We start from the raw sequence: 72089 nt of genomic DNA on the forward strand, positions 1-72089 counted from the left end.
TTAACAAGTCATGAAGACTGGTAGTGTGACAAAGATTTTTAAAATTAGAATGGATGTGAGTAAGAGCTGAGAATCCAAGAGAAAGTGTTTTTCATCTTCAACCCTCTTAGTATCACAAAGCTGATAGATTATTTTGTTCAAAGTTGTTTTGGGAATTAGTCAATACCCCGTTCCACTTCGAAGGTCATGAGAATTACATCTTATATTGGAAATGCTCATTTTCTTCTTAGCATTGGTCATTGAGACAAAAAGATAGTTCTCATTGTCAAGGTTGAGGTTGATCACCTCCTTATAATATCTTAGCTTCCTTTCTCCCACTAACTTGTTATCATCCCACAACTTATCGTTAAATTTGGAAGTAATATTATTTTTAATATTATCCTTATTCTCCAAGATGATCTCTTTTACCGCCGCAATGGTCTAGTCAAGATTGGGCATCCTTATGCTAGCCTCGCTTGAGTTGGAGGTGGGGATTTTGGCTAGAGTTAGAAGCAATTTTGGCAAACCTCTTGGCATAGCTTCTTCTTACACACGAGACACCTAATCATAGTCAAGTTTTCAGTGGGGGGAGGCTAGCTTCAATCAAGAGGATAGGATAGAGAGTATTTCTTTTAATATTTTGGTTGTAGGTTATAAATTTCTTTTGGGTCAGCACAATCTTGCTCCATGAACTCTAGATATATTATGACCCCAAACCTCGCATCCATATAAAATTACAGGGGTGACAAGAGTCTCAAAGAGGAACTCTTTTTCACTCCATGCCTAAAGATATATCGATTTACAATTGTTTTCAAGCCCATAATAAGCTTTCCAGTCTCCAACTATATTTTTTTCAATGTTATAATTCCAATTGAGCTAATGATGAATGTCAATTATGAGATATTTGTATGAGAAAACCTTCTCCAAGTAACTATTATCATAAATGAAATTATCATAGCTTATTTTTTGGGCTTAATTATCATGAATTTATCAGGATTCTTTATATATAATGAAATTTTGTAATAATAATAATAATAAAATCACAACCCATTACTATAATTATGTGTAAGAATTTCATTTATAAATAAGTAATATTATATTATAAACACATATAAATAAATTTTATCCTATGTATGGGGTGGTATGGGAGGCAACACATGGGAGGCAGGATGCCACTATCAATCCCAACATTCAAGTGAGGGGACATGCCAAACAACGACTCCCAAGAATGTTTAATACAACTAGGTGCCATCATGTTAAACACTTACTAGACATTATGGTTGTATGTTGCCTCTAGTTCTATTTTGATTCTTCCATGATATGGCTTTAATTCATAACTCCAACTCATTAACTAACGATTCTTATCAATCCATTTTATTAGAATTTGTTCATTCTGAGATGTTTTCCTCGCTGAAATGAGCCACCTCAACGACAATAATGCCATGATATAATGTTCGAAAACTCTTAGATCTAGTTGCTTCCTTCTGCTTCACTCTAGGACTAGACTAGTTTCACACTTGTTTGCAATGGCTACCCTCTTCGTTGGAACATATTTCCATTGGAATGACTAGGTGATATTTATTTGGTTTCCATTTTGATTTTTTTGCTTTTATGATTATCTTAGATGAGAGGCTAGACTACAACAACTTTTGGACCAAAAATCTAGTATTTTTTACTCTTCTTTTTAGTCTTCATGTATCATTATATAAGGACTTATGGTTTTTTCATTGGTCTAGTTTCCATTCTGGTAGATGAGGTCAACACCATAACTATAATGTTGTATTCTTTTGATTAATTAATAGAATCTTTAACTCAAAAAAACTGCTTTAAATAATAATAGAGAAAAAAATACCCCCTTGGTTTAGTTCTCACTTGGAAAGCTCATGATATGTAAAGATATGTAAGTGATGAAATTCTCATGTTCAATCCATCGACACAGACTTGTGTTTCCTTCTTTTGGGGGAAATAATAAGACTTAGAGGTTACAATGGTAATGATTGGAATTGACCCTATGTCATGAAAGTATGATATCATCTTGATTAATGATTCCTCTAAACTATATATATATATATATATATATATATATATATATATATATATATATATATATATATATATAACAAACAAACAATTAGTTAGACAAATAGTGAGACATTACAATCTTAACACATTAACAAGATAACTCCTAAAAAAATAATCATCTTAACGCACCAACTCTCTTGGTGCCAACCCAGTTACCACTAATTATTATCAATTGATATAAGTATCCTTGATTTATCATATGTTTTAACACCTTGGTATACATATAAATCAATAAAGATAAATTGTAAAGAAAAGAAAAGGAGATAAGCTATCCCTAATTTAAAGTGCCTCAACATATCTCAATATACATATAAATAAATAGAGATAGACTATAAAGAAAAAAGCATAATTTATTCATGAATATGTTCTGCAAATTAGATAATAAGAAAGACATTAGTGCTAATTCAAAAATACATAAACAAACAACCTAAATACACCAATAAAATAAAATAAAATAAAATAAATTGTATAACATTTGGTTTAAGGAGCCTAGAGTTTTTATTGCTATCAAATTTAGTTATTTATGAAACAATATTTCACTTAATTTTCCTTTGGGATTTTTACCATGCAATCCCAGTAAATTTATATATTTCAATCACTAAGCATGCATTGTGTGGGTCCACAAAAATATGCACATGCTACATTTATTGAAACAAAAAATCTAAAATGAGCTTATAAATAACAAATATATTTTAAATAGAATAAATGATACATGTGAACTAAGGATACAAAGGGTTTTCACTAAATGCTAAGCCCCATTCAACACTTTTCAGTACTAGAAATATATTTTTATATCCTATATATATATATATATATATATAAGTTTGGTGGGACTGCATCATCATGTCCAATATATCACTGCAATCAAGGTAGGGAATTGAACCGATGACTTCACATCAAGGAGTGCCTTAACATAACACCAGATCACCGTCTATCCAAGACTTCATGGACAATTCCACACATATCTTAATTAATATTATCTAATTATAAATTAAAAGAAGTAGAATTGGTGTTGACGCATTGATGTTGTAAATAATAAATTTTCAATTTAAAAGGGTTAGAATGAAAAACAAGTTAAAAGCAAACAACATGTAATTAGTGCAAAAAAAGAGTCAATAGTATATTACAAAATTTGGTGTAAATTAGAACTCCAATAATTGAAGCTAATTATTGATTAAAATATTAAAATGCATAAACAAATCTATCTTCTTTTACATACACGTATAATGGTAAATTATATTGTAATAAAAATACAAATATCAGTTATAGTGTTGCTAGTTGGAACTAGGTACTATCCCCTCCATGCTTTATGACACAATATCAATAAAAATGCTAAAATGCTAACCATCTTATTTTGTTGTTTGTCTCTCTCCAATAAGATATTTCACACTAAAGTTTGTGAGTGGTATCTCCAAGTCTAAAATGAAACATAGCGACATCCCTGGCCTAAAATAATCACACGTATAATGGTAAATTATATTGTAATAAAACTACAACTATAAGTTATAGTGTTGCTAGTTGGAACTAGGTATTATCCCCTCCATGCTTTATGACACAATATCAATAAAAATGTTAACAATCATATTTTTCTCTTTGTCTCTCTCTAGTAAGGTGGCTCTCTCCAATAAGACATTTTACTCCAAATTTTGTGAATGGTATCTCCAAGTCCAAAATGAAACATAGCAACTTCCCTGACCTAAAATAAAACTTTGTAAATTACAATGTTTTCAAAATCTATCCTTGTTAGATCACTCCAAGATTCATAAAATGGAAAAGGACATTGAAACATATAAGAAAGACAACCATATACTTATATTGTATCATCTAAGTACTTGTATAAAATTTCAACATAAATCTTATTATATTTATAATTTTTATAATTAATAATAATATGTAGCACCATCTCATTAGCGTTATTTTTCCTATCAACTAATCATTAGTGTTAGTTTGTTCTATGAACTAATAATATATTATTGAAGTGTACCATAGTCATGTCACAGTAAACCATTCTATTCCTTAAATCTATAAATGGTAAAAAAAAACCAAGCATTTTTGCAAGAGTAAAGTGCTTTTATTATAAGTTTGAAATACATCAAAAAGGGTTGAATAGTTTTTACATGGTTAGAAATAAGGAAAATATTATGGATTTATTGTTTTAGCTTAATAATTTATGGAGTAAAAATTCACCAGGTTTCTATCAATGAATAATAAATTTTGAAATTTTATTTTATTTTTTTTAATTTTTTAAAACTATTTATAATTTTATTTATTATTTTTTAGTAAATTTTCAAAATATATTTATATTTTATGTAAATTTAATAATTAATAATATGTATTATATTTTTTATTAAAAATAACAAAGTTAAAAAATGTTTTTATATATATACAAATTTATAATTTGTAATTTATATTTATTTATTTTGTTATGAAAGGAAAAAAATTATTAAAATAAAAATATGTTTATATAATAATGTATATAGTATATGTGTTAGAATAACTTTTAATGTACATAAGACTAATGTCAAGTTATGGGGAATTTAGGCATCTCAAAGAAAACCCGTAAGGAAAAATTGAATATAGCCCAAACAACGGGAAACCACTTATCAATCAAGCAACCATGCATGCGAGACTGCATAAAACAACCCTTAGAAAAGGGTGCATCTGTCAAATTCCCAGACAATTGACAGTCCCTCATCAATATAGTAAACCAAGAGAACAAGCTTGCATAAAAGAACCCTTAGAAAAACAACCCTTAGAAAAAGGTGCATCTATCAAATTCCCAGACAATGGACAGTCCCTCATCAATATAGTAAACCAAGAGAACAAACTTGCATAAAAGAACCCTTAGAAAAAGGCGCATCTGTCAAATACCCAAAGATAGATATCAAACCATTAGAAATCAAGTAAAAACCCCAGCCTATAAGATATAAATTTATTTATTTTATTATACATTTATAATCCACTATAAATAAGTAAGTTATATTATTTTAAATTATGATTTTAAAAAGCTTTTGAAATTATGCTATTTTTTTTTGTTATAAATTTACAACTTCAATTTCAGCTACACATAAAAATGTTTCAAGAAGCCATATCTCTATTAAAAAAAATGGGACTAATTTCTAGTTGAAGCCATTCAAAAATTATTTCCAGATTAGCAATTGTGTTCAATTCGAATTATTATTTACAGATTCCATTTGTTTTCCACTTGAATTTTGTTGACGAAAGTAAATGAATAAATTCAATTTCGTTTGGTTTTGGTTTTAAAATTCATCGAACATGGTGATTTAGGTTTTGGTAATCAATGCGATGTAAATAGGTTTTAGTAATCAATGTGGTGTAAATAGGTGTAAATCAAATACCTTTCTTTAATATTGTTTTGCTAATTGCATATTAAATTCCGAAAAACCTTAATTTTCTACTTCTACAAAAGTGTAATCACAATCACATTAAGTTAATAAAATTATTTTTATAATAAAGATGATGTATTATTTACATTGATTTCTTTTATAAATTTTATTAATTAAAAAATAATAATAATCAAGGGAAAAAATAAATATATTAACTTAAAAAATATAAAATATTTATATAAAGATAAATTTAATTTCTTTAAAACAAATAGTCATGCAGAAGCAGAAACTAACAACGCAGGAAGGAGTCAGAATTTCAGGATACGAAAGACTCAAGCAGAACAACGGGAAAAACAAGGAGAAAAAACAGTAGAGAACCCAGCAGCAACCCACAAGTCAATGAAAAAGGAGTTGAGGGATTGGAGAATAATGGAAAAAATGCCACAACAGGACAAAAACTTACAGTTCATAATGAGAAGCAGTCAAAGGAGAAGGGGGAACATAGGGAAGGCCCCCAGGGGAAAGAAGAAACGGAATGTGAAACCAGCTTGAACCCCAGCAACCACCCAACAACGAACGGAACCTGCAAACCTAAAAAAGCAGAGACCCTTAGAGTTGTCATAGTAGATCCGGAGATTCAAGCTTATCGAGAGCACATGGCAGAGCATGCAGTCATTTGCAAGTTTATGGGCTTATGGCCAACTGAAAGAGCTCTATGTCAATGGATACGACAACACTGGAAACCCAAGGGCGATGTGAAACTACACTTAGGAGCAAAAGGCTTCTTCACTGTAGTTTTCACCAACCTAGAAGACAAGGACAAAATTTTTGATGGAGGCCCGTATTTCTTAGCTTCAGCAGGTCTCTACATGTGGCCATGGAAACCAAATTTTGTTCCAGAAAGAGAAACTTTCACTCAGGTACCAGTATGGATACGACTGTTTTCTCTTCCCATAGACTATTGGGGTATTTCAGCACTGAAACAAATTGGGGATCGGCTGGGTACTTTTGTCAAGGCCTCAGAAGCGACCATACAAAGAAAATACACCTCGTGTGCAAGAATCTGCGTGGAAATGGATGTATCCGGTGCTCTACATGAGGGTTTATGGCTAGAGTACAGGGATGAGGATTACTTCCAAGCAATAGACTATGAACAAATTCCTTTTCGCTGTCGAAAATGTCATGAGCATGGACATCTAATGAGGGAATGCCCTCTGAACAAACAAGAAGAAGTTATTAAAACAGAGCAAGCAGATAGAGGCAGAGATAACTTTGTAAAACCCAAGATAAGACAAAGAGCCAACCGAAGAAGAACAAACAGAATAGAAACAGAACGAGGGAACCACAGGAACACTTTTGAAATCCTAGAGTTAGACACAGACTCAGAGGATCTGAATAAAGCTCTCACCTCCAATGGAGGGCCAACAGGTAAAACTGGGCAAACCACAAAAGAAACAGAAGAAACCATTATTAGCACAGAAGTCCAAATGAAGGAGCAAACAGAAGAGCCCGAGGAGGATGCAGACATGCTCACCAGCGATGGAGGAAGCGATGATTTAGAACTGGAGGAGGTTCTAGCAAGGGAAGGAATGAACCTACCAGTCATGGCAGAGAACTGGAAGTCTCGAGGCATAGAAAACGTGCCGGAAGAAGAAATCAGGAAGGTCAATGAGCTATTCATAGCAAGGCAAAAAGCAGAGTTAGAAAGACAAAGTAGAAAGTTAGGTATAGCAAGAGGAGCTGGGAACCACCCAAAGAGTCTCCTCTGCAACTCAACAAGATCTAAGCAAAAAAAGAAGAGAGGACGGAGAACAAGTGGTGAAGCTCTGCAGGAGCTTGGGATATTAATGATAAACTCAGGGAAGATGAAGGCTCTAAATGCCTTCCCATCTTACCAATAATTCTTCTAGTTAATCATGAAAATCATATCATGGAATGCAAGAGGGCTAAACAGCCAAGCAAAGCAGAGAGTTCTGAAAAGAAAATTTCAGAAAGAAAAACCGGATATCTTTTTCATTCAGGAAACTAAAAGTAGCAATACAAGCATGGCTAACATCAAAAAGAAGCTTGGCAATCACATTAATTATATGGAAGTAGAAAGTCAGGGGCGAGAAGGAGGTTTAGTCACAATGTGGGACTCAAGAATGTTTCAAGTCATCTCAGCAGAAGCAACCAGAGCATTTATAGCTGTGGAAGCCCAACCCACAGGTAACTCTGAATCCTTCTTATGTATAAATGTTTATGGTCCCCAGAAGATAGAGGATAAAATAACCTTTTTAAATTCTCTGTCAAGTTTAATTTCTAGACATCCTTATTCCAAATGCATTATGGGGGGTGACTTTAACATGATAACCACCCTTCTGGAGAAGAAAGGGGGAATAAGAAAACTCAGTAAGGATGCGGAATTATTCACAAATTTCATTGATAATGCTAAACTGGTGGATATCCCACCTAAGAGTGGTACTTATACATGGAATAATAGACGAGGGGGCGATAGGCTGATTGCCTCTCGTCTGGACAGATTCATCATCTCTGAGAGCATCATTATGAATGGTATTCTAGTTGAGTCAGACATCCTTCCAAGTGGAGGATCTGACCACTGGCCAATATCTTTAATAGCAGCTATCCATGGCACCCCAAGGAATAAACCTTTCAGATTCGAAAAATTTTGGTTGGATCACCCCAACTTCCTCAATCTGGTGGAGAAATGGTGGTCTGAACCTGTGATTGGAGGGGGATCCAAAATGTTTAACCTTCAGAAGAAACTAAGGTACACTAAAGCCAAAATTAAAGAATGGAACATTACGGAGTTTGGAGATATTTTTAAGGAAAAAACCTTGATAGAAGATAAACTGGAACAGATTCACAAAGCGTGGGCTTCAGGGCACAATAATGAGGAGTCTGTAGAGCAGGAAAGAGATCTAACTAATCAGTGGCATACACGCTGTCAGCAGGAAGAAACTCTTTGGAAGCAGAAATCCAGAATTCGGTGGCTTAAAGAGGGTGAGCAGAATACCAAATTTTTTCACAAATCTGCTCTAGATTACAGAAGTGTGAATAGAATTCTAGAACTCAAGAATGAGAATGGTGAAACTTTAAAGAATCACCAAGACATAGCGGCTTTACTAACTAGGAATTTCAGCAGTATTACCCAGGAACCACTAGAAAACAGAGAGGATGCCATAAAGGAGCTCATCTTGGCCATCCCCAAAACTATTACCGGTGCTCAGAACTCAGCTCTAAGCAGAGAAATAACCTTAGAGGAAGTGGAGGAGGCAGTCAGAATTATGCCTAGTGATAAGGCCCCTGGACCGGATGGTTTCACCATTAATTTTTACAAAGCCTGCTAGAACCTAGTGAAGCATGAGATATGGGAAGTTGTGGAGGACTCTAGGAGATCTGGTTCCATCCTCAAATCTCTCAACTCAACCTTCATAGCGCTTATCCCAAAGATGGAAGAAGCAAACTCTCCTGAGAAGTTCAGACCAATTGCTCTGTGTAATGTCATTTATAAAATCATATCAAAAGTTATAGCTAATAGACTAAAGCCTATTCTTCCTGGCCTCATATCAGAAGAGCAATCCGGGTATGTCGAAGGGAGACAGATCTTAGACAATATTCTTCTAGCTCAAGAAATGATTCACACCCTGCAAACTAGGAAATTAGCAGGAATGCTAATGCAGCTTGATCTATCGAAAGCCTATGATAAAGTTAGTTGGCAATATCTAGAAGCCATTCTAAAAGCCTTCGGTTTTTGCAAGCTATGGATCAATTGGATCTTAGCCCTTATTAAGTCCTCCAGATTCTCAATCCTTGTCAATGGATCTCCCTCTGAACCCTTTTCACCCACTCGTGGAATCAGACAAGGAGACCCTCTCTCCCCCTTCCTGTTTGTAATTCTCATGGAAGGTCTCAGCAGACTTATAGCCAAAGCAAAAAGAGAAGGGAAAATCAAGGGCCTTCAGCCTCTCCAATCTATTCCAGCTACAACACACCAACAATTTGTGGATGATACGATGTTACATGGAACTCCCACAGTGAAAGAGGCTCTAGCTTTTAAGAAAATCCTTGATCTTTTCAGCAAGGCATCCAGAATGGAAATTAATTTTTCCAAATCCACGATTTACTTCTTTCACACTCATCCAGCTATTCAGAAGCACCTCTCTAATTTACTTGGATTCAGAAAAGGATGTCTACCTTCAAGATATTTGGGAGCACCGTTAACTCTCAAACCCTGGCAAAAAGTGCACTGGGAAAGAATCTTGGCTAACCTGGAGAAAAGGTGCAAGCACTGGACGCACAGAGCACTTAATTTTGCGGGGAGATTAGTTCTCACAAAGGCAGTTCTGCAAGCTATCCCTCAGTACTTACTTTCCATGTTGCCGTCCCCCAAGGGCATCCTCCAACAAATTAGAACAATCCAAAGATCCTTTTTATGGAATGGTAATGGGGAGAAGAAAAAATGGGCGCTTGTAGCATGGCATAAACTCTGCAAACCAAAAATTTTGGGAGGCCTAAATCTGGTGGATCCTTCAATCATCAACATGACTTGTGGTGCTAAACTCTGGTGGCGATGGATAAAAGAGCCCCATCTCCCCTGGGCAAGACATTGGAAAGAGAAATATACCCCCGAACACAATAATCAGGATATTATTAGGCTTCAGGAGGTGCCTGAGGGATCACCCATATGGAATCTTGCTCGGAAAAATCGCAACTTGGTGCAGGAAAATAGTTTCTGGGAAATCCGGAATGGGCATTCAGCTCTTTTTTGGGAAGATGCTTGGCAGCAGCTCCCAAAACTGGAAAAGCCCGAACTCGATCTTCTCAAGTAGAAATGTCAACACGAGGGTCGTTACAGAGTTCATCAATACTGGAACTGGAACAACAGGGATCCCATCTGGAGAGAATGGATAAACTTCGACTTGGATAACAGCAATGGGGAAAACGACAACTCAAAGCATCTAATTGACCAACTACTCAAAAGGAAAATAAGGAATACGGACGAAAAGGACCAGCTTAGATGGGGAATGAAGGGTAACGGAAATTTCTCACTCAAGGAAGCTAGGGAATTGATAGAAAATGCAGAGCAAAGGGAGGTTTCACCTTGGAGTCATAACGTGTGGGACGGCCTGTTTTGGCCAAAAATCAAAACGTTCCTCTGGCTTTTAATGAGGAAAAAAACCTTGACATGGGAAAATCTACGCAGCAAAGGCTTTCATGGGCCGTCCAGATGCCCAATGTGCCTGGTAGAGGAAGAAACAATGAATCATTTATTTAATTCCTGTGACTGGGCTTGCCATTTATGGAATTGGGCGGAGGGTATTATGCTATACTCTAACAGAAATAGGGAGTCCATTCAGGATACTATACAAAATTGGCAAAAAAATTACTCAAAAAACTCCAGGGTCAACAACATTTGGAAGTTTATGCCGGGTTTTTTAACATGGACCATATGGAAGGAGCGTAACAGGAGAATATTCCAAGATGAATACAGAAACACAGAGCATGCCATAGACACTCTTATGAGAAATATTAAACAGTTAATTCAAGTAAAAGTGAAAGAGGAAACTAATGAGAAGCCTTCATCTAGTGACTTACGGATTTTAAAACTCTTCCAGCTGCACACCAACCAGAGCATGGCCACGTCGAGAAGCCAGCAAAGCCCGCAGTCTGAGTCCAATAGTTGGAATTACCCGCCGGTTGGCTGGCTGAAGCTGAATTTTGATGGCGCGTCCAGAGGAAACCCTGGGATGGCGGGTATTGGAGGAGTTATAAGAGACCATAAAGGAGACATTCTTCATATTTACTGCAAAGCACTTTAGTCTTCCAGGCGGTGAGACGCAAGGCGAATGCGATTGCGGACCACCTAGCAAATCATGGCATCGATAACCAAAGTAGGGAATGGGACAGCTGTTGGCAGCAGGTGAACTGCCCAGACCTGAAAAGGAAATGCATCCAGCTGGCCGAACAAGACAAGGATAATGCCAACCGGGCTTAACCGGAAGGCGTTCAGACTCCGCGTTTTTTTCATGATGAAGCACAAAGGAGTGGATACGGACATTAAAAGTTGGCAGAAAACAAAAGGACAGGTAATTCCGGTGCGTTTATGGCAACAGAAGGGGAATAAAGGAAACAAATCTAATATGATGTGCCGCAACGATCACCGCCGTCACCACAGCAAGTTGGAGGACACATGGCAATTTCTGATTAGAGAAGGAGGAGGCAACATTGATGTCAAAGGTTGGATACATTACTCGGAAAACACAGTTCAAGGCAGTAACAATTATGTCAGTACATCCACGTCGTTTCGGGAGAATCGGGTGGTCATGAGCAATATCCTCCAGATCAACTATTTAACAGCGAGTGGAGGCATAGTCATGAACAGAATTGTGCAGTGCATCGTTCCGATTCATTTACTTTCGGCTCTCAACGTCAGGTCTCACGTTGCAAGCGTTAGGATAAGTATGGAAGGTGACGGCTGCTGCAGTGCAACTGCGAATATGGAGCTCAAGACAGCGAGGGAAATGTATGAAACCAGAACCGCGTCGAAGAACAAACGCAAATTGTCTGAATTTGAGGCCTCGGTGAAGGAAGAAGAGTGAAAGCAGTCGGAGAAGGATATAGCGCAGGAAGTCGACTGGCTTCAAGATCCTGGTACAGTTACTAAGCGCGCAACTCAGTTTGTGCGCACTCAGGCGGAAAGCTGGAGAGTTAAAACCCTACTGGCGCGTGCTCTGGATGCGAAGGAAGATAGTAAAAGGCTGGCTCAGAGTGACCAGGTCATCCCGGAGGCACAGATGAAAAGTCTATACGACATTTATGAAGCTTTGGATTTCAAAGTCACTGCAGTGCATGAGATGGTAGACTCTCTGTCCAAGAAGGTGACGGTGCTCATTAAGCTCCTCAGGCAGACGCTCAGTCCAGAAGCAAGGCAAACTGGAGGCCTGCCGCAAGAAAAGCAGGAGGAATGCCGCAGCTATCACTCCCTGCAAGCGAGAGTAGACAGCCATGTGCTGGAACAGGCCTTGGACACGGCGAGCAGGTTCGGGCAGTCACCTTAATATTTGTGTTCTGTTGTTATGTCTCATCCATCTTAACCGGATGTTCATATATCCTGATCGGTTTTTTTTGGTCTCCCCAAAATCTGGGATTTTGTCATTACCATAGTCTCTGCGGGTTGTAGGGCTGCGGTCCTCGTTTTAGTATCTTTTATTCACAGGCGTTGTTAGATAGCAGGAACAACCACCCTGCGTGGTGTGCAGTTGCTAGTTTTTTGTGGTTTTTAGGGATGGAAATCATGATGTCTGGCTTGTTTTCTTCAGGCCTTGATCTGCTAGGGCAGATTTTTTGTACTATATTTTTTCACTGTTAATATATTCCTCTAACTTACAAAAAAAATAAAAAAATAATTTCTTTAAAAAATATTGATGATGATGATTAACATCTGCTAAGATTTATATGGTTTATTAGATGTTAAGAAAGTATATTAGTTGAGATTCTCTAATATTTTATTTACATGATAAAAAAGAAGGTGAGAAGCATTCTCAAATCAACATTCTTTTGTTGACTTAACTATTCATGAAGATTGGTAGTGTGACAAAGATTTTTAAAATTAGAATGGATTTGAGTAAGAGCCGAGAATCCAAGAGAAAGTGTTTTTCATATTCAACCCTCTTAGTATCACAAAGGTGATAGATTATTTTGTTCCAAGTTGTTTTGGGAATTAGTCAATACCCCGTTCCACTTTGAAGGTCATGAGAATTACTTCTTATATTGGCAATGCTCATTTTCTTCTTAGCATTGGTCATTGAGACAAAATGATAGTTCTCATTGTCAAGGTTGAGGTTGATCACCTTCTTATAATATCTTAGCTTCCTTTCTCCCACTAACTTGTTATCATCCCACAACTTATCGTTAAATTTGGAAGTAATATTATTTTTAATATTATCCTTATTCTCCAAGATGATCTCTTTTACCCCCCCAATGGTCTAGTCAAGATTGGGCATCCTTATGCTAGCCTCGCTTGAGTTGGAGGTGGGGATTTTGGCTAGAGTTAGAAGCAATTTTGGCAAACCTCTTGGCATAGCTTCTTCTTACACACAAGACACCTAATCATAGTCATGTTTTCAATGGGGGGGAGGCTAGCTTCAATCAAGAGGATAGGATAGGGAGTATTTCTTTTAATATTTTGGTTGTACGTTATAAATTTCTTTTTGGTGAGCACAATCTTGCTCCATGAACTCTAGATATACTATGACCCCAAACTTTGCATCCATATAAAATTACAGGGGTGACAAGAGTCTCAAAGAGGAACTCTTTTTCACTCCATGCCTAAAGATATATCGATTTACAATTGTTTTCAAGCCCATAATAAGCTTTCCAATCTCCAACTATATTTTTTTCAATGCTATAATTCCAATTGAGCTAATGATGAATGTCAATTATGAGATATTTGTATGAGAAAACCTTCTCCAAGTAACTATTATCATAAATGAAATTATCATAGCTTATTTTTTTGGGCTTAATTATCATGACTTTATCAGGATTCTTTATATATAATGAAATTTTATAAGAATAATAATAATAAAATCACAACCCATTACTATAATTACGTGTAAGAATTTCATTTATAAATAAATAGAATTATATTATAAACACATATAAATAAATTTTATCCTATGTATGGGGTGGTATGGGAGGCAACACATGGGAGGCAGGATGCCACTATTAATCCCAACATTCAAGTGAGGGGACATGCCAAACAACGATTCCCAAGAGTGTTTAATACAACTAGGTGCCATCATGTTAAACACTTACTAGACATTATGGTTGTATGTTGCCTCTAGTTCTATTTTGATTCTTCCATGATATGACTTTAATTCATAACTCCAACTCATTAACTCACGATTCTTATCAATCCATTTTATTAGAATTTGTTCATTCTGAGATGTTTTCCTCACTGAAATGAGCCACCTTAACAACAATAATTCCATGATATAATGTTTGGAAACTCTTAGATCTAGTTGCTTCCTTCCGCTTCACTCTAGGACTAGACTAGTTTCACACTTGTTTGCAGTGGCTACCCTCTTCGTTGGAACATATTTCCATTGGAATGACTAGGTGATATTTATTTGGTTTCCATTTTGATTTTTTTGCTTTTATGATTATCTTAGATGAGAGGCTAGACTACAACAACTTTTGCACCAAAAATCTAGTATTTTTTACTCTTCTTTTTAGTCTTCATGTATCATTATATAAGGACTTATGGTTTTTTCATTGGTCTAGTTTCCATTGTGGTAGATGAGGTCAACACCATAACTATAATGTTGTATTATTTTGATTAATTAATAGAATCTTTAACTCAAAAAAACTGTTTTAAATAATAATAGAGAAAAAAATACCCCCTTGGTTTAGTTCTCACATGGAAAGCTCATGATATGTAAATATATGTAAGTGATGAAATTCTCATGTTCAATCCATCGACATAGACTTGTGTTTCCTTCTTTTTGGGGAAATAATAAGACTTAGAGGTTACAATGGTAATGATTCGAATTGACCCATGCCATGAAAATATGATATCATCTTGATTAATGATTCCTCTAAACTATATATATATCTATATATATCTATATATATATATATATATATATATATATATATATATATATATATATATATATATATATATATATATATATATATATATATATATATATATATATATATAAAACAAACAAACAATTAGTTAGACAAATAGTGAGACATTACAATCTTAACACATTAACAAGATAAATCCTAAACAAAAATCATCTTAACTCACTAACTTTCTTGATGCCAACCCAGTTACCACTAATTATTATCAATTGATATAAGTATCCTTGATTTATCATATGTTTTAACACGTTGGTATACATATAAATCAATAAAGATAAATTGTAAAGAAAAGAAAAAGAGATAAGCTATCCCTAATTTAAAGTGCCTCAACATATCTCAATATACATATAAATAAATAGAGACAGACTATAAAGAAAAAAGCATAATTTATTCATGAATATGTTTTGCAAATTAGATAATAAGAAAGACATTGGCGCTAATTCAAAAATACATAAACAAACAACCTAAATACACCAATAAAATAAAATAAAATAAAATATATAACATTTGGTTTAAGGAGCCTAGAGTTGTTATTGCTATCAAATTTAGTTATTTATGAAACAATATCTCACTTAATTGTCCTTTACCATGCAATCCCAGTAAATTTATATATTTCAATCACTAAGCATGCATTGTGTGGGTCCACAAAAATATGCACATGCTACATTTATTGAAACAAAAAAATATCTAAAATGAACTTATAAATATCAAATATATTTTAAATAGAATAAATGATACATGTGAACTAAGGATACAAAGGGTTTTCACTAAATGCTAAGCCCCATTCAACACTTTTCAGTACTAGAAATATGTTTTAATCCTATATATATATATATATATATATATATATATATATATATATATATATATATATATATATATATATATATCTATATATATATATATATATATATATATATATATATATATATATATATATATATATATATATATAAAAGTTTGGTGGGACTGCATCATCATGTCCAATATATCACCCCAATCGACGCGGTGAATTGAACCGATGACTTCACATCAAGGAGTGCCCTAACATAACACCAGATCACCGTCTATCCAAGACCTCATGGACAATTCCACACATATCTTAATTAATATTATGTAATTATAAATGAAAAAAAGTGGAATTGGTGTTGACGCATTGATGTTGTAAATAATAAATTTTCAATTTAAAAGGGTTAGAATTAAAAACAAGTTAAAAGCAAACAACATGTAATTGGTGCAAAAAAAAGATTCAATAGTATATTACAAAATTTGGTGTAAATTAGAACTCCAATAATTGAAGCTAATTATTGATTAAGATATTAAAATGCATAAACAAATCTATCTTCTTTTACATACACGTATAATGGTAAATTATATTGTAATAAAAATACAAATATAAGTTATAGTGTTGCTAGTTGGAACTAGGTACTATCCCCTCCATGCTTTATGACACAATATCAATAAAAATGCTAACAATCTTATTTTGTTGTTTGTCTCTCTCCACTAAGATATTTCACACTAAAGTTTGTGAGTGGTATCTCCAAGTCTAAAATTAAACATAGCAACATCCCTGACCTAAAATAGTCACACGTATAATGGTAAATTATATTGTAATAAAAATACAAATATAAGTTATAGTGTTGCTAGTTGGAATTAGGTATTATCCCCTCCATGCTTTATGACACAATATCAATAAAAAGGTTAACAGTCATATTTTTCTCTTTGTCTCTCTCTAGTAAGGTGTCTCTCTCCACTAAGATATTTTACACTAAAGTTTGTGAATGGTATCTCCAAGTCCAAAATGAAACGTAGCAACTTCCCTGACCTAAAATAAAACTTTGTAAATTACAGTGTTTTCAAAATCTATCCTTGTTAGATCACTCAAAGATTCATAAAATGGAAAAGGACATTGAAACATATAAGAAAGACAACCATATACTTATATTGTATCATCTAAGTACTTGTATACAATCTCAGCATAAATCTTATTATAATTATAATTTTTATGATTAATGATAATATGTAGCACCATCTCATTAGTGTTATTTTTCCTATCAACTAATCATTAGTGTTAGTTTGTTCTATGAACTAATAATAGATTATTGAAGTGTACCATAGTCATGTCACAGTAAACCATTCTATTCCTTAAATCTATAAATGGTAAAAAAAAACCAAGCATTTTTGCAAGAGTAAAGTGCTTTTATTATAAGTTTGAAATACATCAAAAAGGGTTGAATAGTTTTTACATGGTTAGAAATAAGGAAAATATTATGGATTTATTGTTTTAGCTTAACAATTTATGAAGTAAAAATTCACCAGCTTTCTATCAGGTTTCCATCAATGGAATAATAAATTTTGAAATTTTTTTATTTTATTTTTTTTTTAAATTTTTTAAAAATATTTATAATTTTATTTATTAATTTTTTTAGTAAATTTTCAAAATATATTTATATTTTATGTATATTTAATAATTAATAATATGTATTATATTTCTTTATTAAAAATAACAAAGTTAGAAAAGGTTATATCTATATATATATATATATATATATATATAATTAATTTATAATTTTTATTTATTTATTTTGTTATGAAAGAAAAAAAAAATTATTAAAATAAAAATATGTTTATATAATAATGTATATAGTATATGTGTTAGAATAACTTTTAATGTACATAAGACTAATGTCTAGTTATGGGGAACTTAGGCATCTCAAAGAAAACCCATAAGGAAAAATTGAATATAGCCCAAACAATGGGAAACCACTTATCAATCAAGCAACCATGCATGCGAGACTGCATAAAACAACCCTTAGAAAAGGGTGCATCTATCAAATTCCCAGACAATTGATAGTCCCTCATCAATATAGTAAACCAAGAGAACAAGCTTGCATAAAAGAACCCTTAGAAAAGGGCGCATCTGTCAAATACCCAGAGATAGATATCAAACCATTAGAAATCAAGTAAAAACCCCAGCCTATAAGCTTGAAAAAATGACACAAGTCCACCAATAGAGCCACTATGGAATAACCCAAAGTGGATTTGATAGGAATCAAGACGGTTGTGAAGCCTCAACCATGGCCACCCTAATGCAAGAAAATAAACCACACTATAAAACGAGTAGTGAGAAAAGGACTGCAGAGCCCATGGCATCATGACCTCCTTCATGCCAACGAACCCCGTCTTTGATTGTCTCCATCATCTTGTGCCCTAGCACTATTCAATCGACATGTCAACCTATTGAGGAGAACATGTCATCGTCAATGGCTTCGAAAGGAATGAACACATCTGCCATCTTCCCATTTTTGTGTATAGCTCCTACCAAAGAAGAGGAGTCTAAGTTGTTCCTCCTCAGTGAAGAAACATTGTCACTTCCACCTTTAGACATTTATTATACCAGGCGTCCAAGCTTTGACACCCATTTTCTTCTTTGTATTTGGGCTTCTCATTGGTCGTGACAAGGAATCTCACAACCTCTAGCATCTCTACCATGGACAAAGATGTTATCACCAAAAAATGATCACCTAGCCATTTCTTACTAGGTGGATAGAAATACACCATGCAGATTTAATTTTACCATAGTAAAATCACTTTCGCTGCGGAAAATAATTTAGTAAACCATTTTTATTAAATTATTTTCTAATTTAAATAAAAAAACCCCATGAGAATAATTAGATAAATCATTATTTATTTAATTTTCTCTAGGAATTATTATTAAATCATTACTTAATAATTATTCCTTGTCACATTTGACTAAATCCCTTAGGAATATTTAAATAAATCATTATTTATTTGAATTTCATTATTTAAATTGTTAAAATAATTATTAAATCACTATTTAATAATTATTTTGATTTCACACCTTTTTTATTTCACGCAAAATAATTAATAAATTATTTATTTGTTAATTATTTCTAAATAAAGGAATTTAACCATTTCAAATTCCTTTTCCCTCTCCAATAAATATAATAAAGTATTCCAAGTAGTTAGATCTGAATTTGGTCAATAATGTTATATTATTCTCCATTTTCGAGATTAACTCCATACTTTGCTATATAAAGGAAGTCTTTTCATCCATTCTTCACCATGATCCTAATCATCGTCAACATTATCGTCATTTTTGAGCTCTTCATCTTTGTTTGAGATTTTTCACACGCTTGAGAGAGAATATTCTATTTCTGAAGCATCAAAGATATCAAAGGACCCATCACACAGAGGGGGGCTTACAAACCAATCTCTAGATCTCCTTTACCAGTTTTTATCAATAAAGATTTATTCATTTAAAATTGTCTTTCCAATTGGATTATTATTCTGGATACATTATTTTGCTACTATTTGTTTTGGATAGTGTTTTATTTTACTACAAATTTCCCATTTGTATTACAGATCTAGAATGACAACAACCATCAAATTGTTGTTAGGGTCACTTGTCACCTAGTGACTTAAGTGAGGATTTTTGGTATACCTTCCAGGAATTTTCACACTAACAAAAGTTGCGACCAAAACCACCTCCTCTTACCACACCATGTTGGAAAACACCTCCCCATGCCTCCATTCAGATAAATATGTTGAAACTTAGAAAACCTCGACCCTCACAGAAAACCTTGATTCGCTCTCACTCCTTGGTCACCTTTGAGCCACCTGCAGAAAACCCTTGCAAAAAACCCTTGAACTACCCATCGAAGGCTTCATTTATCATTCAATTTTTAATAATACTCAATATGACCTAATAAAAAAAATCTTGCAACACCTTTTTAAAAATCATAAATGCTAATTTAATTTATCCAAATTTTTAATATGAAGGTAACAATATTACTACATAACAATCTTATCAAGGTGTACATACCCTATTATTTTCAAATTCAAACAAATAACCTTTTAAAAATAAATATGTATTTTTAGTCATAATTCACTCCAAATTTATACAATAATTTTCATATCTATAAAATGTAGAAAATTACCATGTATATTTGCAACTGCTCATGAATTTTTAATCAAAATCACAAGACACAAACCTACTATATTGCTTTGTGAACATTAATTCACAATTTAGAACAAAAATCTCAAACATGCAATAAGAATTCACTCACATGAAAATAATATTTTTCCTTGGGAAAGCAAACTGCTAAAAACCCAATCCCTGCTTGCATTAATATGATGAATAGAGATGTATTACAATTTCTTTACTGAGCTAAGCACACCTTGCAAGTGAATAATCTATCTCTCTACTCACTAAGAAGATCTGACCCAGAGTTAGTCAATTTTTGCCTCTTCCTGAGCCCCTATTTCCTTGCACAATTCCTTGATAAATTAGGCCCCTATTATTTAGGAAATTCCTCAAATTGATTGCTCAATTCCTTTAGGTTGATCATCCGGTTGCATGCAACATCTGTACACTCAAGGCTAGTATACAACTGACATTACATTACCTTGGAATCACCACCAAACCTGGGAAACTCGAATTCTTTTCATGCACTAGCTATTTTGGGTTGATTGATCACCTAACTGGATGATCACTAAGTTTGACTGGAGTTCCATTTCTTAACTAACCTTTTACTAGTTCCTCCAAAAGTTGGAACTAGTTTAACTGAAAACAACCTGAGATAATTGACCTTGATTGCTACAAATTAGCAATCACACATGTTGAACTAAACTCTAACTCCTCCAACTTGAATTTACTGAGTAAAATGGGTGAAACAGGACATGCCACACAATTTAACATCATCTAAGTTGTCTGTTGATGTGGAAATTTGAATTTTCTCAATTTAATCAAGGCAAAATTAAATTTAGCAATTCTTGTTGCATTTTTCAACACTCCCTCTCAACAGGAAAGGGATTATTAACCACCCCTATCTTGCATCTGTGGAACTCAAACTTCCCTCTTGATAAGGCCTTTATAAAAATGTCTGCATATTATTCCTTTGTCGGAATGTACTGCAACAACATTATCTAAATCTGCACATAGTCCCGTAGATGGTGATACTAGGTATCTATATTCTTAGATCGATCCTAAAAAACAAGATTCTGAGAGAGTTTAATGAAACTCTGATTGTTACAATATATCATATTTGGGTCCATCATCTGACCAAAACGTCCAACAAGTATCTTTCCCATCCATATCACCTCACATGTTATTTGACTTGCAACCATGTATTTTGCTTTTATTGAGTTGAGAACCATAGATCTTTGCTTCTTGTTGTACCAGGAAACCACTACAGACCCAACACTGAACATTCCATGTGATGTACTCTTTCGGTTTGATGGACTCCCTACACAATATTCATTTGTGAAGCCACACAAATTCACTCCCTCTGTCTATTTGTACCATAGTCCAAGCTGGGTAGTGCCTCTGAGGTACTGTAAAACATGCTTAGTGCTGGCCAATTGACATTATTTGATTATGGCATTTGGTATGTTGCCATTGATGTCAACCAGACTAGCATTGAGTCAAAGAGATTTGCAACCATGTTTTAGGTAATAAGTAGGCTCAAAGCCTACATCAAACCTTCTCCGCTAGAATGTTCTCTAAAAGAGCTTTCCAACAGTATCTGGAAGTCCAAAAATGGCCATCGGGATCAGAATTTATTAATAACCAAACTAAAGGAACATGGAGTCCTTTAAAGAAGGGAGCCATTAAGACCTCAACAGTCTATTTAAAAGAAACCCAAAAGGAGTAGTTGAATATTAGAGCTGATTTTCAGAGGTTCGGAACCTTGGGAGCCTAGATCTTTCAAAATCCAAATATTGGAGTAGGCTAGATATCGAAGGTCGAAGTCCCTTATAATTCTTTTGAGAAATTTTTTTGATGCGATATCGGAGGTCAAAGCACATCAGAACTCGGTATCAGAACCTTAGAGTAGAGGGCATATCAGAATATCATAAGGTCGAGGACATCAGAATCTCAGAACCATATAAGTCCTTATCAATTACAACCTTTTGAAAGTGTCGAGGTTTGCGAAGGAGAATAAACACACAGGAAATCATTGAAAATCCAAGGATCAATGGACCCTTTATCGCTCCTCCAATTAGACACATGGAAGCAGGTGATTGGCCTTGAGGAGTGGAAGTGGAAAATGACGTCAGCATGACATGGATGTACAGTGGACACGTGGAGATTTGATTCGGCATTTTCAGTGGCCTAATGTGGCAAAATCTAGATGACATGTGTCACCACTAAGGAGGAGCCACGTAGAGTGATTACGACAACATGACGTCTTATAGGAGGTCGTGATAACAGAGGTTGGAGTTTTCATAATTCATGTCAAATTTGTTTATAAGAAAAGCTCTGATATGATAAAGAAGCTCATATGTGGACTGGTGCTTGGTTGTAGGAGACCCAAAGGACCAAGGTTGCAGAGCAGGGTTAGCACCTAAGTGCTATTTGATGCCACGTGGGAAGTATTTTAGAGGTCAAAATTTTAGAACTCCTCCGTAACTAAAATTTGAGAAAAGTTATGAAATGAGGAGCTTCTTCTGTATTGACACTTGGACAAGAAGCTAAAGGAACCAAGGGCGGAAGAGAAAATACACAGGGAGAAATACCGGCAGGAGCTTGAAGGCGTTATCACCTAAGTGTATGCCCCCAGTCACGACACTCGGTCCTATGGAGAAAATGAGATAAAGGGCTAAGCATGTAGGGGCTAAAGGCACCAAAATGGTGTGATTTCATAACGTTCTTTTTATATAAGTTACGATTTGTTATATCTTTAATACTATAGTACAACAAGTTAAAGGATGAATGAGTTGTCACCTAGAGAGTAAATGTAAGCCAGATGAGTTGGTTAATGGAGTTAATGGCATTTCCAGATATCACTGGGTCAAGGCAATGAGGACAATGATTCTCATAGTAGAAATTTTGGGCTTGTTCTGATGTTGGAAGAAATCCATATCTGATCTCTCATGCACACAATATAAACTTAAATAAGGAACAAAGAAGCAATGTTGTGGTACAATAAAGCTCTACGAGCCATTAACAAGCATGGGGAATATCTTTTGAGTGCACAGGTGGACTGATATTAAATTCTCAGAATGGAAGACCATGGAGAGAGTTGGTGAAGCACTTAAGAGCCCATCTTCATGTTTAATACAATGGAAAAATTCCAACATCAAGCACAAAAACAACATGGAGGAGCCATACAGAGGTACACTAGGGATGTGTGGAAATATGCATTAGAGGCAACATTGTGTAGAGTGTAGAGGATGGGGTGCTATTGTGTGAGGCCAAGAGAGCTTGTGGAATAGTAGAGGACCAAGAGAATAAGTTGATTATGCAGTAAACCATATTAGTATTTTTCTGTATTTGTATTTGCCTCTGTTTTCAATTTTAAAATTGTATGAAAGGTAGAACAATGGCTAGAACAAGTGGTGGCCTACATTCATAAGAGTTTGGTGCCTCTTGGAAAGTAGATGCTTGCTATCCTAAGGGGGTTGGTGCCTCATTTGATTGGGTTCTCACAAAAAAAACTGATGTAATTAAGTAGGTGCTTAATTTACATCATATCACCAAACATATTGGTGGTTTTCTCCCTTTGGGATTCCATGTAAAAATACCAATGCAAATATGTGTATGCTACTCATGTGACGGATTGTATGTATATGTGAATATCTTTTCTTGTTGTTCATTTGTATTATGTATGAATTCTCCCATAAGTAGCATACAATAGAGGAAATATCTATATACATATTCATAAAAAGTTTTAAGAACCTCACTATTATTAATTCACCCACCCTCTCTGTAATTCCTTATTCCAACAATTGGTATCAGAGCCAAGTTCCTTTAGGACAATCTAACCACTAGAAGGTATATCCATAAGGAATTATGTCTAAGCAAGATAGTCAAGAGGATTACTCAAGTAGAATACTGGTCTTTGATGGGACAAACTATGCCTTCTGGAAATTTGATGCAGATGGTAAAAAAATGTATGGAAATAATGCTAAATCCAAGAATTCCATTCTCTTTGGCCTTAGTAAATATGAACTCGTAAAGGTTATGCACTATAAGTCTGCCAAGGAAGTGTGGGTGATGTTATCACCAAAAAATTGATCATCTAGCCTAATTTTACTAGATGGATCGAAGGACACCATGTAAAGCCAATTTTACCATAGTAAAATTGTTCTCACCGTGATAAATTACTTAATAAACCACCTTTGTTAAGTAATTTACAGTTAAACCCATGAAGAATAATTAAATAAATAATTATTTATTTGATTTTCTTCTAGGAATAATTAATTAAACCATTGTTCAATTGTTATTCCTTGTCCTATTTGACCCATTCATGAAAAATAAATAGATAAATAATTAATTATCTTATTTTTATCCAAGAATAATTATTTAATCACTAATTAATTATTATTCTTTGTCAAATTTGAATAAATCCCTCAGGAATAATTAAATAAATCCTTATTTGTTTATTATTCTTTAACTAATTCCTTGAGATGATAAATAAACCATTTATTTATTTATTATTTCTAAATAAAATTTTAAATACTTTTTCCCTCCTAAACAAATATAATAAAATATTCCAGGTTGTTCTTCCAAGAATGGGATCAATAATATTTTATTTTTGTTCATTATTCGAGGATAACTCAATATTTTGTTAATAATAATAATATCCATTTTTAAGGTCACAACCAAGCTAGACACCAAATTGGTGTATGAGACCCCCTTGTTTGTGGGAGAAGGGACCCACCTTCGCACAACATTTGACTGCTAAGTCTACGAAGGCATACATATTCTACTCCCCTCTAGTTTTGAACCTATGACCTCTTAGGAGGAAACAAATGCTCTTAACCACCCACTCAAGCCTAACTTTCCATTCATTATTCACTTTTGATTATTTTCATTGTTGCACTCACTGTTGTAACTCTGATTATTTTCATTGTTGCACACCATATTTTTGCTGGGTTTATGCATTATAGAGGAGAGAGACTCTACACAAGCTGAAGACGTTTGAGGATAGCCAAGAACCCATCCCATAAAGGGTGATTGGTAACATCTATTTTTTCCCTTCACAGGTGTTATAATAAAATTATTCTTTACATATCTAGTTTCCATTGGATAATTGGAGTTATTACTCTGTCTTTTTGCTGTTTAACTATGATTGTGGCATACATCTAGACTTTGGTAGGTTTTGTTTCTATCAGTTGTTGCAGATTTATAATGTTTAGTAGCCATTTATATTGCGCGTAGACTAACAAGGTGGATGAGTTTCCCGGAAAGTTATTGAAATTCCAGTCATATTTAGAGAAAATCCAGCAGGGATTTTTGTAAATCCAAGTTATAGTTGTTAAAATTCAAATTTTAGCTGTCCTAGACGTTTTTGATGTTGCTGAATCCATTTCCACCATGAAAAACATGAATCAAACACTGCCTCTACAAGATTTTTTGAAATTTTTTGCCCACATTCCAGCCACTGTTGGCCGTCCGGGCAATTCATCCTCCTCGTTAGATGACTCTATTTATATTGTTGATATTGTTTGTCATCCACAATATTAAGTGGGTTCTTTTCATACATCTTTGAGAATAAAACACTACAACAGGTGAAGCTCAATCAAAATCATGAAGGAGATGACAAATTCAAGAAGAAAAAACTTCAAACTTTCAGAATGAGGTTTGAAAGTTTAAGAACGAGTGAAGAAGAAAGCATAGTAGAATACTTCCTTAGGGTTGATGAAGTAACCAATATGATTATAGGACATGGTGAAGAATTCAAGGAAGATGTGATTGTTTAAAAGGTCTTAAGATCCCTACCCATGATATTTAATGCCAAAGTATCAACTATTGAAGAAATGGCTAATTTAAAGGATCTCAAGATGGACCAGTTTCTTGGTACTCTCACAACTTATGAGATGAGAGTAGGAAGAGAGAAGTCTGAACCCAAGGAGGCAACATTCAAAGTGTTCAAGAAGGCCAAGGAGCACAAAGATCATCAAGACAGCTCTAGTTGTGAATCTGATCATGAGCTAGCTCAATTTTCTAGGAAACTGAAGTGTTTCTCACGATAATATAAATGAAAGTTTCCCTTTAAATGCTTTGAATATGGGAAAGTTTCCCTTTAAATTCTTTGAATATGGGAGAGTCAGACGTTTCTTGTCCTAGTTCCATTACAAAGAAATAATTGAAAAGGAAGATGATCATAAATTTAGAAATAAATCTCAAAAACATCAAAATAAGTTCTATAAGAAAAAGGGGCTCTACTCTAATAAGGATAGTTCAACACCAGAGTTAGATAATGAAAACTATTCAGAAGATGATTAAGAAAATACTTACTTATGGAATTTGGAGTAGACTCCAAGAAACAAAATATTACTGATTTTGAAGAGGAAGAAGAAGAATAAGGAGTAGTGTAATTTGAATGGAAGTCATCAGTTTTGTTGATGAGTTAAAGAAGGGCAGGAAAAAGAACAGAAAGATAAAAGAACAACTACAGTGTTCTGTATAAATTCCTAGTAGATTCAAAATACTAATTGTAATTTACTAAAACAATAGACTTGAGCCTACTCTACTCATACAAGAGAAAGAATTCAATAAACACATTACACAATGATTTCCTAGGGAAAGCCACAACTAAAACCCCCTTCTATCTGTATATTGCATTAGTCAGAAAATATGATAAGATTACAATTATTTGCTTGACCCCAAGCAACCTATCCACTATCTCTACCTATCTCACAACTTACTAGACAAGCTCATGTCAATACTTAACCAAATTTTTGCTTTCCCAAGTCCATATTTCCTTGCCCTTTTTCCTTGGGAATTAGCCCCCTATTAATTAGGGAAATTCCTCAATATGAATTGCGCAATACTCATAGGCCTTCCTCTGACTGCATGCACCACCTGTACAATTAAGATGATTATACAATGGATAGTGCAGTGTCCCTGAACTCCAATATCAACTGGTAACTCTCATATCTAATATACATGAGTTATTTATGAGTGAATCACTAGTTAACTAGTTGAACACATGAAGCAACACCCCACTATCTAACCTCCTACTAGTTCCTCCTTCAGTTGGGATTAGTTTAACTTACTTTAACACAATTAAACTGAATTAATTAATTACAACTCAAAAGAAACTCAACCAAGGATCCTATAATGTAGGAGACACTCTACATGGCTCAAGTTAGACCCTCAACTCGAATTAAATGAGACAATTAATTCAAATTAACTTAGCTAACTTGTACAAGTTATCTTGTGATGTGGAATTACAATTTTATTCCTAATTTAATTGAAGGACAAAATTAAATTAGGATTTGTTTGTTGCATTTTCAACACATTGAAGAAGGTATGTACAACTCAGACAATGAAGAGTGTGTTTATCAGAAAGAAAAACTTGAAGAGGCCATTAAAAGAAAATATAGATTAGCCCTTCTACTAGAAGAAACACAGGGAACATGTGAGAGACTAGAAGAAGAGAACACACATTTAAAACAAGAGTTGTTTAAGGTGCAAAAGGAAACAATAAAAAAAACATGCAAAGATGAAATTTTGTGATTGAAAGTCAAATTAGAAGAATATAAGAGAAAGGAAGAAGTTCTTCACGATTTGATCCATGAATGGGAAAAAAATGTCGGAGTCTCGAGGAAAAGGTCATCTTCGTGAGAACAAATCTTAAGAGAATGGAGACCGAGAAAGGTTTAAATGAAAAAATTGTAGAAGGCACAAGAAAGTTAGATCAAATTATAAACAGTCAAATGTCTTTAGGAAACAAAATAGGTTTGGGATACTCAAGAACACAAGAATATTCTATGGGAAAGTTAAACTTTAGGTCCGCAGGATTTGAGGAACCGCAGAGCTATGCAAAGAAGCTTCAAGAAATAATCAATGAAGAAAAAAGGACAAAAATGCAAAGAGGAGATCATCACTAGAATAATAACTCCATCCACCCCAAGGAGCCACACCAATGGAGAATGAATCAATCAGCCAAACAATAGAGGTACCTACATGCACAAACTCATAAACCTTCCAACAATAAGTACACTTATTTATTCTATGGTTATTGTTATAAGTGTCACATCTTTGGACATAAGGTTGTTTATTGTAGAAGGATCAAAGTTGAAAGATATGAAAATTATAGATATAATAAGTATTGGAAATTTAGATCTCAAAAGTCTCCCCTCGGATATCGAAATTCCTTCTAACCCTTGTTAAGTGATGTTGAGTGTTTCAAATGTAATAATTTTGGCACAAGGAAAGTGAGTGAAGAGGTAGGTTTGAGTACCTATTTAAACCCCAAAATATATGACAACTGACTTCTCAAAAGGATAAGGAGAATTGGAAACGAAAAGCTGACAATAACATGCAATGTGGACTTGATCTATTCGCACATAATCAAGAGAACATATGGTACGTGGATAGTGATTGATCCAAGCATATGACTGGGGATAAGATAAAATGTCTTTCGCTAAAAGAAAAAGATAGAGGGAACAATGTCACTTTCGATAACAATGCCCCAACAAGAATTAAGGGTAAAGGCATAGTCAATCTGGATCAAAAGACGAAAGCTCAAAATGTGTTGTACGTGGAAAGTATCTAGCATAACTTTCTTAGTGTAAGCCAGATGTGTGATAATGGATAGGATGTGATATTTCAATCCAAGGACTATGGGATCAGAAATGAGAAAGATGGAAAGCTAGTGGGAAAATCAATAAGAACTCACAACAATGTATATGTGTTTGATGAATCCATAGTAAATTGCTATTTAACAAAAACGAATGAAACACGGTTGTGGCACAAAAGACTTGGTCACATGAATTTTGACAGTTTGATTAAAGTCGGCAAGCTGGGAGTGATAAGAGGTTTTCCAAGGTTTTCAAGGCCCGATAATTCAATCTGCAAGTCATGTCAATTTGGTAAGCAGACTAGGACTCATTTCAATTCAAAAGAGTTCTCTTCATCCAGACCACTAGAGCTAATTCACATAGATATTTGCGGCCCAACTAGAGAAAAAACCCCAAAAGGACAAATGTATTTTATGTTTCACATTGATGATTTTACTAGTCCACTTGGATCGCGCTCTTAAAATAAAAATCAGAAGAATTTAAGCATTTAAAAAAATTTAAAGCTCAAGTAGAAAATGAGAAAGATTTAAATATCAAATTCTTAAGATCAGACAGAGGAGGAGAATACACTTCAAGAGAGTTTGAAGAATTCTGTGAAGAGCATGGCATTAGAAGGTAGTATTATGTGGCTAGAACTCCACAACAAAATGGAGTAGTTGAGAGAAAGAACAAAAAAATATAGGAAATGGCCATAGCTATGATGGATGAAGCAAATGTATCCCACATCGTTTAGGGAGAAGAAGCACAAGAAACAATATACCTATCAAACAGAACACACCTCAGGCCTAATAGTGATAAAACTCCATATGAGTTATGGAAGGGAAGACCTGCATCAGTTAAACATTTCAAGGTGTTTGGGATAAAATTCTTAATCAAAAGGAATGAAAAAAATCTCAAAAAGTTAGATTCATGCACTGATGAGGGTATATTACTGGAGTACTCTGCTCGATGTAAAGGATACAAGTACTACACAAACAAACAAAGAGGGTTAAGTATTGCATTGATGTAGTAATAGATGAAATATATTCACATCTAGAGTCCTCCAAAGGAAACAAGAACTCATACAGAGAAGAGAGACCAGACATCGGTCCCTTAGATCAAGATGAAACAAATTCAGATAATGGAGATGTGGAAACGAGCACAACTCGAAGGCCCAAAACACCTTCCATGTATGTACAGAAAGAACACCCTGATAGTAAAATTATTAGAGACCAAAGACTTGGTGTTTAGACTAGGAGGAAATTTGTTGTCAGTTCAAGTTATGTAAATATTGCTCCGCTATCTCAAATTGAGCTGAAAAATCTCAGCCAGGTAAGTGAGGACAAGTTATGGGTGAAAGCTATGAATGAAGAACTTGACCAAATTGAGAAGAATGACCCTTGGGAACTTGTTCCAAGTTCCAAAGTGAAAAATGTCATAGGTACAAAATGGGTCTTAAAAAATAAGCTAAATGAGCAGGGTCGAGTAATTAGGAAGAAGGCTCGATTAGTTTGCAAAGGGTATGCTCAGATAGAAGGAATATATTTCGAGGAAACCTTTTCACTAGTAGCAAGACTGAAATCTATCAAAATGTTTCTTTCCTTTGCCAATCATAAAAATATCAAGGTATCTCAAATGGATGTGAAGTCTACCTTTCTCAATGGAGATATGGAAGAATATATTGAGCAGCCTTAAGGATTCACACTCACTAAAGATAAAGAGTTTGTGTGAAAAATGAAAAAAGGCCTTATATGGACTTAAACAGGCTCTAAGAGCTTGGTATGCAATAATGGATCAGTATCTTCAACAACAAGTATTTAAGAAAGGTACTGTAGACAACGATTTATACATAAATTTTAAAGGAAATCATATACTAATTGTTGTAGTATATGTGGATGACATAATCTTTTGCAGCAACATGGAACAATTGGGACATCAATTTGCAAACTTTATGTAGACAGAGTTCGAGATGTCTATGATTGGAGAGCTATATTTCTTCTTGGGACTGCAAATTTCTCAGTCACAAAATGGGGTGTTTATCTCCCAATCCAAGTACCTATGAGAAACTTCGAAGAAGTTTGGGATGGAATATTGCAAACCAGTTAGCACACCTATGGTTATAGGCTATAAATTGTGCAAAGAAGATGAGACACCACTGGTAAATCCAACTGAGTACAAATCAATGATAGGAAGCTTTTTGTATCTCACAACTTCAAGACTAGACATCATACAAGTAGTGGGTCTTGTGGCACAATTTCAAGCTTCTCCTCATGAAAGTCATGTCATCATTGTCAAACAAATTTTCAAATATCTTCAAGGAACAATTGATTATGGAATGCTGTATGCTAAAATTAGAGAATTTAAGTTGAAGGCCTATACTGATGTTGGTTTGGAAGGAAATAATGATGACAGGAAGAGCACCTCAGGTGAAACATTCTTTTTGGGAGACTTCTTAGTGTCCCGGGTCAGCAAGAAACAAGCCTCCATTTGTTTATCAACTACTGAAGCAAAGAATATTGCAGTTGCCACTTGTTTCTCGCAAATGCAATGGATGAAGTAGACCTTCAAGGACATTGAAGTAGAGTTGAATGATCCCATTCCAACCTTGTGTGATAATACTAATTCCATCTATCTCCAAGAATCATGCCATGCATTTAAATACCAAGCACATCCATATCAAGTTCCATTTCTTAAGAGAACAAGTTGCAACCAATGTTGTTTGACTTGAATATGTGGTCGCTAAAGACTAATTTGCAGATATATTTGCTAAGCCACTCGCCAGAGAACCCTTTGAATATCTCAAGAAACAGATAGGATTTGTGATTCCTCCTCCCAAATGAGTCAATTTTGGTTTGCATTGGAAGATACTCAAAATGTAGGATCAATGGAATATTAGGCTGCAGTGGTTTAGGGGCAGTATTCAAGGCAATCCTTTTCCATTGATGCCAAAAGGGGAGATTTTTGGTCAATTGATATTGTCAGATGATGGAATTTGATATGTTGGAATTGATGTCAATCAGGCTAGCATTGAGTCAGAGATATTTTTAGCCATGTTTTAGGTAACATGTGGGATCAAAGCCTACATTAGTTCTTCTCCATTAGAAAGTGATTTGAAAGAGATTTTCAACGGTATGTGGAAGTCCAAAAATGGCCATGGGGATCAAAATTTATTGATAATCGAAGTAAAGGATCTTGGAGTCCTTTGAATCAGGTCAAATATATGGAGTTGAATTTTATAAGGATGAATATTGGAAGTAGAGAGCCATTGGGACCTCGATAGTTTGTTTAAAAGAAACCTAAAAGGAGCAGTTGAATATCAGCGCTGATTTTCATATGTTTGAAACCTCAGGAGCCTAGATATTTCAGAACCTGAAATATCAGAGTAGGCTAGATATCAGAGGTCAGAGTCCCTTATAATTCTTTTGAGAAAACATTCCATACAATATTGGAGGTTAGACCACATCGGGACTCGATATCATAACCTCATAGTAGATTGAATATCGGAATATCGGAAGGTCAAGGCCATTAGAACCTTAGAACCTCATAAGTCCTTATAAATTGCAACTCTTTGAAAGTGCCAAGGTTTACAAAGGAGAATAAATACAAAGGAAATAGTTGAAAAACCAAGGACTGATGGACCCTTTCTCTCTCCTCCAATTGGACACATGGAAGCAGGTGATTGACCCTAAGGAGCTGAAGTGGAGAATGTCGTCAGGGTGATGTAGTTGTATGGTGGACACATGGCAATTTGATTCGGAATTTACTGTGGCCTAATGGGGAAAAATATGGATGACATGTGTCACCACTAGGGAGGCACCATGTGGAGTGATGATGACAACGTGACGTCATCTCATAGGTTGGCATATCGTAGGTTGGAGTTTTCATAATTCCTTTCTAATTATTTTATAAGAAAAGTTCTAATCCGATAAAGGAGGTTTGATGTAGACTGGAACTTGGTCATGGGAGACCCAAAGGACCAAGGGCACAAAGTGGGGTTAGCACCTAAGTGCTATGTGATGCAACGTGGGAAGTATTTTTGAGGTCATAATTTTGAAACTCCTTTGTAATTGAAACTTGAGAAAAGTTACGAAATGAGGAGCTTCTAATGTATTGGTTCCTAAACGAAAAGCTAAAGGAACCAAGGTCAGAAGATAAAATAGACAAGGAGAAAAACCCTTGGTAGGATCCTGAACGCCTTAGCACCTAAGTGTTATGCCCCTGGTCATGACACCTAATCCTATGGAGGAAATGCAATAAAGGGCTAAGAATGTAGGGGCTAAAGGCATCAGAATGGTGTGATTTTGTAATATTATTTGTATATAAATTACGATGTGTTATAGATTCGATACTGCAGTATATAAAGTTAAAGGATGAATGGGTCGGTAGCCAGAGAGTAAATGTAGGCTAGAGGAGTTGGTTAATGGAGTTAATGGTATCTATAGAGATCACTGGGTCAAGGAAATGAGGACAATGATTCTCAAAGTAGAACTGTTGGGCTTGTTCCAATGTTGGAAGAAATCCATCTCTGATCTCCTGTGCACACATTATAAACTTAAATAAGGAACATAGAAGCCATGTTGTGGTATAGTCAAGCTCTGTGAGCCATTAACAAGCATGGGGAATCTCTTTGGAGTGCGTAGGTGGACTAAGATTAAATTCTCAGCATGGAAGATCACATAGAGAGTCGGTGAAGAATTGAGGATCCCATCCTCATGTTTAATACAATGGTAAAATTCCAACATCAGACACAACAACAAGATGAAGGAGCCATATAGAGGTACACTCGGGTAGTGTGGAAATAGGCAATGGAGTCAACATTGTGCAGAGTGCAGAGGATAATGTGTTGCTGTGTGAGGCTGAGAGAGCTTGTGGAATAATAGAGGACTGAGAGTAGAAGTTGATTCTGCAGTAAACTAGATTGGTATTTTTTTGTATTTGTATTTGCCTCTATTTTTCAGTTTGAAAATTGTATGAAAGGTAGAACATTGGCTAGAGAAAGTGGTGGCATGCATTCATAAGAGGTTTGTGCTTCTTGGATAGTAGTAGCTTTCTATCCTAATGGGTTCGGTGCCTCCTGCGAGTGATTTCTCACAAAAAATTGATGTAATTAAGTAGGTGCTTAATTTACATCATAACAAAAAAAGATTGGTGGTTTTCTCCCTTTGGGTTTCCATGTAAAAATATGGGTGTCAATATATGTATGTTTCTCATGTGATGGATTGTATGTACATGTGAACATATTATCTTGATGTATACTATTTATGAAGGCTCTCATAAGTAACATACAATATAGGAAATATCTAAACACATATTAAAGTTTTAAGAACCTCACTATTACTGATTCACCTCCCCCCCTAGTAATTCCTTATTCCAACATTTATATGCCTTCCAAAATAATTTGGTTGGCCTAACCATAGCTTGGCTCATCTAGTTGACTACATAGAACATATCTGGTTGTGTGTTCACAAGTTACATCAGTGAATCCACTAGCTGCCGATAAATGGTAGCATCCACTTCTTCACCTGAAGTGGCATCCTCCTTCCTCTAGTTGGTAGCTAGAGGTGTCTCCATGGGTTTGCAACTATCCATGTGGAATATATGTAGTATCGCATTTGCATACTTGCATTGAGAGAAAAATAGTTCCCCATCACCTTGCCATACTTCCAACCCAAGGAAGTAGTGCATGACACCCATGTCCTTCATTTCAAACTCCCACGCAAGGTCCTCCTTGTAGGATCTAATCAACTGATCATCACCAGTGTTTAGTCAATTCGATTTTCTTAAATTGCTTACATGAATTATCGACCAGAGTTGGTAAACTTGTGAAGTGCAAGTGCACTATATATGATAGAAGCCTTTTTGAGTTTATTAAGATAATGATTTTGGTTGTTTTAAGGATCATTCTTATGTTCCTAATGAAAACTGAAGATTTACAGTTAAATTCCTACAATCAACTCCTAAAAGGGAAAGTAAGATAAGCTATCATGATCCTATTTAACTGACTATTGTTAGTTTCAAAAGAATTAATATGCAAAGTGATTGAAAAGCAAAACTATTTTGTAAATTCTGTGAATATTTCTTAAAGATAATTTTTTTTTTTGAAAAGCACTAAAAAGAAAGTTATTTTGGAACCTATAACTAAACCACTTATGTTCTAGAAAAACAAATACTTCTACTCAAAAAATAATCTCTTCTATTCAAGCATATATTGATAAAGAAATATATGTTAAGATGTATACACACTGCAAGTAACACTTCTATTTGAAATAATAAATCAAAAACATAATGAATGCATTCTAATCAAACATAATTGCTATGGAAAGAAGAGAGTTTTGTACACAATCCTATTTTAGAAAGCATACAAATGATATGAAATTGACAGACAACAAATGATAGATTGTAAACAAGTAATTACAAAGAAACGAAAGTTGTGATAATGCAATTCTAAAAATGAAATGAATTGAGCTAAAAATAAAAGAAAGAACCTCGATTGTCTATAGGGGGCCTTCACAAAATAGCAGGTTTTAAGACTTTAACTCAACAGTTAGCTGCACATGATATCGATGAAAATTCTTCTTCAATTAAAAAGGAACATAGTTATGAAACTTCAAACTGTCAAATAAAGATTACATATATGCGTGTATCTTTTTGTTTACAGAGTTATATATATATATATATATATATATATATATATATATATAGTAATCGTTCTAAACAGATTCAGACTTTCATGCCTTAAAAACTTAAAACAATCCTAATATAAATGCTAATCTTATAATGGATAATTTAATGTTTCTCGATGATTTTCTATTTGGAAAGAAAATTAGAGAGTCATGATCTATTTGAACTCTCGCTGCTCTATTCATCCACTCATTGACCTGCTTCTTTGACTGTGCCATTGGGTGAGTTCCTTGCTGATTTGCCTCGGGCGAATAGGAGGAGATCCATGAGGAGATCAATCCCCATCTACCCATGTGCTTCTTTACTTGGCCGACATACTGGAATCTGAAAGACCATGGAGATAGTTACAAAATCATGAAATAGCTCCAAAGTCATGTTAATTCCATAGCTATTACAATATTTAACTTAATAATAAGGCACATTAATAAATATGAAAAATAAGACATCTGAGTACCTTACCATGTCAAAATATATAGTTTTACAGTTTATTTGAGTTCATAGAAAAATGGATGGAAATGGTGTCAAAACAAAAACAACATGAGACTCTACATTCCCCCATGACGAGTTCTTTTCATGTTGATTTGATCGATCATATATTAAAACTTAAGCAGAAGTTATTAGCGCTGATTAGTGAATTAAATGAAACCAAAGGTGCTTTAAGCGATAAGACATAAGCAATGAAGAAGCATATGCAATGGAACTTAAATCATTAGATGCATAAGAAATGAATCAATAGACTATAAAAACACAGTTATACCAGAGAGCGAGATTGATGACGGAGTTCGTCCCTGATGGACTACGTCTCTGGGTCTGCTTTCAAGATGGGTGACCATTTTTATTAGGAATGAAAAGAAGGAGTTGTTTACATAGTGATTCTGTTAGACTGAACTTGAACATAAGAAATTATGACCTCTATAACTAGAAAGCTCTCTGAACTAGCTTTCCAATGTCGCTAATGATTTCAAAATTTGCCTCCGGATGCCCAATATATAACCAAAACACATACCACCTCTCTGTCTCAACTTCTGAATGAAAAGTACCAAAAAACACTCAAAATCCTCACTAACTCTTCAAAATTATGCAATTGCTCATTTATACAGTGGTTAGATGCATCATAACCACTGTTGCTCAATTTTGGCATGCATCAACTGACTTGAAGGGTTAAATTAGGGTTTTTAGATAAGTTTATTAATGTCACCTAGTGACATTCACCATTTATTTTAAATATATGTAACAAAACCCATTTTCAGACTTTGGAATAGGTACTATCCGCCAACGGTTATGCTAACGACGCAGAAAAGTTTAACTGTCCACATGTGAACAGATGGTGCTGCTACGGTCTTGTCATAAGTCACCACCTTGCATGTCAAGCCCGATGGTTACGATCAATTAACTACATGTGAAAGCTCTGCTCGATGATTTCGAAGACTCGTGTTATGGTAACCCGATAGTTATATCTTGACTGCTCACATGTGCCGCTGCGGTCATAATTCAATGTGGTCAGGACGGCGGTTAGGAGCTGCGTTAACCTGATGGTTGATCTTTATACCTGCTCACATGTACATCACGGCTAAGGTTCTGACTGTGAGTGTTATGGTTAACTGTGTCTGTTCCCAGTAACCTGCTCACATGTGCCCGCTACTGCTTTCTCCGATGCGGTTAGCAGCCAATGGTTTAGGGTTGTATTATATTTTGTAATGTTTTTTAATGTTTGTATTACATTAGCTGAGGGTTGTAACCTTAGGTTTATGTATTTTTAATACATATTTTTGTATGTAATGAGGTTTGATAGGCTTAGATATTAGGGTTTAGATATGTGTCAGAGCTTAGGGTTTGTCTTAGGTTCTTTTTACATCCATTATTCTTTAAAACAATCCCTTTACAATCATTTGTCACAATGTGACATTAAACCCAACAACCACATCACTGAACCACACATTACTGATGATGACTGAACCTGTGCAACTGAATCAACAGAATCCTCCTGGATCATTCCTCTCCATTTGAAAGCTTTTGGACCACAAAATTTGGATTTTAAACAGAGACTAGGTGAGGGTAGAGCTCCCTCACTCTCCCGATCTCAATCCACTTTTCCTTTCTCGGATTTGTACCTTTGAGTCCCACTCGAAGGTATTCAACATCGCCTCTCTTTGAAGAGCGAGTTCTTCTATCCAAGATAGTATCTTCCTGCAATTCTATCATATACTCAGGTGCTAGATCATCAACAGTCGGAATCTGAGTATCCTCCTCTGGATCCATGATCATCGGAGGTTCATACAACTTCAGATTTTCCACATTAACAACTGAGTAAATATGCATATAAGAAGGTAAATCTAGTCGAAAAGCATTATTACTAATCTTCTCAATAATCCTGAAAGGTCCATACCTGATGGGTTTCAGCTTTTTACCTTCTCCTTTCAATCTTTCCTTGCTGATATACAACCATACCTGATCTCCGATCTGAAAATGATGATCGACTCGATGCTTGTCATGGCGACGTTTGTACTTGGCCTGACTCTTCTCTAATTGTTCTCGAACTGCTTCATGTATTTGTTGTATCCATTCAATGAACTTGAGCACCCTGTTGGCTTCTCTATGTCCATCTACTTCCTCATCTTCACCAAACATGAAATCCATCGGTGATTTAGGTAGATACCCAAAACATGTCCCAAATGGTGACTTATTAGTCGAAGAATGCAAGGCTCTATTATAAGCATGTCGTACATAAGACAATGACTCATCCCACAGCTTGGGATGTTTGCTACAATAACCTCGAAGGATCTGTATCATGGTTCTGTTAACCACTTCTGTTTGTCAATCTGTCTGCAGATGAAAAGTTGTGCTCTTCTTCAGTTTTGTGTCCTTGAGTCCCCATAAAGCAGACCAAAATTCTCCTACAAAACAAGTATCTCGATCAGAAATAATAGAAGTAGGTAACCCAAAATGAACCCATAACTGTTCCAAGAACATTTGTGCAGTTTGTCCAGTAGTGACTTGCTTTTTGCATGAAATGAGAATGCAGATTTTGCTGAATCGATCCACCACAACATACATATGATCATGTCCTCTTGTAGACATTGGTAATCCTCCTACGAAATCCATAGGAACATTGTCCCATGGTCGTAAAGGGACTAGAAGTGGCATATACAATCCAATCTTTTGATTGCTTGGTTTTCTTGTGGAACACATTATACATCCCTTGATGTATTTAACAATTGTTTCATACATTCGGGGCCAGTAACAATACCTCTGTATTTGCGCCATTGTCTTACTTAAGCCAAAATGTCTTGATATATGAGAAGAATGAGCTTCCTGTATGACATGCACCCTTTCCATCTGTGGTATGCACAACTTACCCAAATGATATAACAACCTATCATGAACATGATAATTGATTTCTTCAATCTAAGTACCCTAAGTCAGTGATTCATAAACATCTTTGAAATGTTGCTACACTAGCATATTGTTCTAAATAACTTTCATGTTTTAAAGAACTATTTTGAAGTACTACTAAAGCATTCAAAGATGGTCTTGATAACATATCATCTACTTTATTTGTTGTTCCCTTCTTATACTTGATGACTAAATGAAACTGCTGAAGAAATCCCATCCACCTATAATGGCAAGATTGTTGCAATTTAGTCTGTGACTGAAGGTACTGAAGTGGCTGATGGTCTGTATGAATCACGGTTTCTTTTCCCATTAAATAATGTTTCCATTTTTTAACACTTTCTACCAATGCAAACAATTCTTTGTCATAAGTTGGATAATTTATCACTGCTTTGGAAAAAGTCTCTGAATGAAAACAAATAGGTTTTCCTTTCTGTAATAAAACTGCACCCATGGCATAACCACTAGCATCCGTCTCTATCTCAAATGGCTGTTGTAAGTCAGGAAAAGCTAAGATTGGAGCTATGACTAGATTTTTCTTAAGATTATCAAAAGCTTTTTGTTGCTTTCCTCCCCATTAAAAAGTAACTTTAGACCCTCTTAAAGCATGTAGTGGTGTTGCAATTAAAGAAAATTGAGAAATAATTTTTCTCCAATACTGAATTGCACCTAAGAAACTTCAAACTAAAGTTACATTTTGTGGTCTTGGCCACTAAACAATTGCTTCAATTTTAGTTGGATATACCTTTAGATTGCCTCCTCCAGCTATGTAACCAAGATAATTTAGGGAAGTTATTCCAAACTCACATTTTTCAAGTTTTAGATACAATTGTTCCTTCTGTAACACTTCTAATAACTACTTCAAATGTCTAAGATGTTCTTCTTTGCTTTTACTGAATATGAGAATGCCATCTAAGTAGATTATAACAATTTTTTCAAGATATGGATGAAACACATCATTCATTACCTGCATAAAAGTTGTTGGTGCATTAGTCAAACCAAAAGGCATTACCAACCATTCGAATAATCCTTGTCTAGTTTTAAATGCAGTCTTCCAAATATCATTCTTTGCAATACGGATCTGATGATATCCACTTCTTAAATATAACTTAGTGAAATAAATAGCATGTTTTATTTGATCAAGTAAATCATCTATTCTCGGAAAAGGATACCTGTTCTTGATGGTAATTTTATTTAAGGCTCTAAAATTGGCACACATTCTCCATGTTCCATCTTTCTTTGGCACTAAGATTATGGGTGAACCACATGGAGAAGAACTTGGCCGGATAAAACCTTTCTCTAACAAGTCTTGGATTTGCTTCTTGATTTCCTCATTCTCTATGACCGACATACGATACATTCCAACATTTGGAAGAGTAGCATCTGACAATAACTGAATATCATGTTGTATTTCTCTCTTAGGAGGAAGATGTTTGGGATCTTCAAAATGACTTGAAAAAGATTCTACTATTTCAACCAAACTATCTTTAAATGGAAGTTCACAACTTGAAAAAACATCTTTAAAATCCTTAGGTTGTTCTTTGATCATTAAGAGAACATATTTATTACTAGAACTAATCAACTGCTTCATTTGATTTGCAATAACTAAATCCAGATGAGTTTTAGTTTTATGTTCTCTAATGATAAATTCAATTCCATCCTTCTTTAAGATATACTTATGCTCTTTTCGGTAAAATACTACATCATGGTCATAAAGGTAAGGACTCCCTAGCACAACCCCATGTATATTAGCTAGAATCACATCTAGATCTACTTCATCAATAAAATGATTTGCAATGGCAAACTTTAAGTGGCACTGCTTAGTTACTATCAGTTGTGTATCCTTAGTAAGCCATCCTAATGGATATGGTGTTGGATGATCATAAGTTTCCAAAACCATTTTCTTTAGTAGATATGCAAATATTAGATTAGCTTGTGACCCGCTATCAAATAATGTGTCTATTTTTTTATGCTTAGAGATAATACTTATAGGGAAGAGTTCAACTCTTTTATCCTCATTTGGAGGAATTATGTTTGAAAAGGTAGTAGTAGCATTAGAACTAGAGGCTAAAATAGAAATTTTACCTGTTGATACCATGGTAGTTACCTTTGATTCATCTCCTGAATCCGAACCAAGATCATGTTGGACAATTGTAATATTTTTCTTCTCACCCTTCATCTTTTGAAACTTTTGAGCTCTGAGTTCCAAATGAAGCTTCCAACATCTAGCTTGGTCATGGCCAACTCTCTGACAATGTGTGCATGTAGGTTGATCATTGTCTTTCAGAACTTTGTCGATTTATTTCCCTTGTTAAAACCCTTCCTCTTGTTATCCTTTGAGTCTTTGTTTTCCAATTCCTTGGAAGTTTTTGGTGTAAACTTGAAAGGTCTACCTCCTAATTCAACATGAATATCCTGTACACAAACTTGATCAAAGTCATTGGGATTAAACATTAACAACGTATGTTGTAAATAAGAATGTAGACTACTGATATACTTTAACAAAGTTTCTTTTGACTTCATTGAGATTCCAAGTGTAAGTGCTTTCTTTCAGAATTCCTGAGTGAAATCTTGAACACTTTGTCCTTTCCCTTGTCGCAAGTGGTGCCAATCAATTACAGTTTGCTGCATATACCGTAAAAGATAAAATTTCTTTCTAAGGGCTTTTAGAAACTTGGTCCATGAAGAAATTACTTTACCCTTATGCTTTAAATCTGATTGGGTTTGACTCTCCCACCAAATTAGGGTTGTACCTCCCATCCTAAGGGTAGCTAATTGGATCTTAGTTTTATCATCAATAATATTTTGAATTCAACAATAAACTTCTATTTGATTTATCCAATTATCCAATTTCTCAGGACTCATTTCTCCATTATAAACAGACAACTCAAACTTTATGTCAAGTTTTAAAAGAGAAGTTTTATGAGGCTTCTTTTCTTCACCCGATTTTGAACTAGAAGAAGATAAAGAAGATGATGATGGAGATGATGGAGGCGAAGGAAGTTTATTAGCCTTGCCTTTACCTTTGTCCTTCTTCGATGTCTTTGAAGAAGTTGCATCTCTCACCTTCTTGTCTTTGTACAATTCTCCCAAAATCTACTACATAGTCAAGAATTCTTGCTAAAACTGTTCTTCACTCATCTTAATTTCATGGCTTTCACCTGCATCAGGTCCTGACATGGTTGATTTATGAACGGTCCTTCGCTTTCCCACTTCAGGATCGCCTTCTTCAACTGTTCCTTCTCCACGTCGCGACCTTGACCTGGTTAACATTCACTGGCTAACTCTGCTATCATAACCTGCTCTGATACCAAATTATATGATCTAATCAATCATATATTAAAACTTAAGCAGAAGTTATTAGCGCCGATTAGTGAATTGAATGAAACCAAAGGTGCGTTAAGAGAGAAGACATAAGCAATGAAGAAGGATATGCGACAGAACTTAAATCATTAGATGCATAAGAAATGAATCAATAGACTGTAAAAACACAGTTATACCAGACAACGAGATTGATGACAGAGTTCATCCCTGATGGACTACGTCTCTGGGTCCGCTTTCAAGATGGGTGACCGTTTTTATTAGGAATGAAAATAAGGAGTTGTTTACACAGTGATTCTGTCAGAATGAACTTGCACACATACAATTTTGACCTATGTAACCAGAAATATCTCTGAACCAGCTTTCCAATGCCACTTATGGTTTCCAAATTTGCCTCCAGATGCCCAAGATATGACCAAAACATCGACTGCCTCTCTGTCTCATCTTCTGAATGACAAGTCTCAAAAACAATCAAAATCCTCACTAAATCTTCAAAAGTCTGCAATTGCTTATTTATAGAGTGATTAGATGCATCATAACCACTATTGCTTAGTTTTCGCATGCATCAGCTGACTTGAAGGGTTAAATTAGGGTTTTTTAGATAAGTTTATTAATGTCACCTAGTGACATTCACCATTTATTTTAAATATCTGTAACAAAAACCATTTTCGGACTTTGGAATAGGTATTATACGCTAGCGGTTATGATAACGGCACATAAAATTTTAACTATCTGCACGTGAACAAATGGTGCTACTGCAGTCTTGTCATAAGCTGCCACCTTGCATGTCAAGCCCTGCGGTTGCAGTCAACTGACTACATGTGACAGATCCGCCCGACGGTTTCGAAGACCAATGTTATGGTAACTTGACGGTTATATCCTGACTACTCACATGTGCCACCATGGTCAGACTTCGATGAGGTCAGGACGACGGTTAGGATTTGTGGTTAACCTGAAAGTTGATCTTTATACCCGCTCACATGTACATCGCAGCTAAGGTTCCAGCTGTGAGCGCTACGATTAACTGTGACTATTCCCAGTAACCTACTCACATGTGCCCGCTACTGCTTTATCTGATGCGGTTAGCAGCCAACAGTTTAGGGCTGTATTATATTTTGTAATGTGTTTTAATGTTTGTATTACATTAGCCGAGGGTTGTAACCTTAGGGTTATGTATTTTTAATACATAGTTTTGTATGTAATGAGGTCCGATAGGCTTAGATCTTAGGGTTTAGATATGTGTTAGAGCTTAGGGTTTGTATTAGGGTTTTTTTTACATCCATTGTTCTTTAAAAAAATCCCTTTACAATCATTGGTCACAATGTGACATAAAACCCAACAACCACATCACTAAACCACACATTACTGACGATGACTAAACCTGTGCAACTGAATCAACGGAATCCTCCTGGATCACCTGTCCTCATGAAAAACACAAAACTAATGTCTCCTGTTTAATTACTACATTTCTTTTGAAACCTCTGCAAGTGCATCCAACTTCATCTTTTTCCCTTTCTTTCCACCCACTGCCATCCTTGGATTTTTCAAGAGAATCTTGTACTTTAGGTTTATGACTTGCCTTTGTAGAGCTCTATTTTTCTGCTTTAGCTTCTTGTTTTTCTTATACCACAGACTGTTGACAATGCTGGACCCACGAACATGTCAAGGGGAGCTCCTCGGTAAGAAGTCACAATTAGACCTCAAACTATTTAGTGTAGGAATCCCAACAGTGGGTTGTAAGGTAATACCTTGATCGTGATGTTGCACAGAGGCAAGTAAGATAACTCTGTCAGTAGCAAGGGTGTGACTGATGCAGTGAGTCAAGGAATGAGTATGAGAGGTTCCAACACTTCAAAGGGAGAGGGAGGTGAATGTGAGTTCTAGGTTGAAAGGGATTAGTCCCAACTTGGCTAGGAACACACAACACAAAGGACATGCATAGCTTTTGGCAGAGCATTCGACACAGATGCAATAGTCACAACATACAAGGTAAGATAACACGAACAACACTCATGGATCAGTCTGAGATGAGTGTGATGGTTGATATAACCTTCATGAGAAAGCTTTGTCTGGTGTCCGGTAGAGCAGTCGACACTGACAATGACAGCATTAACAACATATGCAACACATTAACAACAAGATTCATATAATTGCATACAAATTAGTTCATATACAAGTACGTATGTTAAACAACATATATCATTAAGGCAACCGAAACAGTCCAACTACAATAACAACATATGCATGAAAATGTGTTGGACCTTATTATTAAAGAAGTGTAAGTCACAATCATACAATACGCCATGTAAAACTGCTAGCCCCATTAGTGGAATGCTACAGCCACATCCGCCTGCTCCTCCAAAGAGATGTACTAGCTCAGTGCAGTGGAGAAGCCAAGGTGCGTTACAACACTATCCAAGCCTTATTCAAGATAGTCTTAGTAGAAGCTTGGCTGACCAAAAGCCTATACAATGAGTTATGAGGGAAAATTTATAGGAAAGGGTGGGGCGACCCTTCAAATTCCCCCTTCTGACAGTTCAACCAACCTCATGACTCTTCACCTACTCTATGACTGTTACATCCAACTATTGATACTTGACTTACACTTGACTAACATTACAATGCACATGTACTCATGTGAGACAACATGGCTTGAGCAAGCCTTGCAAGACATCATTGGCACTTGGTCTGTTGTGGTGAGACCAACTCTTTGACATGCTTGTGATGGTGAAGCTAGTGAGTTGATGCTAAGCTTGCTCGTTCGTGCTGGTGTGCATGCACCTCATGGTGACATCTTGCCGAAGTGAAATCTTGCCTCCGTTGCAACCGGTGCATTGGTTCAGCCCCTTCATCCAACTCGTTTACTAACATGCACATGGTCTTCTTGGGTATGGTTGAACCAGCAACACACTAATGCATGGTGTCCACGTTGATCTTCAAGCATGTGTTGGTGGTCATGCACATCAACTTGCCAAAGTGCAAGTTCAACCCCAGTTGGACTTGCTTCTTATCTTCGCCTTGGTGAGTGTGATGAATGGTTTGGATTGCATGTGTGTGCTCAATGACATGCATGCTGTTGGATCCTTTGCATGTGATCAACAACACTTCTCACCATGTTTTCTCTATGTCAACTGTTGGGATGGATCCTTAACTTGTACTAGCACAGTTTCATCCATGAGTGCATGTTGCGTCCACTTCTGTTCCTGTTCCTGCTACAACTCATTGGACTATTTGTGTAGCTTAATGTTCTTCTTGAGTTGCTACTTCAACACATGCAACTCCTTCTTTGTTCCATCTTCTGCTTTCGCGCGATCTTCATGTTGTGCCGTCACTTCATAGCTTGGGTCTCCAAAGCTAATTTCATTATTAGTGGATCTGCTTGATCTTGCAACTTTGCTTCATCCCTATGTTTTCAACAACCTTCCTCTTGCATTTGATGCATTTACTTCATTTGCTGCATTCGCTACATTCGGTATGCTGCCTTCAGTTACTGTTCATGATGTTGCTTGCTATGATGCTGCTTCTTGATGTCCTTGTCCACGAACAACTTGATGTCTTCGTGAGTAGGTAAGCCCATGGACACTTGATCAACTGCATCCCCAAGTATGATCTGAATGGTGTCTTCATCTCTGCTCTATTGGATATCATTGTACCCATACTGCTGAGATGCAAATGAACACCTCTGATACCTGGAGACATGGAAACACTCATAGCAAGCAATTTGCCAGTCGAAAACCAAAATGAAGATAAGAACTGACTTGCAACATACCTGGGTAAATGATCATGAAGGTTGTGCAATTTTAGTCGGGAGGTCGGGGGACTGACTGCCAAGACTATACAAGGCATAGTTTGGGCTACTGGGAGACTTACTGACTAATGGAATTGTGCCATGCACTGTCTAGTTGGGTAGTTAGCTGTTGGGATTGCGCAATGAGAAATGCCAGCTGGGAAGGACTGCTGGCCTAGGGGCAGATTTGTGTAAGGTTTTGGGCCAAGCAGCCACTGACCTCTAGAAATGCACAATTCAGTTTAGGAAGCCAGTGCTAGGCCAGAATGAGCAAATTTGGAGAGGAAGGTGAGCCTTCCTTCTCCAGATTGCACAATGCAGCCTTGGTGAAGGCACAGACCGGGCCAAGGTTGACCCGACTCGCCGATAGGCAACTGAAAGCAAGTTAGTCGATGAAATACATGGCGACACTAAGTGATAGCAGAAGTGATAAAGAATGCATGCAAAACATGAATGGAATATTGAGCAAACAGATCAACATGCATGTGGGTGAGGTCGTTCATCGGTTGGAAGAATGTCTATGCAAAGCAGTTTCATGCATGTGACAATAGTGGGATAGCAATGAAAATTAAAATAAAGCTAGGACAAGCTAGAATATATGTAAATGACTGTAGTTGTTCAAAGAAATCAAGCAACCAACACTCACACAAGCGAATACACAAAAAGAAACTGAAATGTAGCACAAGGCATGGGAAGCGAGCTTACCCCAAGACAACTGAGTTGAATGTGTCGATTGCTCCTAGATGTGATGTGGGATGTCAGAGATACAAGTTTGATCTGATGAATGAGCTTTATAGTGCCCATTTGATGAGTTTTGATAACATCGAGGTTATGACATGCATGCCACAAATCTAGGGGAAGCAACACTTGGAGGGAGGTTTTGGAATTACTCCTTGCATGTAACCTCCAACTGCTAAACATAGATCCCTAAAACAAGGGATTCCTTTGCATGCTACCTTGGGAGAAGTAGCCTATGCATGCAAGTCTATTTTTCTTAGTCCCTGAGGGAACAAATCAACTCAGTTTCACATGCAAGAGACTACTTGACTGTTGGAGAAAAATGTGCATTCCTGGTTGTAAGTTGGGCTGACTACCCAAGGGGATTACACAATTTCTGGGCCCAACAACTAACTACTACCCAGATTTGCACAAATCATGGGCCAAACTTCCTATTGATGGGAACAATTATGCAAATCCTACTGGGAGGGTTGGCTGGTAGGATTGCACAATCCTAGAGCCCAATAGGCTGTTAAAGGAAATTGCATAATTTCTAGAGGGAAGGCTAGTTTCCCTCCATAAATGCACAAATTTCACTAGGAAGCTTCTTAGCCTACATCTGGACCAAGTCCGGATGAGCAGCCTATGAGGGGAAAAAGTCAAACTTTCATCGACAAGCTGCCATTGAGCAAGAAAGACACTGAAGCTTGAGGACTTGATGACGCAAGGCAAGCTACTGTGAAGGTTGGTAGGGAGGCTCCAAAACAGGCTAAGGAAAACTTTTGGAGGGTGGTTGTAGCTACTACAACACTTGGCAACACACTGGTAGAACTCCAGCTCTCTGAATGGATCTTGTTTGTGAAAAGCAAGTCTAACACCTCTAGAAGTATTATTCAGCTTTTAGTTCATCTTTGCTTCACACTAGCTTGATTGTAAGATGTACCATCTGCCAGACTCTTGGTTGATTGACACACATTCCAAGCCAATGAAACACAGGTATTTGAATTGGGGTTGAGGACTATATAAGTGCACAAGCAGTATAGTCGTCAGAGTCTAAGTTTCATCTATGGTGTTGCTCCATTTCCAGCAAGCCTGGACAGTACCCCGGTGGAGTCACATAGGAACACAAGCATGGCTCCACTTCCAACGAGCCTGGTTAGTACCCCGACGGAGTTACTTGCATCACCTCCCTATGTAGGAAGCCTTTCTCTTCCTTCGCCTTATTCAATTTTCATTTCAATTTTTTTGGCTTTTCATTTTTTTCATTTTCACTGTGCATAACACTTATTCATTTCAGAGGCAGAAGAGGGATCCTGACTTATTGAGAGAAGAGGAGGTTGTTCCAGTAGAGAATTAGTTTCTTGTATCTCTGACGTGCTTGTTAAGGTTTTCCCCCTCACCTTACTCTACTTGACTAAGCTGACAAGGGTTAACCCAAAAGCAACCGAATAGAGCAGGTGACACTAGTTAGCACGCAAGCATTGTGTTTTCACCAAGGTTCACTTTGAACAATATGTATTTTCCTTTGACATGTCATGGAATAAAAGTAACAATCTCATCATACAAAGGCAATATGAGAGATAACCAAGTAGTCATAGTTGTACAATCCCTCTTGTACTTTACCCAACTCGTTTCATGAGTCACACATGGTTTCATGCAAACTAACCTACGAACAAAACGATCAAATGAACTAATCAATCAACAAAGAAAAGTGAGAGCAAAAGAAAAATGAAAGCGAAGCAAGTAAACAAACAAGCAAACAAAGCATGTAAGAAAATAAGTATGCAAGCAAACACTACACCTACTCCTACACTAACGGTGCATGGGCCTAATAACGTGAATTGATACTTCCAATGTAGCCACCGACGCATTGGCAGACCCATGTTAGTGAAGGCTTGGTCCGCGAGTAACCTAGTCGCGCGGACGAGCATACAAGAAAGATATAGCAATGAAGACAACCAAACTTCGTGTTTCAAAGTGCCCATGGGACATAAGTGAGTGCATTATCATGAGGGACAGTCCGTGGACTTATCATGGTGCTGTGTGGCACTACATGAAACTTTGAAGCACAAGAACACTCTTGATTGTGACATGCAAGCAAATGAAAGAAACAATGATAACTTGCGTCGTGCATGAGTGCTTGCAATATAAGACTCACCCAATGCATGGGCAATGGGATCGTGCAGTTTGAGTGGAGGAAGTGTGATTTGAGTGTTATATTGATCTTGAGTGCATACAGATGACTGATGAGGAGCCTTGAGTGTTTGAACAATTTCTTGATCAGAAGCGAAACAAACCTCAGGACAGTGAGGGCTTGACATAACCATTAGATCGGGTTGAAGTGCCTCGACGGTCTATGGGGTTTCGACTTTGTTGACAGATGGATATTTGTAGATCAGTGGCTTAGATAGATTAACAATGAGTGAATCAACATCATGATTAGATGATGAGGTGAAGAGATCACAACAACCAAGATTAGAAAATTCAGGAAGTTGGTCGACATCCTCATGATTTTACGAATCACACAAAGGGGTAGATGAGAAGGAAGAATGTTCACCCTCGGCATTTCCGAAAAGAGAAGATGAAAGATAAAGTGAATTTTCAATGAATGATTTATCCTTTCCATTGTTGGATGATGGGCTAACATACGGTGTGTCCTGCAAAAGATCAACAATAGGTTCATTAGTAGATGAAGACACACATGCAAAATCATGGATGGCATGTTCACTAACTATGTTAGGAAAGAACAAAGGGGACTCAGACGGAAGGGAGCCATCCTCTATCAAGTGTTGATGCTCAAGCTCCCACTCATACTCTTCATGAATGAAAATGCATGTTGGTTGTGCAACACCAACTCCATCAGTGGGTTGTTATTCACAACAAGTGAAGAGTCCAGAATGGATGAACACAAGACAACATCATCCGAAGGAACACCATAGGTGCAAAGATGGAGGTCGAAAAAAATAATGCATATGAGAACTCGAAGGACTCACAACCAAATCTATTCAAAAATTATGCGGAACGATGTTGGGAGGGTTTGAAGGTTGACCAGGTGGGTGAACATGGTCCTCAACATCACAAGACGATGGTGGAACTGTTGAATGAGAGGGAGGTGGACAGTCCATTGAGACAATGCCTGCTCCCACATGAGATTGGCAATTCCATCAATGCAGAACATTGAGCGAGGCTTGATATGAAGTTTCCTCTTAGGATGGGTTGATTTCTTAAGGCAATACTCAAACCAGTCCCAAATATAAGAAAAATTCATCTAGCTCTTCGGAGCTTGAAACTACAAGTCACCGAAGCGTTGCCAAAAATCAATAATGGATTCATGCGGAGCCCTCTGTTGCTGTAAGAGTTTCCAATCAATGTGGTCTGGATCAAAATCATGGAAAGTGTCTTTAATAAGATCACAGAAATGCTCACATGAGTGCACGGTGTTAGCGGGTAGGCTGAGAACCCAATGAAATGGGGATTCACGAAATGTGAACGCAAGTAGCAGACCATCTTGTTCATCAGTAAACTCATCTTCCTCATAAATCATGGGAAGAAAGTTATGTATGTGCTTAGGCCACGCCACTTCGCCTTCACCATCATACGTGTGAGTGGACAAGAGATTCAAAATCTTCCCTAAGATGGAGACATCTTGATGATTCAAAAAACACCTCAAGGGAAGGAGAATGCAAGACTCCATGAAAGATATGCAAAGGTTCAAAACTAGATGAGAGGACACTGCTTGTTATCAGGCCCTGCTTCTAGTGCCATAAATGTTGATGGTGCTAGACCCACCAACATGTCAAGGGGATCTCCCTGATAAGAATTTCCAATTAGACCTCAGACCGTTTGGTGTAGGAGTCCCAACAGTGGGTCATAAGGTAATGCCTTGATTGTAATGTCACACACAGGCAAGTAAGATAGATCTGTCAGTGGCAAGGGTGTGACTGATGAAGTGAGTCAAGGAATGAGTATGAGAGGTTCCAACACTTCAAAGGGAGAGGAAAGTGAATGTGAGTTCCAGGTTGAAAGGGGTCATTCCTAACTCAGCTAAGAACACACAACACAAAGGACATGGACAACTTCCGGTAGAGTAGTCGGCATGGATGCGACAGTCACAACATACAAGGTAAGATAACACGAACAACACTAGTGGATCAGTTCAAGACGAGTGTGATGGTTCATATAACCAGGTTCATGAGAAAGGTTTGTCTGGTGTCCGGTAGAGCAGTCGACACTGAGGGTGATAACATTAACAACATATGCAACACATTAACAGCAATATTCTTATAATTGCATACAAATCAGTTCATATACAAGTACGTAAGTTAAAGACCATATATCATTAAGGAAACCAGAATAGTCCAACTAAAATAACAACATATGCATGAAAAGTTGTTGGCTCTTATTATTAAAGAAGTGTAAGTCACAATCATATAATACACCATTGTAGAGCTGTAACAAGGGTCTCTTTCACCTCTAGTTATGCCACATTAATAAGTCAATCCGGGAACGCTTTGTTATTGCAAAGAGTATCTCAATCCGAGGCTATTCGTCAAAGTAATGCTTAGTAGTATAGTGTTTAGAAAATACAAGAGTAAACGGATGCTAAACTTATGACTAAATTGCTCTAAAAGAATAAAATCACACAAAGCAGCTTATCATTCAAGGGCACGGAAGCGATAACCCATCCCTCTAGAAACTGATGGAAAAGAAATTAGAGCATGGACCATAGGTCTGGGAGCTAGGCAGCGACTACTAAGGCTCACTACAGCCTTAGACCTTCTCTCACACCAAGACAACAAATGCAAGTCAATGGAACGGCAAAAAGTGAAATGGAACAACAAATCTGAAATGGAACAGCAGTAAATGGAACAACAATAAATGGAACTAAACCTCGCGAGTCTGAACTAAACTTGTTCTATTGAATCAAACTCACACTCTGTAAATAAAATAGCAGTCTCCTCTCTTAAAGCGACTTCAATGGATTGTACTTTATGGAACAGTATTCACAAATGAATTATAGAACAGCAATCATCAACCATATATACACAACACGCTTAATATAGCAATCTGATGATTAAAGAGAATATGACTATGTTTCCAAATAGAATAACATTACTTCCGGATTCCAATAATTGAGATTTCAAATGAATCCAATACAGCAATATTCAATATGAAGGCTCTGTAACAGAAATAGTTGGCTTAGATTGATAACATGCAATCAACTCTGAAAAGATTCACTCATACAATACAGAGTCACTACATAAATCTCTTGAAAGAAACCATTAATGAATTAATCTTAACAGAGCATGGAATAGCATATGAAAAACATGTCAGATTACCAAAATATAAAGATAAAAAAACCACACAGAAACCAAATTATAATGATACAAAAGCAAGTGTCCTTCGGAGCCGGGCCCTTAGCTTCCAACGATACACCGCCTTAGATTGCTCCAGACGCAGAGATGAAATAAACACCAAGTATTTTGTATTAATGCATCAACAAATGTACAACAAAACAAGTCTTAGTGAGAGTCGATGATCAAAGTTGAGTCTGAAATTCATAGTTACATATATGAAAAAAAGTCCCTTTGCTTAACGATGCTATCCCTTTTAATAAAAGTGACGGCGGAGGTATCTAGGTAGCAAAAATAAGCAAAACAGCGATCCCTCAGGATCAAAGATCTTGAGGGATTCGCCAAGCCGTTAATCCTTTACTTTTCTTCCCCCGTTTCGCCGAATTGATAACCCTTCTTTCTTTCCTGGGTCGCTCTGCTTCGATCTGTTCGATCTCGTTCGCATCCGGCTTCCTTCTAAAGGGACAACAGTTATTCCTCCTTTGTCTTTTCCTTTCGAATGGCAGCCCTTCGTTTCCACCCTTTCCTGCATGGAAAAATAACAATTGTCAACGATTAACCTTTTCATACTAATTCTCACACATTCTATTAAAATTCTTTATTTCTTTAAGTTCATTATGCAGAAAGGGTTACAATTGTTACTGAAAAGTCCATAAATTGTTTGTCAAAAACATACCTTTCCAGTGCTCCACACACCCCCCTGCTTACCCTGTTTCATGCCCTCATGAAAAAATTATAGTTGAAATGCAAGGCGGTAAGAGAATAGGCTGGAAAGGGAACCTCGTGTGGAGGCCTACAGCCATGATGAGCAACTAGATCATCAAAGAACTGATTTGTTTGACCTTCAGGCATTTTATACAAGGCCTGATATCTGGGTGCAGGGTGCCAAATAATTGGACTACGAAATCGATACCCTAATCAGGATGGCCCTGCTTGCAAAATACGCTCGCCATAAAGGTTCAATCGGCTGGCAGCTAGCTCAAAATTTTCATATCTGAACGGTTCCCTGAGCTGGATGTTTGGGTTCGAAGTCTGGTATCGGAATTTTGCAGCATCGATGGTGAGGTCTTTAATAGTCAGAAAATATTCCAGATTTTGTCGGATTAGGTCCTCGTGCATGGGTCCTAATGTCTCCATAACACCCGGGGTTCTCATAAGGTTCCTATGTGCTCTCCATAACAGTACTGGGTCTCTAGGCTTGGCTCTTACCCACAAATCTAGGCTATTTTCCTGTCTCTGAAAAGTGTTATAAGCCCTGAGCCATTTTAGCTGATTAACCCCGAATGAAACGAAGGCTTGCAATTGGATGTCCCCAACAAAAGGGCCAGGATTTAAATCAGTTTCCTGGTCTAGCACAAGGTTATGCAAGTAAAATTCACATAATAATCTTTGAACCTTAATTCCATAATGCTTGCAACAATCTATGAAATCATTAACAGTATTGATTTGTATAGGGGCAGCTGCCCTGACAGCTTTTATCTTTAATCGTAAATATCGTTCAAGCAAAAATAAAGCATAGTTTTTAGCAGGGGCCCTACAGGCCAGAACATCATTATACAAAGAACACACAGTGTCCATCTGCCTAACAACAATATCTAATCGACGAGTTACCTTTGCAACCTTTTCTTGCTCCTTTTGCCAGCCTTCGAAGGCCTGACTCTCGGACTGACTAATATCCCGAAGTTGCTGTTGCAATTCTTCATATTTCTCCTGGGGGACTGTTTGTTCCTTCAACTGTTCAGCTTCTTGCTGAGCTTGCTTCATCATCTTGTGCAAGGTTCTTGTTTTTGGATCCTTTTTCCATAGGGCCGTAGAGGCCGGGAGTTTTACCTAAACCTTTTTGTTATACTGTTTGGAGTTCAGAACCCAGATCACCCCTGAGGGCGGTGCCTCTGTTTGGATCTCCTTATTCTCCTTTTCTTTCTTAACACGAATGAAAGGTTGCTGTGGTTCCTCTGTTAATGGAACGTCATCTTGTCCCTCTGCCCCAATTGGAACGACAGTCTGTTCTTCATTATCAATTGGAACAACAGTCTGTTCCTCATTGTCAATTGGAACAGCAGTCTGTTCCTCAACATCATTTGGGACAACAGTCTGTTCTTCAGTGACAATTGGAACAGCAGTTTGTTCCTCAGCGTCATTTGGAACAGCAGTCTGTTCTTCAGTGACAATTGGAACAGCAGCAGGTCTTCCAGCCGGGTTTCGACCAACAGGGTGACTATAAGTCCTTCGTCTTCAATTTCTACGGGATTTTTCTACAGTGGTCCTCTTTCTTTTCCTTGTGGTCCTTCGTATCCTCAAACTGGCTTTCAGAATCCGAATTTGCTGTCGGAGCCGGGCTATAGTGTTCAGCAGCCTCTGCTGTTTAGTCCTTAATTTCTTGATTTCCCTTGCCTCAGCAGAGGGTTTACAACTGGCCCTTAAATCTACTCCTACTCTATCTAGAGTTTCTTTTGGTGCCTTGGGAACAGATTGTTCCCGGTTGGTGTCCCTTATTTCTTCCTCATGAATGGGCGGGTTTTCTTCTCCTTCCTTTTCTGCATGTAAATTCTCAGGTATGTCTTCCTCTGGAGGTCCATCTGGAGGACCTACTGGGCTGGAGGGTTGGCCATATTCCCCCATACTGGCCAGGATTGTGGCCAATTCTTCTTCGCCCACAGGGTCTCGCAGCGGGCTGCTTTCTGGCTGTACTACTTCCTCCTCCCGATTGTCCTGCTCAGTGACTGCCTTGGAGTGTTCAGCTTCTGTTTCTGTTTCAGAGTGCACTTCTCTCTCCTCACCTCCTTCTCCGGCTTGCTCAGTCTCGCCCCTAGATTGTCCAGCATTTCCTTTGGAAGGTCCTCCTTCTGGTTCTGGAGGTTCGTCTATAATCTCAATTGGTTGGCTGGTGCTTTCCCGAATCTTTTCTAGCCTCCCTCGTATTCGAGCTAGCCGGACTGATTTTCTTGGTTTCTCTGGTTGTTCAGGTGTACCAGCAATAGGTTTCTCTGCTATCACTTCTCTGCGTTTTTCTGGTCGCTCCGGTGTACTTGAAGAATGCTTACGTTTTGGAGCAACACGTTTTCCTGCTGCCACTTCTCTGCATTTCTCTGATCATTCTGGTGTGCTAGAGGAATGTTTAGGTTTTGGGGATGGTGCAGCCAATCTCCCCTCAATCAATGCAACGAGCTCCTCCCAGCTGCTCTGCTGTTGAGTGAGACTATGGCTCACTATCAATCGAATCAATCCATGGTGGCTAACAACTGCTTCTACGTGCTGTGCCGTTTTCAGGCTTCGGGCCGCATCATGCAATAGTGAATTTAAAAGTGCAGGCAGATTTACAGAACATTTTTCTTTCAAAACAACTAAGAGTTTAAGATGGCGTGGTCTTACCACGTCCTTCCTTCCTTTGCAAGTAATGTAGCTCTGTACTATCCTTCCTAGTTCGGTCCAGGGTTCTCCTAACGTTGCTGGCAGAACTCCCTTCCCCTTCACTGTCAAGCTTTGGCCTTCATCTTGAAAAATATCCATAATCTTTTGTAGTCTTTCTTTCCTCAGCGTCCATACAGGTCCGGTGGCTGGTAGTCCTGAGACTTCTGCAATTACATCGTCAGTGACCGCTATCCGCCTTTCTCTCACTATGGAGTAGTCCTCCTACAAGTTTTGCAGAAATTCCAACGCCACTGTCTCGTTTGATTCTTGTAGGCGACTGAAATAATTCAGCCATCCAGCCTTTTCCAGGATCTCCCGGGCAGCAGCAGAGACTGTCAATTCCTGAGGTTCGCTTCGGACTGCCTTTCCTCCCATGGTTCTACTAAGGATTTCCAATGGAACAGCAACTGCCTGTGCTGTTTTGAGACACAGAGAAGGTGATCGTTGCGAAAAAAAACAGAGTATGCAACAAAAATGGATTGCGGATGGCAACTTTGCGTAAAATAGAATTATCATACCGTTAAACCATGCCACACCTTCGTACACTATCTACCCCGAATGATGTGCTGACACGTAACTCGTGGAGTAATGAGATTACCTTCCCCCCCCCGCGATGTGATAGGCTGCCCCAGCCGTCAAATAGAGGAGCAGCAGCCATCGTGTAACCAGTCATAAAGGAACAACATATAAAATTACGCCATGTTTTAGATGGACAACGAAATACCGAAATCGAGGCAAAAAGGTGGATCGCGTTTTACATAAGAGCCTGCGTAATATGATGCGAGGCCGGGGGATGGGACGTCTGTCAATCGTACGAAATCCCCAGAGGTCATTGTCAGTTCCTTTGCCATGATTGGTAGTAATGAGTGTTCGTGCGATATGTTCATCGGGAAATAAAATATGAATTATTCATAGGATAGAAGAGACAAAGAGGTGTTAATATCATCCCTGTTGGTGTAACCATTATGACTTCGATACCATTAACAGAGCTCTGCTGCCGACAGGTGTTCATAACCTTGGCAGAGTTGTTTATTTCACCCCCGAAACCATGATCCTTTATGTGTATAAAAAGTATTTTGTCAAAACGCAGGCCATTATGCTGGCTTGGTAACCAGTTAGCCATAATGCCATTCACAAGGAAGGTGCGAAACGTGGACAGGCCGGCTCGTGATGAGACCCCCTGTTCCAAGGTCTGTTTATTTAGTGTACCTTTTGGACCATATCCCTGGTGTGGTGGCCATACTGGGAATGCCACTTCGCTTCCAACCTGATGATCATGGTAGGCTGGCTCTTGATGAGACCCCCTATCCTGCATTTGACAATATATTCATCATTTTTTTCTTTGCACAACACTTTTTCTTATTTATTTACACATAAGGGTGGTTCAGCCCTCCTTAAGAGTGGGAATGGTGGAAGAAGTCTTATCATCCCAACAGGAAGATATAAATCCTCTGTTCTTATTCCTGAGTAATAATCAAAATTTTTTTATAGGGAAATCGCCATGATAAAGATAACCAACCAGAACAATGGGAATAAGTCAATGACAACGGAGATGAGAAGTAAGTATGCCCCTCCTCTTTTGCTCTTATCAATACTAGGCTCTATAAAGATAGCGATCTTATGATCTGCTGATTTCGGTATGTCGTAATTTATGTTCATTGCATAAGTGCATAGCTGTATCTTAAAGACTGGAGAGAAGATGGGCGAAAAGCATCCTCAATATGAATCATCACAGAGAGCAAAGACATGGCTATGGTGTTCCTTTTGAAAAAAGGAACAACAGAGAAGAATCCATGCAAACAAATAGTTGAGATGCCGTTCTTTGAGACGGAACAGCCTAAGATCATGAGTGCTGTCTCCTTTGAAAAAGGAACAGCAAAAATTCACAAATGTTGTTCCTTTTGAAAAGGAACAGCAAAAACTCACAAATGCTGTTCCTTTTGAAAAGGAACAGCAAAAACTCACAAATGCTGTTCCTTTTGAAAAGGAACAACAAAGACTCACAAATGCTGTTCCTTTTGAAAAGGAACAACAAAAACCCAAAAATGTTGTTCCTTTTGAAAAGGAACAACAAAAACTCACAAATGCTGTTCCTTTTGAAAAGGAACAGCAAAAACTCACAAATGCCGTTCCTTTTGAAAAGGAACAGCAAAAACCCAAAAATGCTGTTCCTTTTGAAAAGGAACAGCAAAAACTCACAAATGTTGTTCCTTTTGAAAAGGAACAATGCTGTTCCTTTTGAAAAGGAACAATGCTGTTCCTTTTGAAAAGGAACAATGCTGTTCCTTTTGAAAAGGAACAACAAAAACTCACAAATGCTGTTCCTTTTGAGAAGGAACAACAAAAACCCAAAAATGTTGTTCCTTTTGAAAAGGAACAGCAAAAACTCACAAATGCTGTTCCTTTTGAAAAGGAACAACAAAAACTCAGAAATGCTGTTCCTTTACAGCAAAAACTCAGAAATGCTGTTCCTTTTGAAAAGGAACAACAAAAACTCAGAAATGCTGTTCCTTTTGAAAAGGAACAGCAAAAACTCACAAATGCTGTTCCTTTTGAAAAGGAACAGCAAAAACTCACAAATGCTGTTCCTTTTGAAAAAGGAACAACAAAAACCCAAAAATGTTGTTCCTTTTGAAGAGGAACAACAAAAACTCACAAATGTTGTTCCTTTGATAAGGAACAGCAAAAACTCAGAAATGCTATTCCTTTTGAAAAAGGAACAGCAAAAACACGAAAACAAGCAACTGCTGTTCCTTTTGGAAAAGGAACAGCGAAGACACGCTGACTGTAAAAAGCAAACTTAAAAAATAAGAAAGATCAAAGAAATATTAAGAAAACGTATATACAAGAACATATGTACAAGTCAAAAAAATGCGTTCCTTACTGAATTATAGGTGAGGAAGATTTTACTTCCTCTCCTAAAATTTCCATGTCAATGTCTTGACGTAGTTGCAAACAGAAGGATTCCCGAGTGAGTGGCTTGCGATAGAGACAAACTCGGTGGCCATTTACCTTGAATGCATATCCAGAACCATAGATTGTGATGAGAGTAAGCGTCCCATTATCATGTACTTTCTGGATTTCGTATGGCCCCAACCAACGAGTCTGCAGTTTCCCTGGGAAATCCTAAAACCAAGAGTCATATAACAGAGCCCAGTCTCCTTCATGAAAGACTTTTTTCTTGATAAGTGTGGTGAGCTCCAGTATTGTAGCAATAATGCTACAACTCCTGGAACTCCCTTCTTTAATTTTACCAACCCGGTAGTTCGTAAAAAACTTGGAAGCGACGGTGCTGTATGCACAAGTACTAGCTCTTGCCGCAGCTGTCACTTGGTCAGCTGGCACAAGTCCACTAGGAGCTTAAGCCAACTTCTATGAGCTCTTAGAAGAAGCTTTTTAATTGATGGATGAAAGCTAACTCGAAGGAAGCTAATCTAATTGCAAAAAGAAACTGAAAGCCAAAAAGAAACGCAAACCCTAGCAAACCCTAATTCTACCAGCTAGTCCTACCGATGCAAAGGAGAGCATGCAAACTACTGAAAGAGATGCCATTAATTCTAAGAAGGTAAAATGCATGTGTCTAAGTTATCACTATCTGAAGAAAACATCTTTTTGTATTTTTGATTAAGTTATTAGAATTATCATGCATGTGCTTTTAACTAGCTTTTCACTGTGCAGAGGTGGATCAATGAGGAGAAGTGCTTGGGAAAGGTTGGGAAGGTTCAGAGAGGGTCTAAAGGGTCCCTAACACCCTTCCAGAGAGTCACAAAGTTTTTCTGCCAAGAAACCGTGTTTATGAGCTTCTACAGGAAGTCTGCAGGGGTTCTACAGGATGTTCAGAGATTTCTACAGGATGTTCTGAAAAGAGGATTTTGGAGAATGGATGGAGGGAAAAAGATGGAGGAATGAGTATGGAGGTGAAATAGGGGTGTGAAGAGGTCTAGGGCTTGGTGGATGAGGCTAAGGAGCGGTTGGATTTGTTCAAGGATGGATGAAGCGATGTTGCACAAGAAGATGAGAATCATGGCAAAGTAAGCGGATGAGGAAAATGTAAGGTAAGGGTTACAAGTGAAGGGTGAAGCAGGTAGGTTGGATGGAGTATGGGCAGGTAAGGAAGGATAACAGGTACTCTGCAAGTGGTTTTTCAAACTGACCAAACAAAGACATGCAAGAAAACAAAGATCTAGTTATAAAACCTATGACCTAGTTACTTCACTCTAATCTGACCTAACAGCAAAAGGAAATGAACAGAAGTTTATTTGCAGTGAAACCATGTGAAACAACTATGAAACTAAGTGATCATAAACCTAAGCATGCATCCAAACTGATATCAAGTTCTACGAACGAGATTCAAACACTAATGATTGCATGGTGAAGCAAAGAAAGTGTTTTTGTTTGGGACAGCATGGTTACTTCAACTCCAGCCCCTGATCCAATAAGGAAGAGGTGAAACCAAAAGCGTTTGCTGACCCTTTTTTGGAGCTTTTTCCTGTTATTATCCTACCAATATATTCTAAACATAAACAGCTACTTTAACCATCAAAAGAAATCTAAATAACGAAGCAAGATCTAAATCTAAATAGCAGATTTTATTTTAAGAACGCAGCAAACGCACATAAAGATAAACAGGGGAGGCACTGGGCGCTTGAGATGGGCCCAACCCCAAGAGCTACAGCCTCCCAAGAGAGATTTAGAGCTGGTGCAAAGATGAATTCATCTTTATTAATCAAGAATGAAGAGTTACATCAAAACTGTCCACAAGGAGAGCTTGAGAATGAGCTGAAAGCAAAGCTAATCTATTGCATACAAATCGAATTACAAAATGACTACACAAGGCTATGAAATGACTAACTACTAGCTACTATCTACTGGCTAACTAGCTAACATCCACTGGCTAACAAAAATGACTAGCTGGCTAACCCAAATGAGGCCCTAAGCCTTCTTATTTATACAATTTGAGGACCCAACAGTCCTCCTAAAATTTAGGGACTCGGCTGCCCAAAACTTGGAGTTAACAACAGTCCTACTTGACTTGCTTGGCCGCCCTTGTGCTGATTGATTCAGTGGCCCTTGAACTCCGAGCTGATGGTGGAGAATTCGAGGTAAGGGCCCATAAATGAAGGGGACACCTTCCTACAAATCCTCTAGCTTGTTCTCCCACGAATTTGGCTGCCAAGTGCTCATTAAGACCTTCAATTTTGTCTCCAAGTTGACCAAAAAGGCTACACAAAGCACCCATTAGACTTGTTGGCATAATGACTAACCAAATTCACTCTATTAACATAAATATATCAAAAACATGCAATAAACTAATGAGAATGGTGGATTAAGTCAAATTAGGAGGTTGAATGAGCCCAAATAATTGTCCATTTTTGGGGCTCATCAAAGTGCATCATGCCATTTAGTTCGCTGCTGCTAAATAAGTGCTGTATTTTGTAATGCAGAGAGCCTTATTTCGTCTAATTCATTAATCTGCTGTAGTCGATTGATTTGTGCCTCACTTAAATCTAGTCCAACTTCCTGTGCAGTTCGTAGCATTTGGATTTCAAATTCTATGGGGAAAATAGGTTGTTTCCCAAACACTAATTGATAGGGTGAATAACCAGTGGTACTTCTCCAGGTGGTTCTATAAGCCCAGAGTGCTTCAGGTAGTCGGGCGGCTCAATCACGCCTATGTGAAACAATGGTTTTTGTTAAAATTGATTCTATTACCTTATTGCTACTTTCTACTTGCCCATTCGCCTGCAGGTGATATGTGGTAGTAATTTTATGCTAGACGTGATAATTGTTAAGTGTTGCAGCTAATTTGTTTCCGGCAAATTGTGGTCCTCCATCTGTAATTATTTCTCTTGGAAGGTCATATCGTACAAACAAATGGAACAGGAATTGTATTACCGAATCTTCTGTAGCTCTAGGCAACGCTTCGGCCTCAACCCATTTGGTAACATATTCTGTGGCTACCAAGATATATGTTCTCTGATTTGATTATGGGTTGATGGGTCCAACGAAATCAAGAGCCCATCGTTCAAATGGTTCAATGACTAATTGTGGTCTCAGAGGCATTTCGTCGGCTTGACCAGGTCGTCCTGCTCGCTGGCAGCTGTCACAGGCTTGAACAAATTTCTTTGAATCCTTAAAAATTGTAGGCCAGTAGTATCCCATCTACAATACTTTATGTGTTGTTCTTTTCTTGGCAAAGTGTCCCCCACATGGTCCATTATGACAAGCTTTTAAGATGTCGAAAATTTCATCTTCTCGAATACACCTCCTAATTTGCATGTCTGCCCCTGTGTGGAACAAATAACCCCCGATCCACGAAAACCGAGTACTCTTCTGAAAAATCTGCTTACGTTCATTAGGGGTTAAGTGTTTTGGTAGCTTACCTACTGCAAGGTAGTTGGCAACATCAGCATACCAAGGTGTTTGAACAGCAACAGCAAATAGGTGCTCATCCGGAAATTGATCTTCCACTGCTGCTGCCTCAATTGATTTTGGTATTCATGAGAGAAAATCAGCTACAGGGTTTTCCTTGCTGGGTCTATCCTTGATTGTGATATCGAACTCCTGCAATAAGATCAACCATCTCATTATTCTAGCATTTGTAACAGGCTTGTTCGCTAAATATTTGATAGCAGAATGATCTGTATATAAAACAACGGGATAGCCTGTAATACTAAACTTATTGACAGCATGTATTACAGCGAGGAATTCTTTTTCGGTGACAGTGTAATTTAATTCAGCAGGGGATAAATTTTTGCTGATATAATAAATAACATATGGTTTTTTATCCTCCTCCTGCCCAAGGACTGCACCGATTGCTGTGTCTGAGGCATCAGATGAGATTTGGAATGGTAAATTCCAGTTTGGTCCTCGAAGGACTGGAGCTGTTGATACAAGCTTCTTTAATTCCTGGAAAGCGCGGTCACATTTCTCTGTCCACATGAAATCAACATTACCAGTTAATGCATATAAAGGTGCAGCAATGTGTGAATAATGTTCTATAAATCGTCTGTAATACCCAGAAAATCCAAGAAAGCTGCGTACCTCTGTCTGAGTAGTGGGGGTGGGATAAGCAGAAGAATTTGAATTTTGGCCGGATCTACCTGAATGCCAGCTGCTGAGATGAAATGTCCTAGAATGAGCCCTTCAGTCATCATCATATAACATTTTTCGTGGCTTAAACAAAGCCTGGTAGCAATGCAACGCTGTAGGACTTTTTCTAGAGTGTCCAAAGCTGGATCAAAATCATCTCCATATGGTGTAAAGTCATCCATGTATACTTCAAGTCCATCATTTATTAGATCTGCAAAGATGCTAAGAATAGCCCTTTGGAATGTGGCAGGAGCATTACATAGGCCAAAGGGTAAAACTCTATAGGCGAACGTTCCCCAAGGACAAGTAAAGGTAGTTTTATCCTGGTCTTCAGGGGCAATTTGAATCTGATTGTATCCACTGAAGCCATCCAGGAAAGAAAAGAATTTCTTTCCTGCTAAAGTGTCCAATACTTGGTCTATGAATGGGAGGGGAAAATGGTCTTTTTGTGTGGCTTTGTTTAACTCTCTATAATCCACGCAAATCCTCCAGTTTCCATTCTTCTTGGGTACAACCACAAGTGGAGAGACCCACTTACTATCAGAAATAGGATAGATAAAATTAACATCTAAAAGCTTCTGAAGTTCTACTTTTAAAACATCTTTAGATGATGGTTGAGTCTTCTTTGCCGTTGACGGACAGGTCTTGCATCTTTTTCTATATAAATATGGTGGGTGCACAATTGGGGGTCAATCCCTTTCATATCAGGGTAATCCCACGCAAATGCTTCTTGATGCTTCCGTAACAGATGGATGAGTTTTATTTCTTGGTCCGGTGTAAGGTTGGCATTGATGTTTAGAGTTTTTCCCGGTTCAATTTCCACTGCCTTACTATTGGCAACAGAAGTCACAGGTATCGTTTGGTCATGTGTATCTTTCAAGGGATCTTCTTCTAGTTCGCTATCGAATGCAGCTTCTATCATGAAACACTGTGCATGAGGTCTAGATTCAGTTTGACTAACGAAGTTATTGATGGCATCATCTTCTGTTTGGTCTTTAAAGTCTAGGGCCTTCTGTATAGTCAATGGTGATCTGATATTGTCAGTAAGGTATGATACAGGGTGCTGGTTAGTTTTTATCATTGTAAGACTTGGCTGTGCTGGAGGGTATAGAACTAGATTTTTAATATCTGGTCCTTTGGTTATGGTCATATTCCCCTGCCGGCAACCAATGTAAGCATCGGCGGTAGCAAGCCAAGGTCTACCTAAAATTAGCGGGTGTCCATCCAGTCGGGTTTTTGGATTAATTACCAGGAAATCAGTTGGGTATTCCCAAGAATCTATAGAGACCATGACATCGTATAGAGTTCCTTCCGGTCGAACTACAGATCGGTCAGCCAATTCTAACAAAGTAGAAGTGGGTTCTACTGATGTAATACCGAGCTTTTGGCAAGTAGAAGTTGTCAAAATATTAATTGCAGCTCCTAAATCAACTAAAGCATTAGTCAGAGTCTGACCATAGATTTGAACAGTTACGATTGGATTTCCTGGATCTTCATATTTAATGGGTGTTCCTGATAACAGGTCAGATAAAGTACCGACTACTTGGACTCTTGGGTTAGTGGTTACATTCCTCCTTGGTTTTTTTATGCACAATTCTTTTATAGTTTTTGCATATATAGGGATGTCTTGAATGGCTTGGAGGAAAGGAATTCGTATGTATAGGTTTTGTAGCTCTCCCAGAATGTCAAAGTCTGGATGTTGTACAGGTCGTGGTATGACTAATCGTTCTGGGAAGGGAGGAGAGGGTGTATTCGCTTGATGATGAGTCTGCTCCTTATTTGCACCCTCTTGTTGTAACGGCTGTTCTATTGGTAACTGATCTTCAATGTGAACTGTTTTATCTCCCTCTGTTTCTATTATACGTCCAGATCTTAACTGAAGATCATTGCACTCCCTCAGTTCAGGTCCGATTTCTGCTGATTCTATAATTTGGAGGGATTGGACCGGCCTATTATTAGGATTAGGATTGGGTTGGGCTGGGAGTTGCGGTCTCAGATTGGACTAGGGATTTTGTTGCAAAGCTGGCAGAGTCGGTTGAGGGAACGAAATAGTTCCAGTTGGCTGATATGTCGATCTTGGCCAATTTGTTTGCCAGGGTGAACTTTGTGAAGTAGGGGGGTCCATTGTGGAGGATATGAGCTATTCTGGCAATATGGTGAGGCGTAAGGAAAATTCGGCCAACCAAATTGGCTTGGCTGATTCATCCATGGATTTGGAGAAGGAAATGGTTGTGATGACCAGTTCAGAAATGGGGGTTGAGATTGGTTTTGCCACATACTATATTGCTGAGCGTTATACTGTGGAGGCTGAAAAGAAGAAGTTGGGTCTGAAAACATACCCGATTGCCTTGGTTGCCATTGGTGACGCTGGTTAACGAAGTATGTTGATTCTGGCTCTTCTTCTGCTTCCTTATATACTGCCTTCAATCCAGGAAGTGAGGGGCAACTTTCAGTAAGGTGATCTTTTGTACAGATAGCACATGTTTGAACTGCATCCAGTGGACATTGATTGTGGCTATGTTTTCTTCTACATCGGGGGCAGAAGATCGCCAAATTCTATTCTGCCTCTATCTGCTTCTGTTTAGCCTGCACAATATCAAGTTGTGTAGTCAATGTCCCCAGGATATCAGTTTTAAATTTTTCTAATAAATTTCCAAGTTCTACACGTGTTACTCCTTCTGTTGATATTTTGTTATCTCTGACAAACAGATCATATTCTGCTGGTTTTATCCTTGTGCTACCTCTCGAGCTCCTGATACATAAATCAATGATGTCAGCAAAATTTTCTTGATAAATATCCCCTTTCCCCATGATATTTAATGTTTCAATCCATTGTTCCTTCATGCCTCTTATCAATGCTGTTTTTAACACATTATCAGGCAGAGGTAGTGATGCATATGGAGATCTTTGCAAATTATACTGAAAACGTTCTACATATTCTTCTAGTGTTTCATTTGGTCTAGCTGTCATCTGAAATATTTCATCTTTCAGTTCTCTAGACCTACAATAATCTTGATATTTCTTTAGGAAAGATTCTTTCATTTGCTCCCAGTTATTTATAACCCCACCACCTAAACCCATAAACCATCTTAAAGCTGCTCCTTTCAAAGTGGAGGGGAACAAATTTAATTTCTGGGGGTCAGTGGTGTAATCATATCCCCTGCATAATACATCAAATTCAAATAAGAATGTATCGGGGTCCTCTGATGTAAGTCCGTGAAATGTAGGAATGTGTTGAAGGGGAATTGCTTTCATAGGAGCATTTGCTGCGGAATCCACTATAGGCTATTGTAATGTATAAGTTTGAGTGTTTGGCTGATTCTGTGCCATGGGATCGAATATGTGCCAATAACCTTTCGGGATCTCTACGAGGGTATTCTTAGGCGGAGAAGGAACGACCTTAACAGGGATTGTTTTAATAGCACTTCCTTCGTCTGGAATAATGAGAGTCCCTGTTGCTTGAGGAGATTGAATCCCTTCAACAATGATTTTTACAGTGCTTCCTTTATCTGGGCTTTTTAATGGCTGAATTATCCTAGGAGGGGATCTTGGCTCCTCAACTTCTCCCGTTTCCCCTTCTCCTTCACAAAGATTGCTTAGATTCCCTTCCTGCAGTCGTTCTGGAATAGAGTTTTCAATTTCTTGAAAGTCCTGTTCATCAGTCTGACTATGCACCTCAGCAAAGGCTACAGATGGTGATCCTGCGGCCTGAAGGGAGCTAGTAGGTTGTTTAGAATTGGTTTTCCTGAACCCTACTGATGGCTGAGATTCAGTTTTCCTATAGATTTCGTCTATGAAGGTTGTTCAGCCAAGGGTCACCGGCCCTTTGGCTTTTTCGGGTTTGAATGGAGGTTTGATAATTTTTTCTGGCTTTTTCTGCTTAGTCATACACTCTATAAACTACCAAATTGTATTCAACCCACAATTCTGCCAGGAAAGCGGACGGTGGAGCAGGGCTTTTACATGCTCCGTACGCAGGTTCTTACCTTCCGTTTTTAAAATCCAACTCTCCCCTAGCAGATTCGTACACTACTCTGTAAAAGACAAATGGCTATACTCTTTCCCCGGCAACGACGCCAAAATGTAGAGCTGTAACAAGGGTCTCTTTCACCTCTAGTTATGCCACATTAATAAGTCAATCCGGGAATGCTTTGTTATTGCAAAGAGTATCTCAATCCGAGGCTATTCGTCAGAGTAATGCTTAGTAGTACAATGTTTAGAAAATACAAGAGTAAACGGATGCTAAACTTATGACTAAATTGCTCTAAAAGAATAAAATCACACAAAGCAGCTTATCAGTCAAGGGTACGGAAGCGATAACCCATCCCTTTAGAAACTGATGGAAAGGAAATTAGAGCATGGACCATAGGTCTGGGAGCTAGGCAGCGACTGCTGAGGCTCACTACAGCCTTAGACCTTCTCTCACACCAAGACAGCAAATGCAAGTCAATGGAACGACAGAAAGTGAAATGGAACAGCAAATCTGAAATGGAACAGCAGTAAATGGAACAACAATAAATGGAACTAAACCTCGCGAGTCTGAACTAAACTTGTTCTATTGAGTCAAACTCACACTCTGTAAATAAAATAGCAGTCTCCTCTCTTAAAGCGACTTCAATGGATTTTACTTTATGGAACAGTATTCACAAATGAATTATAGAACAACAATCATCAACCATATATACACAACACGCTTAATATAGCAATCTGATGATTAAAGAGAATATGACTATGTTTCCAAATAGAATAACATTACTTCCGGATTCCAATAATTGAGATTTCAAATGAATCCAATACAACAATATTCAATATGAAGGCTCTGTAACAGAAATAGTTGGCTTAGATTGATAACATGCAATCAACTCTGAAAAGATTCACTCATACAATACAGATTCACTACATAAATCTCTTGAAAGAAACCATTAATGAATTAATCTTAACAGAGCATGGAATAGCATATGAAAAACATGTCAGATTACCAAACTATAAAGATAAACAAACCACACAGAAACCAAATTATAATGATACAAAAGCAAGTGTCCTTCGGAGCCGGGCCCTTAGCTTCCAATGGTACACCACCTTAGATTACTCCAGATGCAGAGATGAAATAAACACCAAGTCTTTTGTATTAATGCATCAACAAATGTACAGCAAAACAAGTCTTAGTGAGAGTCGATGATCAAAGTTGAGTCTGAAATTCACAGTTACATATATGAAAAAAAGTCCCTTTGCTTAACGATGCTGTCCCTTTTTATAAAAGTGACGGCGAAGGTATCTAGGTAGCAAAAATAAGCAAAACAACGATCCCTCAGGATCAAAGATCCTGAGGGATTCGCCAAGCCGTTAATCTTTTACTTTTCTTCCCCTGTTCCGCCGAATTGATAACCCTTCTTTCTTTCCTGGGTCGCTCTGCTTCGATCTCGTTCGCATCCGGTTCCCTTCTAAAGGGACATCAGTTATTCCTCCTTTGTCTTTTCCTTTCGAATGGCAGCCCTTCGTTTCCACCCTTTCCTGCATGGAAAAATAACAATTGGCAACGATTAAGCTTTCCATACTAATTCTCACACATTCTATTAAAATTCTTTATTTCTTTAAGTTCATTATGCAGAAAGGGTTACAATTGTTACTGAAAAGTCACTAAATTGTTTGTCAAAAACATACCTTTCCAGTGCTCCACAACCATGTAAACCTGCTAGCCCCATCGGTGGAACACTACAGCCACATCCGCCTGCTCCTCCAAAGAGATGTACTAGTTCCATGTAGTGGAGAAGCCAAGGTGCATTACAATATTGTCCAAGACTTCTTCAAGATAGTCTTAGTAGAAGTTTGGCTGACCAAAAGCCTATACAATGAGTTATGAGGGACTATTTATAGCAAAGCATGGTGTGGCCCTTGACATTCCCCCTTCTAATAGTTCAACTACCCTCATGAATCTTCACCTACACTATGACTGTTACATCCAACTATTGACACTCGACTTACACTTGACATGACTCAACATTACAATGCACATGTACTCATGTGAGACAACATGGCTTGAGCAAGCCTTGCAAGACATCATTGACACTCAGTTTGCTATGGTGAGACTAACTCTTTGACATGCTTGTGATGGTGAAGCTGGTGAGATGATTCCAATCTTTGTCATCTGTGATGGTGTGCATACACCTCATGGTGACATCTTGCTGAGGTGAACTCTTGCCTTCGTTGCAACCGGTGCATTGGTTTGGCCCCTTCATCCAACTCATATATTAACATGTGCATGGTCTTCTTTGGTATGGTTGAATCGACAACACATTGATGCATAGTGTCCGTGCTGATCTTGAAGTGTGTGTTGGCAGTCATGTGCATCAACTTTGCCAAAATGCATGTTCAGCCCTAGTTGGGCTTGCTTCTTGTCTTCACCTTGGTGAGTGTGTTGAATGGGTTGGATTGCATGCGTGGACTCAACGACATGCATGCTTTTGGATCCTTTTCATGCAATCAACAACACTGCTCACCATGTTTTCTCTATGTCAGCTGCTAGGACGGATCCTTAACTTGTACTGGTGCAGTTTCATCCGTGAGTGCATGTTGCACCCACTGTTGTTCATGTTCATATTGCAACTCATTGGACTATTTATGTAGCTTCATGTTCCTCTTGAGTTTCTGCTTCAGCACATGAAAACCATTCTTTTTTCCATCTTCTACCTTCACACGATCTTCATGTCACACTGTCACTTCATAGCCTAAGTCTCCAAAGCTGCTTTCATTATTAGTGGATCTGCTTGATCTTGCAACTTTTCTCCATCCCTATGTTGTCAACAACCTTCCTCTTGCATTTGTTGTGTTCGATTCATTTGTTGCATTTGCTACATTTGGTATGTTTCCTTTAGCTTCTGTTCATGATGCCGCTTGCTATGATGCTGCTGTTTGATGTCCTTGTCCACGAACAATTTGATGTCTTTGTGAGTAGGTAAGCCCATGAATGCTTGATCGACTGCATCCCCAAGTGTGCTCTGAACGGTGTCTTCATCTCTACTCTCTTGGAAACCATGGTACCTGTACTGCTAAGAGATAGATGAATGCCTGTGATACTTGGAGACATGGCAACACTCGTAGCAAGCAATCTGTTAGTCGAATACCGAAATGAACATAAGAACTGACTTGCAACATACCCGGGTGAATGATCATGAAGGTTGCGCAATTTCGGCGAGGAGGTCGGGAGACCGACTGCCAAGACTGCACAAGGCATAGTACGAGCTATTGGGAGACTTACTAACTACTAAAATTGTGCCATGCACAATCCAGTCAGGAAGTTGGCTGCTGGGATTGCGTAATGAGAAATCCTAGCTGGGAAGGACTGCTGGCCCAGGGGCATATTTGCACAAATTTTTGGGCCAACCAATCACTGACCTCCAGAAATACGCAATTCAGTCCAAGAGGCTAGTGTTGGGCTAGAATGCACAAATTTGGAGAGGAAGGTGAACTTTCCTTCTCTAGATTATGCAATGCAGCCTTGGTGAAGGCAAAGACTGGGCCATGGTTGGCCCAACTCACCAATGGGAAACTAAAAGCAAGTTAGTCGAAGAAATGCATGGTGACACTAAGTGATAGCAGAAGTGATAAACCATGCATGAAAAACATGAATGGAAGATTGAGAAAATAGATCAACATGCATGTGGATGATGTCGTTCGCTGGTTGGGTGAACATCCGTGCAAAGCAGTTTCATGCATGTGAAAACAGTGGGATAGAAACAAAAATTGAAATAGATCTAGCAAAAGCTAGAATATATGTAAACAATAATAGGTGTTCAAAGAAATCAGGAAAATAACACTCACACAAGTGAATACACAAAAAGTGGCAGAAATGCAGCACAAGGCATGGGAAGTGAGCTTACCCTAAAACAGCTGAGCTGAATGTGTCGACTACTCCTAGATGTGATGTGGGATGTCAAAGCTACAAGGTTGATGTGAGGAATGAGCTCTGCAATGTCCGGTTGATGAGTTTTGACAACGTCGAGGTTATGACGCACATGCCACAAATCTAGGGGAAGCGACACTTGGAGGGAGGTTTTGGAATTACTCCTTGCATGTAACCTCCAACTACTAAACATAGATCCCTGAAACATTGATGCCTTTGCAAGGTTCCTTGGGAGAAGTAGCCTATGCATGTAAGTCTGTTTTTCTAGTACTGGAGGGAACCAGTAAAATTAACTGCACATGCAAAAGACTACTTGATTGCTGGAGAAAAATGCGCATTCCTAACTGTAAGCCGGGTTGACTGCCTAAGGGGATTGCGCAATTTCTAGGCTCAACAGCTAACTACTACCCAGATTTGTGCAAATCTTGGGCTGAATTGCCTGTTGATGGGAAAAATTGTGCAAATCCTACAGGAGGGTTGGCAGGAAGGATTGCACATTCTTGGAGCCTAGGAGGTTGTTAGAGGGAATTGCACAATTCCTAGAGGGAAGGCTAGTTTCCCTCTAGAAATGTGCAAATTTCACTGGGAAGCTGCTGAACCCACAGCTGGAGCAAGTCCGGATGAAAATCCTATGAGGGGAAAAGGTAAAACTGTGATCAATAGGCTCCCATTGAGCAAGAAAGACACTAAAGCTTGAGGACTTGATGAAGAAAGGAAAGCTGCTGTGAAGGTTGGTAGGGAGGCTCCAAAACAGGCTAAGGAAAAATTTTGGAGGGTGGTTTTATCCGCTACAACACAGACTTAGATGTAAAAGGCGATTCTCACTCTTAACCATTTGGATTTCACTCTGTGCCTTTAGGGTTTGATTCTCATTTTAAATGTACATTTTTAGTGTCTCCAACTCGAAAATTTCATGTTTTAAAACATTTATGACTGGAGCTTCATGTGGTTTACTAAACTAGACTTCTTCTTGATTTGAAGCTAATGTTTTTTCCACATCTCTCTTCTCTAGAGACTCAATATAATCATAAATTTCCTGTTGTACAGTATCAATTTCAGGTGTTCTCCACCTAGACTCTGAGGAGGTGCGATGAAAGTTAGCGGAGAAACCCTTGAATCTTCCTCTGCTTCTAAGTCAATATTCTCCATACTTTTTTTAGGTTGTTCTTTTGTTTTTGGATTGAGTTTGGTACTTCTTCTTAAGATGGTCACATGAGGCTTTTGAATTTTTTCTTTCTTTCTTTTCATCGTAGGCTTCTCTGTTTTGGGTATGCTCTCTGTCTTTTGGTTGGCTTTATTTCTTCTAACATCCTTCTTGTTCATATTCTCTAAAATTTCTACAAGAGGAATGTCATCCTCTAACTTCTCTTGTGACTGTTGTTGTCCTTGTTCTACTGGTCCTTCAGTTTTTCTTTTTCTCCCTCTCTTAGCCTTGCTGCTGCTTGGCTGTTCTTATCCCACTGGTTCTTCAATTTTTATTTTTCTCCCTCTTTTAGCTTTGCTACAACTTAGTTGTTCTTGGTTATCTTCCTTAAAATGGTTCCTCACTAAAAAGATTTCCCAATTATCACCCATATTTTTAAGATGAAATTCAACAAGGATTTTAATAAGACCATGGTGATACATGGTGTTCTCTATAAAATGAATTTTCCTTTGGACATTACCTAACATCTTTCTTAGACTATTAAGCAAGAAAAGTGGAATATTTATTTCATTATCCTCAATAAAATTCATCATTAGTCGGATATGATAGAAAAACATGCATCCAGACATCCCTTCGCTAGTAATAAATTTTTGAATTGTCGAAAGTAAATTTCTCAGCTTACTTTTCAATG

Source organism: Pinus tabuliformis, chromosome 7 (assembly GCF_031772625.1).
Source record: "Pinus tabuliformis cultivar Carrire ecotype Pingquan chromosome 7, CPIR1, whole genome shotgun sequence".
Lineage (NCBI taxonomy): Eukaryota > Viridiplantae > Streptophyta > Pinopsida > Pinales > Pinaceae > Pinus > Pinus tabuliformis.